The 71273-nt window shown below is 34.6% G+C and overlaps 7 protein-coding genes across 9 annotated transcripts; 4 read left to right on the top strand and 3 right to left on the bottom strand.

Moving 5' to 3' along the window:
- Positions 1 to 5337: 5337 nt before the first annotated feature.
- LOC122296856 (disease resistance-like protein DSC2) lies at positions 5338 to 6226 on the bottom strand. Its single transcript, XM_043106654.1, has 2 exons — positions 5986 to 6226; positions 5338 to 5828 (listed from the first exon to the last, which is right to left on the bottom strand). The coding sequence occupies exons 1-2, from the start codon at positions 6224 to 6226 to the stop codon at positions 5338 to 5340; spliced, it is 732 nt and encodes a 243-aa protein (XP_042962588.1).
- An 8872-nt stretch (positions 6227 to 15098) lies between these two features.
- Positions 15099 to 18194, top strand: LOC122297782. The gene is made up of 2 exons (XM_043107974.1): positions 15099 to 15632; positions 17824 to 18194. Exons 1-2 carry the CDS (start codon positions 15198 to 15200, stop codon positions 17995 to 17997), a joined length of 609 nt encoding a protein of 202 aa, XP_042963908.1. The 5' UTR covers positions 15099 to 15197; the 3' UTR covers positions 17998 to 18194.
- Positions 18195 to 19104: 910 nt separating this feature from the next.
- Positions 19105 to 21061, bottom strand: LOC122297229 (non-specific lipid transfer protein GPI-anchored 10-like). Of its 2 annotated transcripts, none has more exons than XM_043107216.1 (3): positions 20132 to 21061; positions 19873 to 19968; positions 19105 to 19430 (listed from the first exon to the last, which is right to left on the bottom strand). In XM_043107216.1, exons 1-3 carry the CDS (start codon positions 20487 to 20489, stop codon positions 19387 to 19389), a joined length of 498 nt encoding a protein of 165 aa, XP_042963150.1. In that variant the 5' UTR covers positions 20490 to 21061; the 3' UTR covers positions 19105 to 19386. The 2 variants fall into 2 exon arrangements, with proteins under 2 accessions (XP_042963150.1, XP_042963149.1); XM_043107215.1 differs by having other exon boundaries at positions 19105 to 19447; positions 20132 to 21045.
- A 1302-nt stretch (positions 21062 to 22363) lies between these two features.
- LOC122297383 (heavy metal-associated isoprenylated plant protein 25-like) lies at positions 22364 to 23284 on the top strand. Its single transcript, XM_043107421.1, has 3 exons — positions 22364 to 22652; positions 22739 to 22820; positions 22911 to 23284. The coding sequence occupies exons 1-3, from the start codon at positions 22641 to 22643 to the stop codon at positions 23054 to 23056; spliced, it is 240 nt and encodes a 79-aa protein (XP_042963355.1). The 5' UTR covers positions 22364 to 22640; the 3' UTR covers positions 23057 to 23284.
- Positions 23285 to 29827: 6543 nt separating this feature from the next.
- LOC122297156 (aluminum-activated malate transporter 9-like) lies at positions 29828 to 33911 on the top strand. Of its 2 annotated transcripts, XM_043107066.1 has the most exons (7): positions 29828 to 30032; positions 30113 to 30522; positions 31264 to 31401; positions 31509 to 31778; positions 31912 to 32048; positions 32188 to 32334; positions 32828 to 33911. In XM_043107066.1, the coding sequence occupies exons 2-7, from the start codon at positions 30135 to 30137 to the stop codon at positions 33527 to 33529; spliced, it is 1782 nt and encodes a 593-aa protein (XP_042963000.1). In that variant the 5' UTR covers positions 29828 to 30032; positions 30113 to 30134; the 3' UTR covers positions 33530 to 33911. The 2 variants fall into 2 exon arrangements, with proteins under 2 accessions (XP_042963000.1, XP_042962999.1); XM_043107065.1 differs by having other exon boundaries at positions 29829 to 30522.
- Positions 33912 to 43927: 10016 nt separating this feature from the next.
- On the top strand, positions 43928 to 61487 carry LOC122296229 (serine/threonine-protein phosphatase 2A 65 kDa regulatory subunit A beta isoform-like). The gene is made up of 13 exons (XM_043105771.1): positions 43928 to 44175; positions 44726 to 45141; positions 45937 to 46183; positions 46791 to 46903; positions 48227 to 48306; positions 48581 to 48722; positions 48895 to 48975; positions 57018 to 57122; positions 57764 to 57946; positions 58995 to 59087; positions 59976 to 60115; positions 60215 to 60281; positions 61122 to 61487. The coding sequence occupies exons 2-13, from the start codon at positions 44749 to 44751 to the stop codon at positions 61239 to 61241; spliced, it is 1764 nt and encodes a 587-aa protein (XP_042961705.1). The 5' UTR covers positions 43928 to 44175; positions 44726 to 44748; the 3' UTR covers positions 61242 to 61487.
- Positions 61488 to 63731: 2244 nt separating this feature from the next.
- Positions 63732 to 70070, bottom strand: LOC122297778 (UPF0481 protein At3g47200-like). The gene has a single exon (XM_043107971.1). The coding sequence runs from the start codon at positions 69755 to 69757 to the stop codon at positions 68948 to 68950; it is 810 nt and encodes a 269-aa protein (XP_042963905.1). The 5' UTR covers positions 69758 to 70070; the 3' UTR covers positions 63732 to 68947.
- Positions 70071 to 71273: the final 1203 nt, after the last annotated feature.

Genomic DNA, 71273 nt, shown 5'->3' with positions numbered 1-71273 from the left:
ACCAGTTAACATTTCGGCCCGTACCGGTCAGTATTTCGGCTTTGTCTTATTTTTTTTCTTCAAATTGCAAGCTCATTTTTTTTTATCCTCAATTCAGACCAAACTATTTATAATTTATATATAAATATATATATATGTATTTATGTATAATTTATTCATATATCAACTATCTCGAAACGGTACACAAAATGGTATCGGTACAGAAATATTTCGTTCCAGTGCTTTCACCGGTACAGTATTCAAAACTTTGATTGTAACATCAATAGTAACAATTATGTGTTTTACGCATTCACGTACTTGGAAAGCTCAAAACCGCATATGTGGGTGCTACTTGACTTACAATCAAAAATAAAATGTTAAATTATTTTTAATAACCTAAAATACCAAATTGTGGCTATGTATCATGAGTATTCGATTCGTATTTTTGATACCTAGTTTGCTTTTTCCAAAAATAGAAAAAATCATCATAGTCTTAGGTGACAGTACCAAGTAGAGTTGGTAATGATTTGGAAAGAAATGCATATACGTAGTCAGAATTTCTTATATAAATTACCCATATATGTCATTGGAAAAAATAATGATAAAGAGTTCTAAGTGCAATACTTGCCTTTGCACAAAGTTGTTCTCAGTCAAATGCTGGACGGAGCTCAGTGTCATTGTAGCATCAATAGTGGGTGGTAAGGCTCCAATGCTGCAATCAGGGAAAAGCCCAAAAGAAAATTAACAGACAAAAGGCAAAAGTACAGTTCAACTTCATTCATTCCATACATGCGTTTCTCCATACACAGTTTGTTTGCTGAGACAATAGGGGAATAGAAAACAAAAATTAAAGATTAGGACCTAAAACAGGACAATGTCTCAAAAACAGAACAAAGATGCAAGTTATTTTGGTAGCGACACATTGTGAAGTTTTGAAGAAGCACATTGTGAAATGGCTATAAGTAAATCTACAAAGTGAAAAGATTTTAAACTAGATATAATGTATGTGTAATAGGTAGAGAGGACGAAAATCAAAGGAATAGAGGCGACTTACTTACTTCATCCATTTTTCTTGTATACCACTTTGGCTCTGCAACTTTCATAAAACTGCACCATCCCATCGTAATCATGATCGAGAGCAAATTGAACTCGTAAATTGTCCAAAACCTTTTGTTCAAAAGATTGTAAATTGGAGTACCGCACCCATACAGCATATTGAGTCCTATTTTCCTCTTTGTCCCTATCCATATTAACCAATTGTACCACTTCCAATATAGCATACATGATTTGAGCTGTTACTGGTTATCTTAGCATCACCAATATAACTCGTCCAGCCTGAAGCATCTTTAAAAGATATTACAAGATATAATACAATTCCATTTATCTTATCCAAATAGTGCGGCCCCTCGATATCTATTGCCCATTCTTCTTCTCCCCTCGGTCTAACATAATCATCAGGCCTCTTCACCATTTCATTATCTTTTAAAAATTCATGAATATAACTCAACCACTTTGGAATCCGATTTTCTGGAAACAAAGTAGCTTCATAATCATAGACTCCATGTTAAACGTCAAATATTATCATCAATTTAATTTAAGCAATACATGCATACTATTAAAAATGAGACCACACATACATACCTTCCACAGTAAAGGATTTTGCACTTTATCATTCCATATATTCACATGCATTTTGTCGCAACCAGTCAATTCAATCAAACGTAGCGATATGATGTGGTTTCCATTGAATTCCAATATTTTTTATACTTCCCAAAATATTTCTAATGACTCGCATCTCGTAATAACTACTTGTCTTATATTTTTTTTTTATAGAAAAATACTTCATTGCATTCATTCGGTAAACGAAGTTATAAATGTGACTTATAAGTCAGGAGAACCAGACTATAAAATCAACTAACGTAACTACTCAGGAACTCCCCCGCACATAAAGTGACGGACATTGCCTTAAACTTCTAAGACTCTCAAAAAAGAGAGTAAACGCTTTGTATAATCAGAGACTAAAAAGCTCCTCTAACCTCCAAGGAGGCAGAATGCGGAGACAATCACCACGAACAAACAGTTCAATAGGATAGACCCATACTAAAACTAAAACAACAAAAAACTCACAAAACAAGAAACTAACAAAAACAAAAAAACATAAATAAAACACAACCACGAGCACGGCAGGGCTCCGACGGCACACCCTCCACAGGCAATCGGCATTACGAGCCCAACGGCACGAGCACCCAGCTTATGTACGGACCACAGAAACCTCCAATGAAGGCCGGCCGTATGACCACCGGCTGTAGCATCGACCGCCACTCTAAGCACTTTGCCTCAGATTGAGGCCGCCCAACAGCACCTCACCTCACCGTGGACTCCACTTGAAAAGGGTAGAACAAAGAAACAACAAAAACACAGCAGCAGTGCCGTGCAACAACACCAACATCTGCTACACAAAACCAGGCACAACCACAGGCGATACAAGGCACAAAAAACCAGACACCGAAAGCAACCTCCATTAACGGAGATGCAGGGCGCTGCCACCGACGATAGACCAACCGCGGCAAGGACCGAACAACAAAAGAAAACCGGACGCCGATAAAAGAAACAACAAAAAAATAAATCTACCGGCAAAACAGAGGCCGTGCCGGGCTCAAAAAGAAACCTGGGAGGAAAACCGCCATCCGGAAGCTGACAACCGAAGCCTGAGGATCCAAAAAAGGTTGAGATAATCCTCTGGAGGTAGCCCGTGGTGGCGCGTGAGGTCCACTCACCGTAGGGAGCCCAAGCTTCGTCCCGCGCGTGCGAGCTACGCCCCACTCCGCCTGCCACCACGTTCGGTGGGTTTGTAGATCGGCATCTAAGCTGTATCCCGGAGGGGCGTGTGTTGACGTTCGGCAGCTGGACGGCCCGGGGCGGTAATCCTCCCTTATTGGCCTGAAAAAACCTAAAAATCGGAAATAAAAAACCTTTAAATGGATAGAGAGAGGGAGGGGAGCAGGAGACGAAGCTCCCACCCCCTCCCCCCCGGGTGGCGCGGCTCTGGGTTGGGGGAGGTTTGAGAGAGAGCAGAGACGGGGGCGGTTCAACAGAGTCGAGATGCTTTCTTTTTCTACTTGTCTTATATTTGGTGGAAGCTCTGGTATTTCTTCAAGTTTATGACAACATCCCATGTAAAGAAATCTGAGTCTCGTAATATCTTTGATGCTCGTGGGAAGGCTATCAATTTCAGTCCCTGATAGATTTAAATCACGCAAGCTAGTGGAGGTGTTAAACATGGTAAATATACTGGATATTGGAAAGAAATTTGTTTCTGATTGGAAACAACTTTGAAGATTCAACAATTGTAATGCAATTCTCCCATTGCTTGAATTTGTTGGAGGCTCCAATTCATGGAGTCGTTCTTTACGTAATGATATCTCCTCTTCCATTTTTGTAAACTCAATAGACAGAAGGGATAGCCCATCATCCCTCTTCTTCTTTACAAGATTTGGACAACCACCAATCCATAAATGTTGCAACTGATCAATGCAAGCAACTGGGAGACACATAAGGTTTTTGCAATTTCGTAGATATAAATACTAGAGTCTAACGATGTTCTCAATGGATAAAGGTAGTTCTTCTATTGCGGTGCCAATTAGATCCAATGCATTTAAATATTCCATTTTGTACCCAATTTCAGGAAGATCACGAAGGCTTGAACATTTCCAATAAGAAAGACAGTGTAAAGATCTCAAACTGAGGCTTCTTGGAAGGATTTGGAGTTTAGAGCATCCCTCAAGATCCAACTTAGAAAGATTTTCCAAAGATTCAACAGAATCATGCACCTCAACTAATCTTGTACAAAATGGGACACTCAATTCCTTCAAATTTGAGAGGCTTTAAAGATCCATAATCTTTTTTAAAAATATACATTCAAAGAAAGTCATAGTTGTCAAATTCTGTAAAAGAAAAAGAGGAAAAGTTTAATGGACTTTACTACATGGTTCAAAGAAAAAAAAAATGTTGATGATTATAATTGTGTACATACCTTGGGCTTGAACCCATCCTCTAACTCCTTGATCAAGCTATCACACATGTTAAAGACAATGAGTTTCTTTCCTTGGAAATTACTTAGCAAAGACTGTCTAGGATATTTATCCCAATCAAGGACTCTTAACTTGTCAGAGAGATAATTGGGTGCACAAAAAAAACGTGCATTACGATTTATAAAGACTTTAAGTCTTTTCATATGTAGAAATGCTTTCGGATGCAAGCTTATGATCTCCTCGTCACCCTCAGGTAAATGTAATAGTATGCCTTCAATTTTGCTTGGCCCCTGATATAAATGCATGAAGTTGCTTAAAGATATTTTACGAAAAATAATACTCTTTACTTATCAATTAATATTACACACTAGTTTTCTTTTAAGATATTTTAAAAACGAATAATTATATTTATCATTCCCACACACTACACACCACACCTATTTTATTTTATTTTATTATTATTATTATTTTTATAACAAGTATGTGGTGTACAGATGATAATTAGAACAATTCAATTAGTTTAACAAGAATAAAATAACATTAAAATAAAAAATAAAAAATAATATTAAAATATGTAAAGTGTGTAGTGTGGGATGATGAGTAATTCCTCTTTAAAAATAAGTAGTATTTATCAATTGCTAAAATCTCCAATACTAAATAGACGCATGCTAAAACATAAAAGATTTGTGTTTTTACCAACTTACGTACTCTCTTATAATTTTCAATAAAACAAACGCTTGCTTGAGGAGATAGTAGACATGAAATTAGAAAATATATGATACTTGGAATGAAAAAGGGACATCTAGATTTGGTACTTTTTTTTTTACTCATTTTAATAATCAAGAAACGAATTCTATATATATATATATATATATATCTACATCCACAAATGAATTATACAACAACAATCCCATTAACTGATGCGTCTTGATCTGATCCATTAGATTTACTTTACAATAAAAATAACTTTATAATCTGACGAACCACATCAAGCTACATCAGTTTGTAGAATTACTTTTTTGTATATATATATATTCATTTAGGTATAAATTCAAACAATTTATATTTTCTCAAAAAGAACAAAATCCCCTAGGTTTCACTTTTGGAAAAGGAAATAAATGTAAAACTCAAGATATTCTTTTTTACTCTTACCGTACTTCCTTCCAACACTTCACGGATATCCTTGTGAAACCACAGTCTACTACATTTGCTAGGTTCTTTAGGTGATTCTAGTCAAACAATTTCTCGTCTCATATCTTGCAACAAGTCATGCATCCCAACACGTTCATTACCCCCTTCAATAGTAGTAGTAATAAGACACTTATTTTTAAGCCTCTTGATTCCATGGTCTGGAAAAAAAACCACAATAATCAAATATTTTCATGACATCAGGCAAAGATTCTCCTTTGAAGAAAAATGCAATATCAAGAAATATTTCCCTCTCAATATCATCCAGGCCTTCATAACTCACTAAGAGTACTTTCTGAATCTTACCATTGGGAATGTTTTTATACTTATCAAGTGCACTTTTCCATTGATATATACTTTGACCTTTTACATCCGAACCTAGCACTGTTAAAGCTAATGGAAGACCTTGTGCATATTTTATTACTTGTTTAGAGAGTTCCACATAGCCGTCAAGTGGTTCGTCTTTCTTGAAAGCATGCAAGCTAAAGAGCCAAAGAGCTTCATTGTCATCCAAAATCTCCACCTCGTATTTAGAATCAACTTCAAAACTTTTTAATAATTGTTGATCTCTTGTTATTATGATGATTCTACTTCCTGATCCAAACGAAGCACGATCTCCAACTAAATTTTCTAGTTGGACCAACTAATCCATGTCATCAAGAATTAACAGAATCCTTTTAGAATGAAGTCTATCCCAAATCACATTGACTCTTCTGTCATCATCATTAATATCCTTTTTTTTTTCCTAAGATCTTGAACATAAGTGTATTTTGCAGTTGAACTATACCTCCTGTCTGTTTTGAAGTTTCTCTAACCTCTTCCAAGAAACAACTACCTTTAAATTGAGAAGAAATTTGGTCGTAGATATCTTTTGAAATAGTTATCTTCCCAATTCCACCGGTCCCAAATATCCCTACAATGAGTATAATATCATTCTTTCCAATACTTAAACGCTGATAAATATGTCTTATACGAGACTCTATCCCAATTGGATATTTGACAACGCTTAGAGGTGTTTGATTTACCATTATTAAATCCACCCATTGAATGATTTTTTGGATAAATCCTGGCTCTTTCCTATCAATATTAAAGAGAAGACAAATGGAAATAGTTAAAGAGTACTTTTTACAATAGATGACATATGAATATATAATTAAAATCTTATATTATTTGTAATAGGATAATAGTTTATCCATTAACAAAAGTCACCGATGGTGGCTACCGATTAATTTTTTTTTCACTTAATAATTAAAGAAGTATTTTTTAATGATGTTGTTATTCTTTTTAAATATTTAAGAGTATAAAAACAATGTATCAAAAAATTAAAAAAAAAACATTGACTCCATATTGATGTGATGTGATATGATGTGGTGATGTATTTATAAAATTAGTCATATATGAACAGACCATTGTAACTTTACGTTTACTAATTTACTACAAATAAAAACCTCAAAAATAAGCAAATCTTATATATAATGAGCAATTAAAAAATTTTCCATCAACTTATCTAATTACCTAAAATTTGTAAAAAAAATAAAATTACAAGAAAAAAACATGAAATTTGTATATGTAGACTAGTTAAACATTTAATAACATTGTCATGGACGCCAATATTATAATAATTACTTTACGTGCTTAATAAATTTGAGTTGGCTGATTTTCAAAGGTGGTGTTTGGCTGCATCCTACAATAATATTTACCAAAGAGTAATGTTAGTCACAAAACTCAAATAGATAGATTTCATATAAGTCTTTTATAAAAAAGTGATTTCTACTAATAAAGAATAGGTTTTTTATACTTTTTTAAAGTCAGATTCATTATAAAATCATTGAGCAAATAAATTGGGCTCTTGTTTCTTAATTAACGAGCTTGAGATGATTTATATCAACTCACTGAGATGATTATGATTGTTGCAAATAATAAAATTATATTTGCATATATAATGTTCCTAAACCCAAAAGTTGAGATCAATAGAGTGAGTTGCCCATAATCCCAACCAACCAACATGAGCAATTTTAACACAAAATATGAAACATATGACAGATCCTAATTTCAGTGGCAATTACCAAATCAAGTCTTCAAAAACCAGAGAGAACAAACAAAAATGAAAGGAAAATCTCACTTGAATATGCCTTGAAATAGTTGGGTTGCCCTTCACTAACTCGTTCTCAGTCAAATGCTGGATGGAGGTCTATGGCATTGTAGCATCAATAGTGGGTGGTAAGGCTCAAATGTTGCAAATAGGGATAAATTCAAAATAAAATTACCAGTCATTATGATGATACATTAGTGAAGAAAAGCCAGTGGGTTTTACAAAGACACTTAAACATTTTTTTTAAAATGTTCTTTAAATTTAAATTACTTTTTTTTAAATATTTCTTTAAACCCCTTAAACATTTAAAAAATAAAAAACACAAACTCATTAAAAATATTTTTATTTATTTATTATTATTATTATTATTTTATCAAACGAAGACAGGACCTCTATTTTATTCATAAAATCCTCACTTTAGGTAGAGGGAAACCATGATAACAGAACCCATACTAGGACCACACAAGAAGTATCCATACTTAAGAAAAAGGACTCCAAACAACAAAATACAAGGACGACAATGGACACGACTAGTACTAACAGATGCGTAAATAGGGGAGGTTGAGTTTATCCGTTCGGATGAGACCTCGAAGTTTCCTCGATAATTGCATAAGGCTATTCCATACTTTGGCTTTTCCCTTGCGCACCAAGTTTCACCAAGTAATTAGCTGGGGCATTTCCTTCTCGGAAGATATGCTAAATCCAGTAAGATTATTTTTGAGCCAAATGTGATTTGGCGTATGTTGGAAAGATTATTTTTGGGAAAGATTATTTTTGGATCTCATGCATATGGCATCTTATTCATGCATATTATTGAGTTTTAATATATTTTTATCTTGTAGGTGTTTGGATTATTACTTACCTACGGTAACATCTTTGGTACCATAGACTTTGATGCAGATGAAGAGGGGGAGGTAGAGTCTAAGGATGCGGCTCCACCGGAAGACTGATTTGGAGTTGCTTGTAGTGTTGGAATTTATTTTCCTTGCCTTTATATTATGTATTTTGGATTTAAGACAATGTTGAAACTTGTAATATTTTATTACGCTTGTTTTAAGTAAGTTTGTATTTAAATAAAATTTTGGTACTTAGTTGAAAGATTTTTATTACCCAATGCGTTGTTTTTATTATACACGTGTTGCATGTCCACACACTTGGCGATAGGATGTGTAACCCGTGTTGTCATTATCCTGACGTCTCGATTTCCACTTGTCCGTACGTGGGAGTTGGGGGCGTCACAACTTCAATTCATTTGTTTGTAGATAGAAAGTAATTGTGATTAGGCTCAATGGCAAGCACAAGTTGTTGAGGCCAGCTTAAAAATTTTGATCAGCTGTATTTATTTTAAAGATGGGATTTTCAGGTATTATTCTACCATACTACAAAAACGAACCAAATGCTAGCATTATTTTATAAGCAGAAATTATACTTGCAGTCGTAAGCATGTAATCGCCATATAATTATTTTGAAAAAAATAAATAAATTCAGGATCTATATAAAAAAAGTTAACTTTTTAATAGTAGACTCTACTCTTTTTTAAAATGATTATACGATACTTGCATACTTTACGACTGTACGTAGTATTACTTTTTTGTAAGATAAGTGCTTTATGTTGCGCTTTACACTACATTAAATTAAGGTGCAGCAGTGGCGATTCCAAGCTAAATAGCTACTCTGGTTATTAAATTTATCAGCTAGTAAGTACTTGTTATAAGATTGAGGATAGCTAGTCATTAATTGGTCAATGAAGGACAAGACACAGTCATGAGTATTAAGAATTTACAACCATATGTTTAGCCTTTCTATTTTCTGGTTCTGCATTGAGCAGATCCTACCCAACATGGTCCATCATAGTTTAGTGCTAGTTGTTGAGGGTTTTACATCATTCATAGACCCTGAGAATTTTACATCATTTAAAATTCTCACATCTCTTGTTAGGAATAGATCCATCTACTCACCGTGATGCCTACTTCACAAATCTTCTAAATAATAATGACTTTTTGATAGGTGCCACAAATGAGTTTAATGAACAGCAACTGTCTCCACCCCAAGTTGAGGTTATTGAGGTTTAACCTAATGGATGAAAAACACTACAAGGTAATAATTTTAGTAACGAGGAAAATTTGATGCTTGTGGAGGGATGGTTTGAAGTTTCTTTAGATGTGGTGCAAGGAAAAGATCAAAAGCACATGCTGTTATGGAAAAGAATTCATAAATATTTTGATGAAAGCAAGAAATTTGATTTTTCATGTAACTACACATTTCTAATGAATTGGTGGTTGACGATTCAATAAGTGGTAAATAAGTTTTGTGGATACTTGGCCCAAGTTGAAGGAATGCATCCAAGTGGTTTTAATGAGCAAGACAATGTATATTTTCCACCTTGTGGTTTGTTGGTTATTTTGATCTTATAGAGTAATGTTTATGTGATGTTTTAAACCTTGTAACTGTATTTGACATTTTATGAGTCTTTTATATTTGTTGGCTTCTTTAACTCCAACGTTGGTTATGTTTTATGAAGTAATGTTTACTTGATGTGTTATTTTCAAATTTATGTTTGTTAGCTTCTTTAATACAAGTACCATAAACATTAAAACAACTATAAACTTCAATACAATTATAAAATATTAATACACCAATACTACCAAATTCAGTAATACAATAACAAACATTAATATAACCATAAATTTTAATACAATCATAAAGCATTATGCAGCGCCATATTGCTGCCGTAAGTGCTCAATGAGATCTATTTAGAGTTAACAATGGATTTTCCTATCCCTAAGAGCATAATGGCATTGAATGAACTCGCTAAATTCAAGTGTAGGGTCAGTAGACACTGGATCATGTGTGCTTTCTGCCAACTATTCATATTCGAACTCTTCTTCTCCACTGTCAGCCCGTTCATCTTCAATGATCATATTATTGGAAGCTAATATGGTTTTAACAAATGTTGCCAAAAGCACTCTCCACATCATTCCTTGCAAACTCTTGGGCTGCAGCAAAGTATTTCTTTTTGTTTCCTTGGGGAGCTGAGATAGTTTTAACAATTGTTGCTCATTGCATAGTTATAAACATTAATAGTGTAATTAACAGTCAAAGCACACCCTTATGCAAGGCCAAAAAATATAAATGATCTATCAAGCACATTTCTATCATTATGGATCCCAGTAATCTAAAAAAAATGCCAAATTCATAGATCATAAGAAGCTACTAACTCTAAAATAATTGTCGGTTTGTAGATATAACTACAGTACATACCATGCTAAGCAGTTGGATAGTTCTTCCACTTTCAGTGCATACAATCGATACTCCCTAATATACCTAGAAATATACGTTTCTCACCAACTGCAAGCAATCTAATAATGTTATCGTTGTTGGATTTCCTTAATTATTCTTCAGAAAAAATTGAAACAACTGCTTTGACAAAGATTTTTAGGCTTCTTAATGTGATAGTCTCTCCAATCTTCAAATACTCATCCATAAAATCAGCTATGACACCATATGCAAGCATCCTCAGATCAGCTGTTATTTTTTGAAGGGAAGAAAAATCAAGCCTTCTAGAATTATTTATCTTGTTTTTGAATAAAATAAGGTTCATGGGCTTCTATAGTAGCTTGGATACAAAGAAATAGAGAATGACTCATTTGAAACCTCTTTTGAAAATATTTGTGAGGACAAATAGGAGGATCATCAAATAGTCGTGAAAAAGATTTTGGTGGGCTTACAATCGATTGCGCCTTATGAATCTACGTGATTTTTTACAAGAACCATGTGAGCTTGATCATTCTTCTTTAAAAACAAGTTGTCTCGCTATCTTAAATTTTTCATCAGAATTTGAATCGATAAGTGTCATTTTGTGGAAAAATGAACGATCCATTGAGAGAAAATGAAAAGAAAAGGTCTCACAGAGACACTTGAGTTAAAGTAAATGAAATTGTTGAGGAAATATTATATTTTTATAGTGGAAGAATATAACAGTTGAAGAAACATAACCTCTAAAAAATACAAATGTTGGAGAAATATAACCGTTAAAAAAATATAATCATTGGAGAAATATAACTGTTAAAAATATAGCCGTTGGAAAAATATATCAGTTGAAAAAATATAACCATTGTTAAAAAAGAATCATTAGAAAATTTTATCAATTGAAATAAACTTTAACACAACCATAAATTTTAATACAACCATATATCAGTTGAAAAAATATAACCATTGTAAAACAAATATTAAAATATTTTATCCGTTGGAATAATATAAATGTTAAAAAATTAATATGTAATTTTTTAATATCGAATAAATATTTAAATTAAAATTAGAATTAAAATAAATAAAAAATTTAAAATCAATATTTTAATAAAATAGAAATAGATTTGTTAAATCTAATATTTAATCTTTATATATAGAAGGTGGCTATTAACAGATTTTTATTGTTTTAACGGAAAATTGTTGTTTTACTGTTAATTTTACTGTTTTCGTTAAAAGTTAACTCCGTTTACCTGAATTCATTTATTATCTTCTCATCAGCATCATTCACCTAATAAAGAACACCCAATCATCAACACAAAGAACTGGATTTCGTCTAAATTCAAATCTCGAAGGTTATGATTGGTAGCGAGGGGGAAAAAACTAGCGGAACATTACAAAGCTTTCTCAGAAACCAAATGGAAAATGAGATTTAGCAGCCACGCGAGCTTACAGAGAAGAACTTAGAAGGATCGGGAAGCCAGGGTTCGACAACGGCAGCTGTGTGGAAGACCACTTGACAGTCAGAGAAGGCAGCCAGGAGGGACTGGTAGTCGGTCACATCACCATAGACAATTTCGAAGGAAGCGTCGCCTTCGGTGGCCGGAGGGAGGGACGAGAGGTCGCTGGTCCGGCTCACCAAGGCCCGAATGGTGTGGCCTTGTCGGTGGGGTCGAAGAGGAGGAGATCGTCCAAGTTGGGAAGCGGAAAGAGGTGTCAGAGTGGGCCCGACGGTGGTGGGACCCTCGGTGGGGTGTCTCTGGCCTCTGCTCGATGTGGCTTTCCATTGAACTGCAGGTTCATTTTCTCAATGGTGGTTTGGTCGTGGCGTTTTTGAGGGACTGGGTACAAGGAAAGATGGAAAGAAAGATGTAGTCGACGAAGAAGAAGGTGCAAGTGAAAGGAATAATTGAGATTGAGAAGGATTCGGTCCAAAGATCTTTTCAAGTATCAACTCAACATTGTACCTTTGGGAGTTGTTTTTATCTTTCTTTTTTCTGAGAATAGGTGAGTTCGGTCTAAATTCTATAAATATCATATTATTTATTAAGTACAATTATATAAATATTTTCTTTTAAAAAAGGTATTTTTACATAAAAATGTAAATCAAATCAAATATTTTGGAGTTTATCCCATATATTTATATTAGAAAATACTTTATAAAAAGATTACATAAAAGTAAATTCATAAATTAATGTGATTTGATATGTTATGTCAAATTATAAAATTACTTTTATTATAAAATAGATCTAATGAATTTTATAAAATTATATCAATTTATGAATTTACTTTGTGTCTGAAACAGTTCTCATTTATATTTACTAAAAAGTCCTAAAAATATGGAATGAAATAATAAAGATTTAAGCTTTTCAATGCACTATCGTTAAGGACTCAATTTTGTAAATTATGATAGAAATAGAATCATGTTTTAAGCAATATGTGTGTGGATGGATGTCTTGGATGCAATACTTCAATACTTTCTCAGCAGAGTAACGATACACGTGTATATTTTTAAGCAATATTTGTATATTGAAGATATTTTTGTAAAATGATATTAATTTTATAAATTATTTTATAAAAATACTTTTTATTTAAAACAAGTTAAATTGTATACCATTATCCCATTTATGTGGTATAAGTTGATCAAATGTTTTTCATTAATTATCTGATTATTTTTTATTGTTTAAAACAATAAATGTATGAATAAAAAGTAGAATATAAAGAAACATAATAAAGAAACAAGTACCTTATGTTTCTTTATATTAAATGAATGCTTGCTTAAAAAAATAAAAATAAAAAGAATACGATGTGAGCCATGTGGGATAGACGTGGTCTTGAAGCATAGAAAAGAAGGGCTTGAAAGGGATTCAATGGTATTAAGTTATGTGGGCACCAACATCTATTCCATCAGCAACCCATCAGCCCCCAAAATACCATATCAGTTATTTTTTTTAGAAGTGATAAAAAGATAAATATATTATAAAATCTAAACACATTAATATAAAAGTTTTTAAAAAATTAATATTATGTCATTAGTTTTGTTAAAATTGTTAACAAATTGTCTCCAAGTCATTTTTTTTAATCTATATCAAACAGTATTAATTAATAACGTCATTTTACAGGAAAAAGAACCTATAAATGTCCTTAAGCATCTTTAGACTATGTTTGGATAGTAAAAATATTTTATCTCATAATTACAACATTATCAAATCTTCACACAAAATAAAATAAATAATTTAATTTTTTTAAATTTCAAAACAATAATAATATTAAAAAAATAATATTCTAACAATATTTTATTTAACTTTCAATTTTCATTTCAACTCATTTAATCTTAACTCACTATTCAAATGGCACCTAAGGGGATGTTTGGAAACATATCTTATCTAATCTTATCACATCTCATTTTCTTTCCAAACATCATTCAAATACATATGCTTTCAAACTAATCATTAAAAATTTGGAAATGAATTTAGATAAATTTAGTAAACGGAGTTAACTTTAACGGGAACAATGAAACTAACGGTAAAACAACAAAGTTCTATTAAAATAACAAAAGTCCATTTCATAGCCACTTTTTATATATAAAGATAAGGGAAACAATTTGTGAAACAATTTGTTCTCATATGAGATAGGTTCAGTCTATTTATAAATTACTTAGTTTATCTTAGATCACTAAATTTCAGAGGAAAATGTTTTCATTCAACAAAGAGTTTAGGATTGGTTTCATAAACATTGGTTGGTTTCGTTGATGTATTATTATAGCTATGATAGAAAGAAAATCATAATTTTGCGTTTGGTTCTCTAGAAGCTAAACTTAGAAAAATTTGAAATTTTCATGTTTATGGTTTGTTGGGTTTTTCTCTTAATCAGTAGTTAAATTATAGTTTATTCATATTTTGTTATCTTCTTATTTCATATGTTGAATATGTGAAAGATTAATCTATTATTCAAAATTTATTTTGTAGGAGCATCGACCATATGTTAAAAGCACTGCGGTGAAATTATCAAAAAAAATTTGGAAGATTCAAGTTTATGTAGATCTAGAAAAATTGAAGAAGAAAAAGTATAGGCATTTTAATGTCCTCTCTATTGAAGCAGTGTAAGATGAGGAAAATATTAGATTGTCATCCTAGAATTAAAATTATCTCAAATAGCTTTCATAAAACTATGGGCGATATTTATTTATAGGACGATACTAAAGATTTTATTAATACTTTTCTTTTAAAATATATTACAACATGTAATTATTTATTAATTATATAAACATTACATCGTTAGTTATTTAATTAATCAAAATTATTACGTTGTTATTAATAAAAAATTAATTCTTAAAAAAAAAATTAAATATAAACTAAGCAAATGTGTATTGCACGTTGTTTTTACCTAATATTATTAAAAAGCAACTAACTAAATTTATAAAAATAAATTTTTAAATTAAATTTTGATTAAATTTTATTGAACCACAACTAATGCTCACATGGGCCGAAGCAGCTGGCTCATGAAATTTAAGTAAATCGGATCGAGCTTAGATTCAGATAGTCCGACTCCTTTTACCGGACCCATGAACGATCACAATTCACAAGCATACAGATCACAGATTTTTCCATATCTTTTTCCTTCCCATCCACAGCACTGCCAGAACTCTTATCCACTCAGCAATGGCTCTCACCATAGCCAACGGAGGAGGTGGTGGTGGTGGAGGAGTAGGTATCCTCTATGGCAACACCGCGAAGCATCCTTACACCCACATCCCCAACCGGCGCCACGTCCTCTTCCCACTCTCCACCAGGACCACCACCCTCCTCGTGGTCTCGGCCAAGCGTTTCTCCTCCCGGTCCGGACGGCTCGAAGGCAAGAACCGGAAGGGCTCTACCACCACCAAAGACCAAGAAGAGAAACAACTACAACGCGAGGCCGTGGAGGATATGCCCAGCATCGAAAATGTTGGCTTCGTCGGAGATGGTACTGCCGATGACGCTGCGCTTGTCTTGCCGGAGCTTCCGGGTGCCGAGAAAGACTTCTGGGAAGGGCCGCAGTGGGACGCGCTTGGTTTCTTTGTACAATACTTGTGGGCTTTTGGCATCGTCTTTGCGGTATATTAATTTGGTTTTGCTCCTCCCCTTCGTGTTCTTGGTTTTGTTGCTTTTGTTGCTTTTAGTCTTATATGTATATTGTCTTCTTTCAATTTGAGTTTCAGTTATATTCGTTTCTGTTGGATTTTGCCATTTGAAAAATGGTTGCTTTGGTAATTGCGCAGAACTTGAGCTCATAGACACTGATTGTAGAATAGTTTTGCAGAACTTTATTTATCTTAGCCAATTGGCAGAGACCCTTTCTGAATCTCCTCTAGAAAGTGCATAGGCTATGAATCAACTTAGTGCCATTGAAAAATGCTTAATCTACGGGTAACTGAAACTGGGATACAGAAGAGACAATGGTTGGAATGGCTATATATTGTTCTCCTGACTAGATATATTTTTCATCCTTCAAGGGATGGATTTTTCTGCTTTAATAATTTCAAGGAAAGTAATAATACCACCTCCCATTAGTTTAGGTTCTTTGGGAGATGTGGTAATCTTTCTGCTCTCATGCTTTAGTAATTATTAGGTAGTCTTTAGAGTACAAACAATTGTTACTCCCATTCTATCACAAAATGACAGGCCTTTTTTTTTTTTTTTTGATCGGTAAAAACAAAATGACAGGCCATTAAAATTGCTTATGTGATAAGACAGGACCACCACTCTGTCCAGCTCCGGGAGTATCTAATGATTTGTCCTCGTACTTATACTGGCCATTGTGTCAAAGAATCTTGTGGCTTCAGCCTTGTATGAAGCTAATGACATACCAAGATCCATATGTTACTATAACCTAGATGAAGAATCGTTAAACTAATGGTTGAATGAGTACTTCACCATTTCTTATCATTTTAGTTCTGAGGATAAGTGGCAATTTTTCATATTATTACACCAGTAATCCTGGATTTGAATGTGATCTCCACTCTATATCACCTATCTAAAGTTAGTAGCTTAACTTGTTAATCTCCCTTGCTGCGAGAGGTTAGGTGCAGTGTGAAAGCAAGTCTTGGAATAACCCCAAGGGGTTGGCCCAAGTGGTGAAGGCCTTGGTCTTGGGGTCTCATTCCCTTCAAGGTCCAAGGTTCAACACCTTATGGGTGCAAACAATCCTTTGGAGCCACACTCCCTGGTGAAAAGCCAGCGATTTAACCAGTTCCGTGTACGGAAACTTCCGAGGGTGCGGTGCATGGGACCGGGGTTTATTCTGCAGGGGTGGGTCCAAAGGGCCCTGCCTTGGAGAGGTTCCCCGACATCAAAAAAAAGTGAAAGCAAGTCTTGGAATAATGGTTTATTCCCCTCTTCCTAGTAGCATCCACCACATATGAAGCTGATAAAATTCCCAAATAAGATGAAAGAAAAGTGCAACTGAACATTTGTGGTTGGATGTGGATCCCTTGTCAATGTCTACTCTACCTACCATAAAGATTTCATTTTGTAATACAAAGAGACAAACAACTTAACCCTCAAGATTATAAACTTATTCAACTTCTTACAAACTATAATATCTTACCTTTAATATCTAATATTTGAATTTAAATTATTTCACCATTAAAAGCTCCCCCTGATAGTGGGGATTTGGAAAGTTATGGTAAGACTCAGATGATCTTTGCATATAGTAAACTTCATCAGCTAAAGCTAAAAGTATACGTCTTTGGACTTGGGAACAAAGAGGTGTGAGAAGTGTTTCTTTAATGTTTTTCCCATACCAAGCATCCATCCTTTACTTCTCGAAAAGAAATGCATCCCTCCCTCCATCATTGAGAGTATTGACATTACAGTTGTTTTGTTCTTGTCGGTAGTTGATGGTGATCCAGTGCAATTGTTAATTAGATTTGTGCATTAATAAATAAGCACACATAAAAAACGCACATTGTTCTGAATTATGCTTAAGGTTGGATATATTTGTTATCAATCATGTTATTGAGGGCAATAATTGTGGCAGTTTCTTTAACTCCTTTTCTTGATTGAAAAAAAAAAAAGCATCAAAGAAAATCTATACCATGCCTTATTTTCACGTGTACCAAGGTTGAGAAGCCTTATCATTTTACAGACAATATGATACTGCACAATAGATATTTCCTATAAAATGCTTATGATATCTCCGGGTAAATGAAATGAGTCCTGCTAGTCAAGCATATTCTTATTTGGCTTGAGGAGTTAGCTTCTTAATGAAAATCAAGGCTGATATATTACAGTTTGGTCTGGACAGCTAATTGCATGTGGGGTTGCTGTGGCTACTTACAACGAAGGGGCAACAGATTTTAAGGAGACTCCTGCGTACAAAGAGTCAATTCAATCTCGAGAGCTTTTAGATGAACCTGATGGATCAAACTCGGATGTGTTTGAGTCCAACCCTACCGAAGTTGCTCCTAGTTTGGAGTAGTCTCTTTATAGTGATTGTTTAAAAAGCAAGGTTTACTTCTCGGATATGATATAGAAGAAATATTCCAACCGAGGGCTCTTATCTAATTTGTAAGGTAATGTTTCTGCATATATGCTGTAACTTGAGATGTTGATACAGAAAAATTTGTTAGTGTGCTCTGAGTTTACACTCAAATTATTGAAACATCTTTTGATATTGCCTCCTGAGTTTTCACGTACAAGTAACAAGTTTCTGAGCTATGGTTTCAGGTAATTACATAGGATAGTCAAGTTCTGTGGTTGAAGTATCATTTTACTTTTAACAGGACAACCTTTTAAGTCAGGACGGATTTTCTATATTGCTTTCTGATATGAATTGATTCATTGAAGATTGAAATTTCGTGGAAAAAAAAAAAAATTGGTAGCAAATATTTTATTTGCCACTTTTCAGGGAAAGACACTATGAGCATATTAGTAATGCTAGATACAATTTTTAGAGTGTATAAATTTCGCGCATTCCCTTTAAAAAAAATAGGGTCCACCGTTTAAAAATGGGGTTTTATGAACAGTGTTTTTGGTACTGTACCAGCCGGTACGGCGGGTACATTTCATACCAGTCACTAGACCGGTATAGGTATAGTACCTGTTTTGTACCGGCTGAAATACCGGCCGGTACTATACAGGCATGCGTACCGGCCTGTACCGGCCGGTATTTCAGCCCTTTATCTTTTTTTTTTTTTAAGTTATAATCTTATTTTTTGACTCCCAATTCATACTAGACTATTTATAATTTATATATACATATGTATTCATATATAATTTATTCATATATAGACTATTATTTTGAAATATAATTTATATATATATTTATATATCGACTATTTCGAAAACGGTACACGAAACGGTACCGGTACCGAAATATTTCGTTCTAGTGCCTTGACCGGTACGATATCCGGTACGGTATTCAAAACATTGTTTATGAAGGTTCTAGATTTGTCCACTCTTTTAAATGGAATACGCGAGATTTGCACACTATGTATTGGCATTTTAATAATGTCTATTTTAATGATGCATGGGATGGAGGTTTACCCTGGAGGGATAAACGGCCCTGTCTTGAAGAGGTCCTGATATAATAATAATAATAATGTCTGTTTTACCATCAGGAAAATGGCACCTGCCCTTTAGATCCTTTTGTCCAAATAACAGAGTATGCGTAATAAACTACAGCTATTATTTTTATTCCAACTAACATCAAATCCTAAATCCTAGTTTAACTCACTGGTAAACATTCATCCATGACAACAGTAAAAGGCTATAATGGAGCCACAATTACAGTAATCTCCCCAACAAAAAAGCTGCCATTGTCACCACCAATGTAAAATCACCTTTTGCTTTCAATTTGGTGCTGAGGCTACTGCCAAAGCCCAGTCCCATAATGTTGGGTCTTGGTTGCACCTGGACCATTGGAGAAGCTGAAGCTCCCAGAGAAGAAAATTGTCAAAAAAAATAAAAAATAAAAGACGATCAAGATTTTTGGTTGGAAAATGCAAATCTATGGACGGTCAGAATTATTTATGCAATCAATTTATAATATCAGATTTCTAATTGATTTACATATCCATAGCATCTATTTTTACTGTTATTTCAGACATTTTTATATCATTATATAACTCAAATAAAAGAAAAATTATTCACCATCCCTACACTGCATACTTTTTAATGCTTATACCAAAGATGTGGTTTCTTGAAATTTCAGACTGGAAGAAGATTAATTGCAAAATGTTGGAGTCGGACAATATCTAATATTGTGGAGTTCACAGACCATGTCAATCTCTCCAAACTATATAGTATTTGAATAAAAAATCTTAAAATCTAAATCCAGAGATTGTATGCATACCAACAACGGTTGAGTTGGGATTTGTCCCATGAGTAGAGTTGGTGTTTGTCCCCGGGGAAACTTGAGAACCAGGTGAACTAGGAGGCACATTTTTTCCTTAATCAAAGTCAAAAAATGTTTTAAAAGAAAAAGATTAGAAAAAAGTACAATAAAATCCACGAATCTGCTAGCATAGTTAATAGTTGCACACCTTATGCATGTTCAATTCTAGCCAAGAGATGGAACACTAAACACTGTAATTTTCTTTCTGATGGTGTACCTGAACAAGCAGAGATGTCGGCTTGAAGTTTGCAAAGATTAGGCAGCTGCAGGGCAAGTGTGGTGTTTATAGGGAAAGAGCTGATCGAGGTAGTGTCATTGATCAAGAGGCAAAGACAATGGGGCTCTTGGCTGTAGAGTTGCTCGAGGTTGTTGCAACACATCTGCGCTGGTGACTGAGCTGTACCCTGCACAAATGGTGCACAAGGGGCCAGTGGAAGCAGGTGCGATGCACATTCGGCTATGGTGGGACTAGAGGAACTGGGGTTTTGGGAAAGGATGGTTCTTAGAAGGGTAATGAAAAGGAGTGGAATCAGAGTGGGGATGACAATAAGAGGATGTGATTGAGGAGAAGCCATGGTTTCTTCTTTGCCTTCGATGCATTAGGGCCCAAAAGTGTCTATAAAGATAAAAGTGCATTGTTTGAGTGTGAATTGCTACATGCATGGTGTGTGTTATTCTACGTGCACTTCTCTCTCTCTCTCTCTCTCTCTCTCTCTCTCTCTCTCTCTCTCTCTCTCTTCCTTATTTTTCCTCTCATTTTGTTGCACTTTGGAATTAAAAAAGATCTTCTACTGCTTGTCCACCACCATCAAACACGTGCCCCAATATGCCTAGAATGAATCTATGCAGCCTTGAGTGATGTCTTCCGTAGTGGCACTCTAGTTAACTCACTAATCTACTATGTGAAGAGCAAATCTCCACGATACCCTATATAAATATCGGAAAGGTTTTCTATTTGATTAGGATTGAGCTTGTCCATTCCATCCTATCCTAGGAGACAGAGTTTCAAAGATTTCCCGGTTAAAATAAAATCAATTGGCATTAGAAAAGAGCAATCGACATCTTTTCAGCATAATTTGATGCTCATGTGTGAGAACCTACGCTTTTGCAGCTATGGAGTCTGCAAAGATATTATGTATTGGAAAAAGATGTACTGCAGTATCTGGAAAACTTCCTTGTAAAGCTTGAAGAGGGACTGGACACTTTCTTTCCATGGTGAACTCCCAAGTAATTATAAAGTGTAAATTTCTTAGAGGAGAAAAAAGGTCTGTTCAGTGTCAGCATTAGATGAGGTTTGCTTTTTTTTATGCTATGCTATTAGAATATAAAAATGAATAAGAAACTATACGGAAACAGCCTAATCTTTAGATTACCTTTTGCAAATGGGTTTCTATTCTTGTGGAAATATCTGTGTTTTATCGTTAAAAAGTATTCAGGATAGGCCTTTTTCTTCTGGAACCATTGGCTTTGCATCACATGAGCATCCAAAGCAGCTTTATGCTTGATTGCTTAAAGATTAAGAAGAAATAAAGATTTGGAATCTCATAATATATTGAGGTTCAATGTTTACTCTTTTACTTGGATTTAAATCCCATTTCTAAGTTCAATTCTACAACCTGTTTGGTAATTTTTTCTACCATGCATATATGCTATGGTAATAGGGTACACACCTGCTTAAAGTATAGAAGTAGTTAGAGATCAGTATGATTTAAAACATGCTGGAACCATTGGCTTTGCATCACATGAGCATCCAAAGCAGCTTTATGCTTGATTGCTTAAAGATTAAGAAGAAATAAAGATTTGGAATGTCATAATATATTGAGGTTCAATGTTTACTCTTTTACTTGGATTTAAATCCCATTTCTAAGTTCAATTCTACAACCTGTTTGGTAATTTTTTCTACCATGCATATATGCTATGGTAATAGGGTACACACCTGCTTAAAGTATAGAAGTAGTTAGAGATCAGTATGATTTAAAACATGCTATTGGAATAGACACAATGGATGATCCGAACTTTTACTCACTCAATTAAAATCGAAATTCCAGTTCCTAATTAATAAGTGGATTCACGTGCTATATGATCCCACATGTAAGAGAGTGTTAAAAACATATAATTTAAATAATTGGATTCACTCATTCCATTACTCTAAAGTGCAAAGTAAGTGAAGAAGAAAAAGATCTCTTCAAATTCGGGCCTAAAATGTGAGAGAATATGATGTATAAAGTGGCCTAGTCTTATAACATTTTATGGACAACATTAAATGATCAATAAATATCAATTTGGCAAAAAATCGCGAGCACGTTGATCCAAATAAGAAAATGTACTTATTTTGCATTCCATTTTTTCATTTAAGAGACGTCTACACCACAAAAACGATGCCTTAATTAATTCCCATCTGCACAGGAGCCTCCAGGAACAGAAAACGATGCTCTCTTAGTGCAATGCATAAACAATTCAAGAAGTCAAGAATAATGAGCATAACATGTAATATTGCCTTCAGTAATGTTGGCAATGGAAGAATCAGATTCTAGAGTGGAACCAAGAATTCAAGTACATGGTTGAAACATAAACCAGCTCATGAGCCATGTTCATTTTTATTCTCAATACCCCATTAGTGCCTGCCCGGCCTTCTGATATCCACTTTTCTGTCTTCCATCCAAGCATTTCTGAGTTCTCATACTACTCTTAACTCTCTCTCTCTCTCTCTCTGGATTTCAATTTTCATGACAGAAAAGGCATCTCTCTCTCTCTCTCTCTCTCTCTCTGATAATATAGGTTTAGGTTTTTCATTGCAGTTCTAAGTTTTCGTCTGGCATGGCAGGTTTTCTGCATGGTCATGAGGATCAACATCGACTGCAATGGCTGTTACAGGAAAGTAAGGAGATCACTTCTTAGTATGAAAGGTGAGATTTCTATGATCACCCAAATTTGTCAAGAACTGATCCATTGAAGATTCATTGATATTGATCTATATATGCTTTTCTTTATGATAGAGTTGGAGAAACATTTGATAGAGAAAAACCAGAGCCTGGTAAGTGTTATTGGTAGATTTATTCCACAGGAAGTGGCAATCAAAATCAGGAAGCAAACTAACCGCAGAGTTGAGATATTGGACATCCAAGAATTCCGCCGCACCTAGCTACGAAAATCAAGACCAGAAACCTTTGATCAGTTCTTGCAACCTTTGTGCCCGACAGCAGCCAAATCGAATCTTGTTTAACATGCAGTTAAAGCTTGCAATTGAAGCTTCGGCGTAATGTTACTCATCATCATAATTTTTATTATTTTTTTATCATATTTTAATGTGATATTAGATGATTGAAAACTATTTATTATATTTTAATAATGAACATATCATTTAATGCCATATTATAGAACGAGAAAATCGATAATAAATAGATTTTTTTATTTTTCAAAAACTTTGTTCTCCTGTGCTAATTGTTAGTTAAAAGAGATTCTACAAAAATAACTATTATAAATTGACAGTAAGCTTACAGTACATGAATATGTCCTTTGCTTGAGTTTTTCGTGGATTCCATACATCTGCCTAGCCGTTGTTTTCATTTCATCAGCACGTTTTACATGCATCCATGAATGCCTAGAAAGTTCATTGTCATGACTTTGTGGTCCCTCTGCATGCAAGATATTATGCAGTGGTTTGCTTCCCTTTTTGTAATGTGTTTGATATTGGTAGCAGTTTAGTTATTTACGTACGATCACTTTTGTATATTTATTATGCATTTTATTGATATAATTGGTTAAAATAGTTATTTTATATTAATAAAAGTGATGTAACCAATTATATTAGTGGAGCATACAAGAAGTAAGTAAAAATGACTGCACACAGAGTTTTTTAATTTTTTAAGGTATTTTATTTTAATGTTTGTAAATATTGTTTTAATTTTTATGTTTTTTTTTTTATAGAAATTTTAATTTTTATGTTTGGGTAATAAATAAATAAGTCGTTTTAATTATTGTGATCTCCAATCCAACATTTGTTTTACACACCGAATGCTTGGGCCACATTCTGTCACCTTCAACATGCTTGTATTTCACATGTACTGTCGTCCATATAATTGTTAAGACTCGGGGCATGTTTGGAAAGTATAATGTGATTAAAATTTTATAAATAGTAGTAAAATAATTTATGAATAATAATGAAATAATTTAAATTAAAATGTTTTATTGAGTTTTGAAAAGTAAGAGAGAGTTGAATAAAATATTATAAAGTTAAAATTTTGTTTAAATATTATTTTTGTTTTGAAATTGAAAAAAATTGTATTATTTTTTGTGTTTTGTTTAAAAATTTAAAAAATTTATAACGATTAGAAGAAAAAAAAATTAAAAATTATTTTATATTTAAATGATGTTTGATAAAAAAAACTACAAAAAATTTTCAAATAGAAATCTCACTTGCTAAACATGGCCTTAGGGCATTGTTAATGGATTGTGCATATGTGAAAGATACTTTTGATGAATATAAAATGAATTTAAATTTTTGTAATCTCATTAACATAAGTCTCTATATTGGAATAGAAATTTTTTCATTATAAAATAACATAAGATGAATTTGATTTTGACTATTCACATCAAATCTCTATACTAGATTATCCATTTATTTATTATATAGTAATGAGTAATTAATAATTTAAAAAATATTTAATTTTTTTACTTATTAATTTATTTTATTTTATCATATTTTATTATTCTACCTATTATATGTTAATTAATAATCATATTCCAATTAAATTATATAGATGTTTGTGGATGTAAATGGAGAGAAGAGAGACAGTATTATAAAAAGATAATAAAATAAGCATTTGATATATGTACAATATCTATCAAATTTGCTTTTAGTTTTAGATTTATTGTAACTAAAAACTACTGTAGTAAAGTTTTGGAGAATCTAATGTGATGATTTTTTTACGTCCTATTAGGCATTTGAAGATGTTTTTTAATATTTAACTATTCCATTAACAATGTTCTTACAATGCGGGATTGGAGACTCAGCTAAGTCATATTTGTGAAAATTCAAATAGCAATAACTCAATATTTTAGCCTATATATCCACAAACATAACAAAAGTTGTAGCTGACAAATGTTGATTTGAGCTTTTCTTCATAGTTTTGATAGATCTACTAAAATTGTCAAAGAAAAAAGGAAAAATATAGTTGTAAGTATAATTATGCATTAATCTGTATATTAATATGATGTGATTGGTCAAAAAGTAAATTTTATTAAAAATAATATTAATTTAAATTTTAACTATAAATAAATTAATATTAATATATAAATTAGTATGCGACTGTGCTTGTATATAGTAAAACTCTAAACTAAAAGGGGATGACAGATTTACGAGAAAACAAAAAGTTATTTTGTTCACTTTAGCTTCGCATTGAACCATCTTCGTGGGTCAAAGTGTTGGATAAAATGAGACCCATGGGCCACGACTGAAAGTTATGGGTCACCGTTTTGGAAGCGAGTATTGGACCCACAACAATGGCCAATGGTTTATGTCATGGAGTGGCTATGTACTTATCAAGTCACGTGGACTAATCATTTATTGCATTTTTTTTAATTGTTATTTAAATATAAATACTTTTAAATTTATCATTATAATTTTTACGATTAATCATTATAATTTTTTTAAAAAAATAATTTAATTTTTTTAAATCTTTAAATAAAAATTAAATTAAAAAATTATATTATAATAATATTTTAATTTTATAATAATTGTTATTCAACTTTTTCTCTCTTATTTCTCAAAACTTAATAAATACTAGAGTTTTGTTATATGCAAGCAATGTTGAGTACTAATCTGCGTATCAATATTGATTCCTTCATATTCAAAATTTAAATTAGTATTGTTTTTAATAAAATCTACTTTTTGACCAATCACGTTAAATTTGTATATATATTAATACGCAGTTGTGCTTGCAACTAGAATTTTTCAAATACTTAACTCAAACTAAAAACTATCTCATTACTATTCATAAAACATTTTACTACTATTCACAAAATTTTTATCCCATCCCATTTCTTAAGCATTCCAACTTTGTTTGGATTCTAAAAGCATTTCAAATTATTTTAATTTATATGTGAATAGTAATGACTTAAGATATTTGAATGGGTTTTATATGTTTCATTGAGATGTGCTTGGATTTTGAAATAGATTGAGATATGTTTAATTTTTTTATGAAAAATTGAAAAAAATTAGTAAGACTTATTAATGATTAATTTTGTTATTGTAGTGATGAAATAACAATAAAAATTCCATCAATAAACAATGCTGAGTTAAGATGAAAAATTGTGGTTATTTTAGATAAAATAAGTTATGTGTGTTTGGATGAAGAGTATACATATCCATATGAAACTATCTTGAAAGATCAGAGATCATCTTAGCACCCAAATGGGTCCTAAAGGGATGCTTGGGGAATGAGATAAGATGTAAATTTTGTAAATAGTAGTAAAATAGTTTATTAATAATAGTGAAATGTTTGAATTAAGATATTTTATTTGGTTTGGAAAAAGAAGCAAGAAAATGTTGAAATATTATTATAATATAATTTTTTATTTGAAATTTGAAAAGTATAATATTATGAGAAGTAATATATATAGTCATTTTTACATATTTCTTGCCACTCTACTAATATGAGTAGTTATAATATATTGAAAAAAATAGCGTAATCAATCATATTAGTAGAATGTATAAAAAGTACATAAAAATAACTGTATATAAAATTTTTAAATTTTATAATGATTAGATAATAATTAGATATATAAATTTAAAATTTAAAATTTAAAATTAAGATGAAATGAGATGACTTTGCTATTCAAACTAGGGGTGGGTAGCGGGGGCCCCCGCCCCCGTCCGCCCCGCCTCCGCATGGGCGGACGGGGTACCCCGCACCGCACATGCCGGGGCGGGGGACCCCGCTACGCATGAAAAACACTAAGCGGGGGCGGGGGGCGGGCAGGGCTCAACCCCGCCCCGCTTTTCCCCCGCCTCGCATTTTATATTTATATTTATAAATATATATATTTTATATTTATAAATATATATTTTTATTTTACAAATTGTATATATATAATATATTACAATTTGTTAAACTTGTTCACAAGAATCACAAGAGAGTGAGACTTGTTCATCACAAGGTAAGTCCCACATTGCTCAAGTAAGACTCTTGTATGGCCTTAGAGTTCTATATAAATGAGGCCTAGGGTGCTCATGGCATATGCAAGCTTGTGATGAACAAGTCTCACTCTCTTGTGATTCTTGTGAACAAGTTTAACAAATTTAAAAATTAGTAACATAATTTTTATGTTATTAGTTTTTAAATTATTATTATATATATAAATTTTAATTTAAGATTTAATTATATAATAATTTGAGTCTAAAAATAATATTTTTAGACACAAAATTTTTTTTAAGCCCATTAAAATATGGGATTCTTGAAGTGGGTGGGGGGCAGGGCGGATGGGGTGTTTGCCCCGCCCCCTCGGCACCGGAGCGGGGCCTGGGGCGAGGTGCGGATGAAATATTCATCCCCCGCATCATGCAGATAGTACCCCTAATTCAAACCAAACTTTAGTAATATTTAAAAAAAATTATAAAATAAAATGAGATTACTTTTTCAAACATGTCATTAGAAAATGAGATAAAAGGGAAAAGACAAAGGTCACTTAGACGAAAACTAACGGTCTCTCTTTCTATATACACATACACATGTATAGCAAGTGGAACGGTTTTCATCGGACAAGTGGGTAGAGTAGAATACCCCTTTACATGCCGACCATACATGTTTTTAGGGAAAAATATCTGCCTATCCTTTACCCACTAGGCTACATAGAATGCATGGGTGGGCGGTTTGGTGGCCCACCGTTCAGCTCTGCTACTTTTTTTGAGATAGCTGCTGTCACTGTATATAAAACAGGCTGAGTACGAAAATTTCAGGATAATGATAGAGACTTTTGTTTACTTGTCTCCTTTGTCTCCTTCTCAAAACGCATTTCCTTTTTGAAAAATAATATTATTACTACTTAATTATAATTTATTTACAACTCTTTTTATATTTGATTTTTTTTAATTTTTTATTTTACTTAATAATTAAAGAAATGAATATTAATAAAATTATATTTTTTTTAAATTTTTTAATAATTAAAGATGTTAAAAAAATACTTAAAAGAAAATAATATAAAAATAAAAAAATTTGAAATACATATAAGTGGTAAATGGGTTGTAATGTAGTTGGTGGTGTATCATTGTTCAATTTATTTTTATATAATTTATTAAATTTATTTTACAATAAAAATAATTTTATAATTTAATAGAATACATCATAATATATCAATTTATAAATTTATTTTTATATAATCTATTTATAATTAAATTTTTTATATTAAAATAGCTTTCTTTTCTAGTCAACCCAAAATTAAAGTTTACAAGACTAAATATATAGGATAGAGTAATACTACATATAATTATAGAATACGTAAGTATCGTACAGTCATTTTAAAAATTAGTAAAATTTATTATTAAAAATTAACATTTTTTTATAAAAATTTTATATTTATTTATTTTTTTAAAATAATTATTGTAAAGTCACAATTACAACTTCTGGTAATAGCTCGGGATGTTCTTTAGGCCAACTTTTTACAGTTGCTTAAGACAACTAACCAATCAAACTGCTTTAAAATAAAGAAAAATTATAAGTATAAGTCTATACACTACATTTTTTTTATTTTTTAAATTTTTTTCTTTTATTAAATATTTGGTATATAAATAATGAGTAGAAGAATTTAATTAGTCTAAGAAAAATAAATCTAAAATAAATAAAAAAAATGCTTATACATAACAAAGCTTTAAAATATAATATTAATATATAATCATAAGTCAAGAAAATTAAGTTTTAAAATTTAGAGTTAATTGTAAAATTAATACCTGGAATTTCAATTTTTACAATATTAATATTTGAATTTCAAAAAATTTTCCAACAAATATTTCTATCTATTTTTCGTTAAAAAATTAACAATAAACTATATGTCAATCTCTAATTAGCTGACACACAGTAATATCCTTATCAATCAATTAGAGATTGACACATGGCGTACAGATGCCACCTCCTAATAACGTAATAAAATTTTAGTTTCTTAAAATTTAGATATTAATTTTATAAAAGTTAAAAATCAAAACCTCAAATTACAAAAATTCAAGTATGGATTTTATAATTAACCCTAAAATTTAATAATTTATTATCTACACTAATCTGGAAAAGGGTTTGAAATATCAAAAATTTTAACTGTAATTAATTTTCACGTATTTCATTAATATGATTGAATGTGTTTTTATTTTAATATAAAATAATTATTTTAACCAAATATATTAATACAATAAATTAAAAAGATGCAAAAATGAATAATGATTCTGGATAAGTTTAGATGGTGAAATGAGAATTTTTAATTTTAAATGAAAGTTAAATAAAATATCATATTTTAATATTATTATTATTTTAAAATTTGAAAAAGTTAAATTAAAATTTAAAAAAGTTAAATTATATATTATATTTTATGTAAAAATTTTAAAAAATTATAATAATAAAATAAAATGAGATGAGAATTTTGTATTTAATCATAGCAACCAAACTTACCCTAAATAATTTTTAAAAATTTTAAATATAATTATTTTTATATACTTTTTTATATATTTTATTTATATATTTAGTTATATATTAAAAAAATTAATACAATTAATTAAATGCGTAAAATATAAGTAAATGTGACAAAAGTGACAGTACCATTATTCAATAATTTTTATTTCGTTTGTCAGCGTTTACGGCATTCGGAAAAACAAAGGGGAAGAGAAGCTATGATTGATATCCAGTAACTTCCTTTGACGACACGTTGCATTATCAATACTATTTCCATCGTCGATTGGCACCAAATAAAGCTGGAAAAATGGTTCCAGATTCTCCGCATCTATTCTTTCCAACCCCACCCAACCTTTTCTGAGCCATCTTCCCCAGATTTTTAGATCATTGATACGCCACCGGCCACCCTCAGATTCCGTGCCAATTTTTTCTTTTTCTTTTTTCTTTTTTTTTTTGGGGGGGTAAGAGGTAAACAAATTCGAGCTCTTGCAGATATTTTTCAAAGTATCAACCCTTTGTGTATGACATTATTGTTAGTTTTGTATCAGTCTCTGCGATTTCTTGGGAGACATGGAGGCCAAACTGGGTTCCTTCAGATACAGTTTCGCGGAGAGAAGGGAGAGGCTGCTGTCGGCAAAGGGGTACTCGGAGCTCGGTGGGTTTATCCCCGTTTTAGGAGACAGTGAAGAAGAAGGAGAAGCAGTTAGGTGTGGGTGTCTCTCGTTTCGGTCGCTTTCGGATAAAGCTTCGAGGTCTTGGAAGACGGTGCAAGATGTGGCTTACGAGGCCTGGAAGATGGGTCGGTCGGACCACAGGAAGATTGTCTTCTCCGCGAAAATGGGTCTGGCCTTGATGCTTATTTCCTTGCTGGTTTTCTTGAAAGTGCCGGGCGAGGAGGTCGGCCGCTACTCCGTTTGGGCTCTTCTCACTGTTGTGGTCGTCTTTGAGTTCAGTATAGGTATTGAAATCAACTTTCTTTCTGGGCTTGTTTACTGCTTCTATTTCTTATTCTTTTTTATTTTGCGAGTGTCTGACATCCGTGTATATGTGAATTTGTTCGTGTCTAGGCATGTTATAGAATCTGGGTCACGGCTGTGCTAATATATACATGTATATGTATGGGGATGATGTGTATAAGTATATATGCTTAATTATGAGTGTTCAGCTTTAACATGATGCATTAAATTAATAGGCATAATGAATTGGATGGGGATTTGCCCGGAAGCTATAATTGGTTGAAAAGGTTATGTGTGTGATGTATTGATGTTGATGAAAACGAATGGGTTTAATTATTGGGATGAAAAAGTGAAGTCAACAAGTATCACGAGAAATTGTTGTATATTCAATTGTTACTAAAAAAAACAAAAATTATTATATATTAAATGGAGTAAGAAATGCTGCAAAATTCCTTTTTGTCATTATTATAACATTATCATTGCCCACATCTTTTCTCTCGATAATTTATGGAATAAAGCAAAGTTTGAGCATGAAGATTGAATTGATTAGTCTTAGGTTTCAGCTCCCGATTTGAGTCACCTCCTTTTCTTTTTTTTGATAGGTAAGTCACCTCCTTTTCTTTCAAATGAAATGTTTACTTTCTTCTCTTTCCAGATGATAAATTCTACTTTAACAAACTTTCGTTTGACTTGGGTCCTCTGTGTTTTTAGTCCTTACGTTTGGTGGGTATGTTCTCCTGCAGGAGCAACACTTAGCAAAGGATTTAACCGTGGGTTGGGGACATTATCAGCTGGTGGGCTTGCTTTAGGCATGGCAGAGTTAGCGGAATTGGCTGGAAAGTGGGAAGAAGTTTTTATCATTCTGAGTATCTTCATCATAGGTATTTGAGTGTGTCATCAAGTATTCTTCTGTTATTGGAAAAAAGTTTTTTGAATCCTTATTTTTTATTACCGGCATGTCTTTCTGACAAGTATGTGTGGTTTCTAGGATTTTGCGCAACTTATGCAAAACTATACCCAACATTGAAGCCTTATGAATATGGGTTTCGGGTCTTCTTGTTGACTTACTGTTTCATTACGGTATCTGGCTATAGGACAGGGGAATTTATGAATACAGCCGTGACCCGATTCTTGCTCATTGCACTTGGTGCCGGTGTTTGTTTGGTAGTAAACATATGCATTTATCCCATCTGGGCTGGTGAGGATCTGCACAATTTGGTGGCAAAGAATTTCACAGGTGTTGCAACATCTTTGGAAGGTGTGTCTGCTTCATGTTTTTATTATATCCTTCCAAGAGTAAAATTGCTCCACTCAGTAAATTTTTTCTATGAAGATTCATGTTTTATTGTCTTCATTCGTGCTTAGCTCATTTAGATGAGATTATATTTCAGGTTGTGTTAATGGTTACCTTGATTGTGTCGAGTACAAAAGGGTCCCTTCAAAAATTCTTACCTACCAAGCTTCGGATGACCCTCTGTACAGTGGCTACAGATCAGCTGTAGAATCTATAAGCCAAGAGGATGCTCTGGTATTGTTTAGCGTAATTATGCTGGATCTGCAATTCATTGTATCGACTGTATTGATTACTATGTAATGCTTCATCTCCAAGTTATTGCATTGATAGTATTGATCACCATATAATTTCTGACTCTTCCTCTTGTTTGAAGATGGGATTTGCTATTTGGGAACCACCTCATGGTCCTTACAAAATGCTTAAATACCCATGGAAGAACTACGTCAAATTAAGCGGTGCATTGAGGCATTGTGCATTTATGGTCATGGCTTTGCATGGATGTATACTTTCAGAAATACAGGTGCATTTCAACTGTATCTACATTTTTGTGTGGTTGTTAGAAGGAACAGTTGGATCCTCCTTTTCATATTGCAAACGATGCTGGGGTTTGTTTGACAACGTTAACATTTTGGAGCTTTGAGTAAATTTGCTTTATGGTCGTTTCCTGCAGACTGTTTGTGTCTTTAAAATCCGTTCACTATAATTTGAACTGTAGATCATATATTTATGTTCCTGTAGAGTTTGTTTCAGATTTTTTTAAACACTCCTTGAAGAAAGGTCCTAGGCTTGGTGGTTATTGTGCCAAAAATATCATTATTTCTTTTTTCTTTTGTTTTAAACCACAACCTGGACAATTCTTCTGCGCATAATTCGTGTTATCTGCTTTGACATCCAGCAGAATTGGTGGTTATGCTATTCCATATCTCAGATTACTTGAAGTTGCATTCATGTGCATAAGAAAGTGTGGGTGTTTGGGTGTCCACTTATTAAACTTCCATTGCTTGTACATGTAGGCCCCTGCTGAAAGAAGACAGGTTTTTCGAAGTGAGCTTCGGAGAGTGGGTTTTGAGGGTGCTAAAGTGTTGCATGAACTTGGGCACAAAGTGAGAAGGATGGAGAGATTAGGTCCAGTGGACATACTTTATGCAGTGCATGAGGCTGCAGAAGAGTTGCAAAAGAAGATTGACCACAAATCATTCCTTCTTGTCAATTCTGAGAGCTGGGAAATTGGAAACCGGCCGGAGCTGGGAGATCCCCAGGATTTTCTGAACTTGGATGAAGAAAGTAAAATCCTTGAATACAAGTCCCTGAGTGAAACTGTACTAGATCTCAGATCGGTTCCAGTTTCACCTAGTTGGGATCGGAAGGTCCGCATAAATTCCGCCCTGGGTGCTGGTGTTCCTCCAGAAAACATGTTCATGAAACAAATATCATGGCCCCGACGTGTTTCATTTAATGCTGACGCGGTGCTGATAGAGGAAGAATCAAAAACTTATGAAAATGCTAGCGCACTGTCATTAGCCACGTTTGCATCCCTTTTGATTGAATTTGTTGCAAGGCTTCAAAATCTTGTCAACTCATTTGAAGAATTGAGTGACAAAGCAAACTTCAAGGATCCTTTTGAGCAACCATCAACAATGGAGCCCGAGGGGCTTTGCAACAGATTGTTCAACTTCCTAAAGTCTGGGAACTCGAAACGTCACCTACTCAGTTAAAGTCTAAAGATGATGGAAAACAAATGCCCTTATTACCTTATGTATCATCTTCCAGGAGCTATGCCTTCTAATATTCCCGGAGCTATGCCTTCTAATATTCCCCTCAAATCGAGGCCTTCATTAGTCGGCTATAAAACACAATGAACACACATTTCTGCTGTTTTTCTTGAAGATTAATGTTCTTACTGGCATCAATGCTCACCAAGAGAAATCCTAATGGAGAACTTGCAATCCGTATACCGCCAGAGGATTATAAGGATTGATCTGATCGTGATCACAACATATATGTATGTGCTACTCTTAAAATGTTGTAGTAAAGATCGTTCAATTATCTCTAAGCCGAAGTGCATGCCAACCCAATAAAATTAATGCTCTCTTTCTAGGGGTTGTCTTCGTTTTGATTCAGAGAATATTTTATCTTATCTCATCTCATTAATAAATTTTTACATAAAATATAATAAATAATTTAATTTTTTAAAATTTTCATTTAATTTTTTCAAATTTTAAAATAATAATAATATTAAAAAAATAATATTTTAACAATATTTTATTTAATTTTTACTTTTCATTTAAAATTATCACATCTCATATTTAAATTTAAACAAATTTACACAGTTCAAATTTTAAAATAATAATAATATTAAAAAAATAATATTTTATTTAAATTTTAAAAACTTTCATTTAAAATTATATTATCTCATTTCTGAATTCAAACCAACTCCACTTCTACAAATGAATTGGAATTTTTTATTCCTGTCTTTTTTATCTCCAACTATGAGAGGGTTGGATGGCTAGGATTACTTAAAAAAATATTAAGAGCCAAGTATGGCTCATTTGCCAAGTATTCTAATTAGTTTAAATCAGGGCTTGTTAACTCAGCATACAATTTTGTGCTTTAAGTTCTATGTAATTATGCAAAATCTTAGTGACAGGGAATGTCTTGCTATTGTAACCATGAAAATAAAGAGCAAAGATTTATTTGAAAGCTTCAATCCAAATAGATTAGATTTGGACCCGCATTTCTATGAACTTTTTATAAAAAAAAAATGTTTCGACTGAAAGGGATTTTATAAAAATAAATTTATAAATTGATATATTTTTTGTGATAAGTTAGATCTATTTTATAATAAAAATAACTTTGGATTATGATACATAAACTTCACATTTAAATCACCATACAAAATTTCTTACACCTATTTTGTAATATGGAAGAAATTTACCCATTTGGGATATTTGAGTTGAGATATTAAATTCTTAAAATTTTTCATAATTTCATTTTTAAATATTACTCAAACATAAAAAAAAATTTCAATTTCAAATTTTTAAATTTTTTATCTAATCATTATACAAACAAAAAAATTAATACAACTTTTATAAACTTTTTAAAACAAAAATAATATCAATTTTTTAACTTTATATTTTTTTTTTAACTTTTTTTTTTTTTTCATTTCCAAAACCTATGCCACTGCTATTAATAGAATTTTAAAATACTCCAAATATCCAAGTGAGTCCTAAATGTCTTTAGTAGGAAAATGCTTATCTCACAAATAGTGATCACCGATGGAGGCCACTAATTTAGTTTTTTTATTTTTATTTTTTAACTTAATAATTAAGTAAATATTATTTAATAAATTTATGATTTTTATTTATTTTTTAAAAATTTTAAAAAGGTTCAAAAAACTATTAAAAAGTTAATAATAATAATAAAAATTACCTATTGCGTGACTCTCTTGGTGGCCTCCCCTCGTGAGAGTAGCCCCACCCCTTTTGTTTTTGTTTTTTTTGTCAGCACCACCCTTTTTAGCATTCTCTGTCTAGTTTAATTGTGAAGATGGACAAAAGATAAATGATTCGAGACAATATCAACCGCTAAAAATCTTAAGCTATAAGTAAACATTACTTCTTTTATTTTTATTTTTATTTTTATTTATTTATTTATTTTTTTGTATTTTCAAAATATAATGTGTCAAAAGAGTGAAAAGTAGGTTACTCAAGAGCAGGTTATTTTTCTCTACAAAGTAAGAAAAAAGCATCTTTGCCTTTTGAGAGCTTTTTGAAATGTTCCTTATCTTCTCCGAATCTTTTTTTCCATGTCTTTCAAGCTCACGTAAAGTAAAGTAAAAGAACAAGTAATTTGGGATTAATTTCATTTCTAAAATAAACTCAATCCCATTGTAACTAGGAAAAGTTTTCGCCATTTGGGATTGTACTTGTCTACTTAATTGTAATTAGTTCATAATGCCCTAAAATTTAATGAAGTGGTAATAAGATTTTGGCCAAGTATTGTTAGCAAAGAATTCTTAATTTTTCATGATGTATGTCTAGGAATGATTAGAGTTAGTGCATTTTACGATCTCAAATGCCAAAAGTATGGTTAAATTACCAATACCATGCTCCTTGAGGTGTACACCCATGGTTTGGGAAATAAACTTAACTTGCATAGTATGTAGGGGACACTAAAATTTAACACAATTTGGTACCTAGGTTTACATCCGCGAGTTTGGGGTGTGAAATTCACTATAAATAGTATTTGATACTTGCATTCTTTCTCTCTTTGGCTCTCTATTATGCTAAAAAATAGAAGAGAGGGAAGTAGATGGAGTTTATCATTTGGTATTAAAATCTTTTGAATATCCAATACCCCATTTTCTATTTAAGCTCTCTAGTTTGTCCTCTCTTCCTTTCTTGGTTCCTAGGTCTTTATATTGTCCCATCAACAACTTTTGCCAAAAGCCTTATATTATGGTCTTGAATGTTGAATCCCCCCTTTTTGTATGCCTTGTGGCTCCCTTGTGTTGTCAATGTTCAATGTATCATGTGATTTTTGTGTGACATATAATCATAATGCCTCGAGAATGGCTTCAAAGAAGCTTGACCTTGGCAATGCAAGAAGCCTTGAAGGGTCTTTGAAGGCAGGAATGAAAGCACACGTCTCCTTGTAGGAGACTTGAAGGTGGCTTACGTGTCACACCCTTTCAAATATATTATATATATTTATTTAATAATTTTATATTTATATTAAAACTCTGGGTAATTAAAATAAAGATACTACTCATTTAAAACCAAATAGTTACATTCCTTGATGGAAGGAAGCAACACTTAGAAAACAGTGGATAAGGGTCTTGGCCTATCTATATATAAATGCCTGTGATTTTTCATCAGTCACAATTTTATGATCTTAAAATAAAGATAGGCTAAAAGCCCCTACCCAATACTCTCCATATAGAAATCTGTGAGGGTTTATAATCTAGAAACAATTGGTTCCTGCAAATACTTGATCAACGATGGCCAGAGGTTAGTGTTCTAACGATTCTTTTATTATCAAATATTCTCCAAAATCTTTCAAGGAACCCTTAATGATTATACAATTTCTGTGGGGTCATTGATGATTAAACCTTGATGAGGCTTTCCCTTGATGATGCTCGAAGTCTCAAGGGGTCTTTGAGGATTGGACCTTAAAGAGGCTGGCCTTTGAAGATGGTAGGGGTCGTGCCTCCCAATTTTTAGGAATTATTGTGGATTGTAAGAATATGGCATTCACAACCAACTTAGGGTGTTAGGAGGATGTACCCAGTATACTTTGGAGATTCTTGCTAGTCTACCGGAAGTACCCTTGCCCCTAATCTTTTTATAAATTTTTCCGAGTTGTAGCTATGTGGTGTCCTCGACCAATGTGTAGTGCCGATGTGACATTACCTCAAGGCAGAAAAATCACTGCGAGTTGCATATGTAGGGTTCAAGATCGACATATAGTGGTGATTGGACATAGCCCTAGGCTTTGGAAATCTTTGTGGGTAGTGGGGATGGAAGGGAGTTTTTGTACCTAGCTGGATTAGGCCCAGTCCATTTTACCGAAACTCGTGGCCCACGACTTGGCAAGCTAGAGAATAAAAAGGGGAAACTCAAGCTGGCCCAAGAAAGGAGAAACACATAGCATACTCTCAAACAAGGCATATTAATGAGGGAAAGACCAGTTGAAATCCTGTTCCCGACACGATCAACGACATTAAATGTGATGTTGAATGACCAAAGCCAGGGTCGAGTTTATGTCACTGACAGGAACAACCGCATTCAATGCGACACCACACCCGGAACAAAGAGTGATCATTATAGTGATAGAGGAGCTATAGATCCCTTAAGGGACATGGGTATAAATAAAACGGAGCAGACAAAGAGAGAAGGTTAATCACTCTGAACTCACTCTCTACTATTTCTCTCTTTTCTCTAGCACTGAATATATTCTGGTTTTGGCATCGAAAGTGTCATGGACACAACCGACCACCATATTCTTCTCTTTTACAAGAACTCGGGGCAGTTCAAAACTCGTGGTAACAAAACACTCTTTAACATGGGATGTTGTCTTTGCGATCGATGTATAGCTTTGGCAAGACATACCTCAAGCTTTAGGATCCTTGCAAGTCGGGGGGATGTGTTATGAAGTTGAGTTACGAGCTAGAAGACAATAGAAAGGGGAAGAAGTACTTAGAAGAAAAGAAAGAGGGAGAAGTTTTGGAAAAGAAGGAAATGGTGTCGGATGGTTAGGGAATGGAACACAACGTCGTTTTGCAGAAAAAAGGAGGAATAGGTAGCAACAAATGAAATGTTGCATATTAGTCTAATAAATTGAGTCTGAGTCATACACTGCGTTTAATGTATTATTTGGGGTCTATTGAGTTTGTTATTTCATTTACAAATTGTAATCTTCCATGAGGGGCGTTTAGGGCTACTGTCAGTACACAAAAGAGATGTTGAAAAGGGAAATGTATTTTGGAATATTACACAATCTAAAGTTTTGAAGGAATTGGGATGCCTCGTACAATCCCAAGATGTGACTATTTTCTCTAAATTACATTCTCTACAAATGTTCTCTCATAATTACTTTCATATTTCTCTTCCCATCTATTTCATTATTCTGCTTGAGTTAGATCTTAACAAAGTGGTATTAAAAGCCATTAATCTTGATGGCAGAGGGAACATGATCAAAATCTAGCAAGAGAATTGTCAGTGGCAGGTTGAGCAACATGAGGTAAATATTCAGCAACATAAGGAAAAAATTGAACAATTAGCTAATTGATGAAAACAATTGTAGTAAATCAAAACAATGTGGGTCATAGAGAATTACAAGTAGACACTGATTTAGAAACTCATGAACAATGGAGGGGGTTTCCAAGAGAATTGAGGTTGAATTATCACTTTGATGGTGATAATTTAGTTGCTTTGTGCTTCAAGGCTAATCAGTATTTTGAGTACAACCAACCCAGCCTATGCATCACTTGTTAATGGCCTCCTACCACTTGGAGGGGGAAGTAATGATCTAGTACTAGGACGCTGTGGAGAGTGGGATCTTTAACAATTGAGAAAGTTTTTGTAGAGTATTGCAAGTGCACTTTGTCCTTATTGCGTATGATGACCCAATGGAAGCCCTTACCCACCTCAAACAAACCTCAATAGTAGCAAATTACAAAGCCCAACTTGAGGCCCTATCAAATCGACTAAGGGGCCTCTCAGAACACCACAAGCTCAGTTATATTTTAAGTGGATTGAGAGACGAGATCTACTTGCCCATAAGAGTGTTAAACCCCATTGACTTGAATTCTGCCTTTGGGTTGGTAAAGATTTAGGAAGAATATCTTAATAGCACTAAGAAATTTGTAGAAGTGGGAAGTGATAGATGGAACTCACCTACAATAGGTTGACACTTCTAACAAGTGGCAAAAGTCATTCCCTTCAACTAGAAGAATCTCCTATACATATATGGATGAGAAAATAAAAAAAAAAGGGTTATGTTATCATTGTAATGAAAAATGGAACCCTGTTCACTTATGTAAAGGTCCTAAAGTGTATTTGCTACAAGGGGTGGAGGATGGAGAGGAATAAATGCATGACGAAGTCTATTGTGATTCTGTAGAAATTGAGAAAGGTGGAATACATCATGTGGTTAAAGGGGAACCCAAAATATCCATCCATGCAATGGCTAGAACATCTACTCCAAATACTATGAGATTGTTGGGTAGAATCAAGGGTGAAATGGTGGTGATATTGATGGATTCTAGAAGCACTCATAATTTCCTTGATCTATCAATAGCTATGAAGGTTAAGCCGTACGTAGAAGAAGGGTTCAGGCGAATTGTCAAGATAGCCAATAGAGATAAAATTAAGACTGAAGGATTTTGCAAGGACCTCACATTCAAAATCCAAGGTAATAAGTTCCAATCTTCCATTTATTCGCTAAAACTTGGTGGTTGTGGTGTAGTGTTGGGGGTGCAATGGTTGGAAACCTTGGGACCCATAGTGTGAGATTTTGCTAATTTACATATGTAGTTTGAAAAATGGGGCCGTAAGATTAGGTTGAATGGGTTATGTATAAAGAATTCGACCTTTAAAGGGTTTGAAAAGTTAGTGCAAGTGAGTTAATAGATAGCTTATTAAAAGAGTTTAATGGGTTGTTTGCTAAACCTAAGGGCCTCCCTTGTTGTAGGCCCCAAGACCCACATAAATTGTCCTTATGGAAGGAAACCAACCCATTTCTACAAGGCCTACTGATATCCATTTTACAAAAAATTTGAGAATGAAATGATAGTTGCTGACTTACTTAAAACAGGGGTAATAAAGCCAAATTCCAGCCCTTTTTCCTTACCCATGTTATTAGTATGCAAGGCGGCTAGTAGCTGGAGTTTTTGTGTGGATTATAGGGCTCTAAACCAGCAAACTATAAAAAGATAAGTTCCCATTTCGGTGATTGATGAGCTGTTGGGCGAGCTATTTGGGGCAGCAGTGTTCTCTAAGTTAGATTTAAGGTTAGGATGCCACACATGAAGATATACCTAAAACGGCTTTTCACACTTATGAGAGGCACTATACATTTTCAGTGATGTCCTTTGAGTTCAGTAATGCCTCTTCAACATTTCAAGGCTTAATGAATGATATTTTTGAGCTCTTCCTAAGGAGATTCGTGTTGATGTTCTTTGACAACATCTTGGTGTACTACAAAGACCTATACGAGCAGTTGGCCATTTGAGGTTGGTTTTGAAAAAATTATAGCCACATAGGGTTTTGGTTAAGGGGTCTAAATGTACTTTTGGGGTGAGAGAAGTGGATTACTTGGGTCATGTAATCTCAGCCAAGGATGTAAAAGCTGACCCCAAAAGAATTCAGCCATGGTGGAGTGGCCACAACCTAATAATTTGTAGGCACTAAGAGGGTTCCTTGGGTTGATGGGCTATTATAGGGAATTTATCAAAGGCTATGGCTTCATTACTGCCCCACTCACTGATTTTCTTAAATAAATACATTTACATGGAGTGAAATAGCCATCAAGGCCTTTAAGGAGCTCAAGAGGGCAGTCACATCACCAAACCCTTGGTGTTGAGACTACCAGATTTCATCAAAACATTTACTATTGAATATGATGCAAGTGGTAATGGTATGATTGCAGTATTAATGCAAATAGGACAACCAATTGTTTATATGAGTAAAGCACTTAAGGGTAAAGCCCTTCGATTATCCACCTACGATAAAAAGCAATTAATAGTGGTTATTGCAGTACAAAAGTGGCGTCGTTACCTGTTGGGGTAGTCCTTTGTTATTAAGATTGACCAACAGTCTCTTAAGTTCTTCGTAGAGTAGAAAATTGGAATTGAAACATAACAAAAATGCTCTAAATTACTAGGGTACAATTTTGTGATTAAATATAACGGGGGAAGGAGAACTGTTTGGAGATTCCTTATCACGAAGGGAAGAAACAGATATTGAGATAGATGAGTTAATGGCCATGATTACCTTTCCAACTGCGGTTTGGATTGAGGAATTGAAGCTAAGCTATTTGAGGAAATATTAGACTTAATCAACAAACTCAGAAATAACCAATTAGTTCCTAAGGGATTTACATTACAACATGATTTGATACTCAAAAAGGGGAGATTAGTGGTAGTCCATGATTCTCCCTTCAAGGAAAAAGTTCTTAATTACATCCATACTAACCCACAGGCTGGCCATGCAGGCTTTCTAAAGACTTACCAAAGGGCCAAAGTTGATTTTTATTTGAAGGGAATGAAAAAAGATATAAAGAAAATGGTTCGAGAGTGTGACATTTGTTAGATTAACAAGACCAAAACCACACTTCCAATAGGCCTATTGCAACCATTACCCATCCCACATCAAGTTTGGATTGACATTACACTTGATTTTGTATAGAAACTCCCAATGTCTTACGAGTTTAGTGTGATCCTAGTAGTGATAGATAGGTTCACTAAATATGGGCACTTTATGTCCTCACCTCATCCTTATTCAACTCAAAATGTGGCATGGTTATTTTTATACGGGGTTTTTAAGCTACATGAAATGCCACAAATCATAGCGTCTGACAGGGACGCCATATTTTTCAGCTCTTTTTGGCAAGCCTTATTCAAGCTACAAGGGTCATCACTTCACTACAGCTCAGCTTACCACTCACAATCTAACGATCAGACTGAGGCCCTAAATAAATGTTTAGAGTGTGCTACCTAATGTGTTTTGCATACGACAAGCCACACAGTTGGTCACAGTGGCTTCCCATGGTAGAGTGGTGGTACAATAACTTTTACTACAACTCTACCAAGATCAGTTCTTTTAAAGCACTCTACAATTACCCCCTCACAATCTCCTCTCATATGTTCTAGGCACGCACCTCAGCCAGTGTGGATATGGACCAGTTGTTACGAAATTGAGAGCAAATTCAAAACTTGCTGGAAATTTAACATTAGCACAAAATAGGATAAAGATCTATACAGATAGGAAAAGAATAGAGAGAAAATTTGATCTTGGAGAGTGGGTTTACCTCTGTTTACAATCTTACTACCAAAAGTCAGTGGCTGCCTGCCACAACCTCAAGCTCTCCCCATGGCTTTATGGCCTTTCAAGGTGGTTCAGAAGCTCGGTCAGGTAGTCTATTGCTTGAATCTTCTAGCCTTTTCCAAGATCCATCCCATTTTCCATGTTTCGTGCTTGAAAAAAAAAACTTAGGGCTAACATCCACCCCATTCCATCACTACCACCCGTATCTTCTCAAGGGGACATCATGCTTGAGCTCGAAGCGATAGTGGACCGACAACTCAAAAGGTTGGGGTAGAGGATCGTGATAGAAGTTCTTATCAAATGGGTCAGAGCTTCCTAGGACGACAACAGCTGGGAGGTATTACAGAAGTTGCAGGAGCTTTACCCACACCTTGTGGGCAAGGTTCTCTAACAAGAGAGGATTTGTTATGAAGCTGAATTACGAGCTAGAAGACAATAGAAGGGGGAATAAGTACTTAGAAGAAAAGAAAGAGGGAGAAGTTTTGGAAAAGAAGGAAATTGTGTCGTATGGTCACGAAATGGAGCACGACACCGTTTTGCAAAAAACAGGACAAATGGCTAGTAGCAACTGAAACATTGTGTCTTAGTCCAATACATTAAGTTTGAGTCATACACTGCGTTTAGTGTATTATTTGGGGTCTATTGTTATTTCATTTACAAATTGTGATCCTCCACATGGGGGAGTCTAGGGGCTATTGTCAATATATAAAAGAGATGTTGGAGAGGGAAATGTATTCTGGAATATTGCACAGTTTGAACTTTTGGAAGATTTGGGATGCCTCAAACAATCCTAAGTTGTGAATATTTTCCCTGAATTACATTCTATGCAAATTTTCTGTCATAATTTCTTTCATATTTCTCTTCCTATCTATTTGATTATTCTGATTGAGTTAGATCTTAACAGAATGTAGCATCTGCAATCAGCGTGTAATGGCAAGAAGACGTACTCCTAAAATTTGGAAATTCCTAAATTTAGCGGGGATGTTACATCCATGATCAATGTGGTGATATTATCAATATCCCAAATAAGATTAGCTTGAGGATGGTTGATGCCAGCATTTTAATGCTTGAGCCCTGAGTTATATGCTAGAGGGCACAATTGGCTTTAAGCCTTTAAGATAAGGCTCAAGAAGTGCCCTAAACTTGATGCAGAAAATGGCCACAATGATGCTTCGAGGTAATGTTCCATAAGTCATATCCTAAGTACCGTGCTAAAGGCTACTAGGGCTCCGAGACAAGGTATGAAAAGTACTCTATTCTTGTCATGAAAGTGCTTATATGATATAATTTGATTTGTAAAATTTAAAATTTAAAATTTTTTTTAAATTAAATTATATCACTTCAAAAGTATAGGATGTAAAAACCTTCAAATAAAAATTATTCTAGACAAGAAACCATATCCAAGGCAAGATGCTAAAGCCCATACGGAGGCTCCGAGACAAGTTGAGAAGGGAGTAACCCAATGAATCGGATATAATATTTTAGGGCGAGATGCTGAACTCGGATAGTGTCAATTGTTCCGAACTCGGCTTCCTAGCGGTACTAACAAATGAATCTAACCCAACCAAAAACGGAAAAAGCAAAAAAGAATCGGCTGTAATATCGGGGCGGACACGAGTTAATCCAATTTGAATCGGGACGATAGTCCACAAAAAAAAATCCCGAGGATCTGTACCCCATCCCTCTTCTTCTTCCTCTCCTTCTCCATCTTCCCCGTCCACTAGAAGATCTGTCCCCATTTCACCGCCACACTTCATAGTGGATCGACCTGTTAGTTCATAGTAGATCGACCCCTACAACAGTCTCCCTCCAAGGTATTCCAAATTTCCACCCTCTTGCTCGCCTAGCTTCGATTTTTTTGTGCTTTTCTCATGTGGCTGCATGATTTAAATTTTGCACCTAATAACAATTTTCTTTCTAGGTTTTTCATTTCTATGATCTTATATGATCTTTCTGCTCACTAACAATTTCCACTCACAAATGGAAAAAGAACCGCGGATAGAGATCTCATCGCAAATTATTTATATTTTGTTCTTTTTCACCTCTACGCATTCGTCCTAGCGATATTTATCCACGAGTGTGCTTTCGCTTTTAGGTGCCGTGTTTGCTTTCGGAGAAAATGAAGGAAAGGAAAAGAAAAGGCCGTTTGTCTTGGTTTGTTTATAACTGAAAAATTAATTACAACTTAGCCAAGTGAAGTGGAGTGAATCTTTTTTTTTTTTTTTTGAAATCATTCCATAACTTCTAGCCTTCAAGATTTGAGGCTCTATTTTATTTTCTCTTCATTTTGAAGTAATCGAACCAATTGTTACGTTTTGTTTAGTAAAATTATCATCGTTTAGTGAATGGTTTCTTCGTTTCCAGCTTCCTGGATCTTCTGAGACACAATGGCTATGATCGAAGAGCCACTCTATCCCATTGCCGTCCTAATAGACGAACTAAAAAATGAAGATATTCAACTCCGATTAAACTCGATCCGGCGGCTCTCCACAATTGCTCGCGCACTCGGAGACGAGAGGACCAGGAAGGAGCTGATTCCTTTTCTCAGCGAGAACAACGACGATGACGACGAAGTGCTTCTTGCAATGGCCGAGGAACTGGGGGTATTTATTCCCTATGTTGGAGGTGTTGAGCATGCGAATGTGCTGCTCCCACCTTTAGAAACTCTCTGCACAGTTGAAGAAACTTGTGTAAGGGACAAAGCGGTTGAGTCCTTGTGTAGAATTGGGGCGCAAATGAGGGAACAGGACTTGGTCGAGTACTTCATTCCTCTGGTTAAGGTCAGATGTTTGAACTTTCCTTCGTTTTCATTTTATTTTGTGATAAGTAGTGGAGGATTTTATTTATAAAGGCAAGGCATAAACCAAGTACATGGGTTGTATTCAGGATTTTCCTTTGTTTCTTTGAACTTCTCCTAGTTCATTTTGGTGTTTACTCCATTCATTTAAGTGTATCGTATCCATCATATATTTAATTAGCTGCACAAATTAGATAGGTTAAAATAGGTATTGTCTCCAGTTACATGGGTTCAGGGTTTAACCAGGTAAAAAACATCTTGTGTTTGCATGGTCTCCAAGATTCCTTATCATAAAAGAAGTACTAGTGAGAAATACATATGTTAAAAATTGAATGCTTTTATGATGCCAAGGCAGGGACAATTTTATGTAAATTAAACAATTTTCACATAAAACATATATGAGACATTTTTGTCTGACAGACTTCTGACCTTCTTTCAAACTTATAAAAAAAAACATATATTGGACATTCTTGTGATGTACTTTATTATATTTATAAATAAACAATGCTGTAAATACAAGTCTTTTACAAATCATGCTTGCCGCTTTTGTCATTAGATAGCACAGATTTATCTGCTCAGGTAGTGGTGTTTTATTATTCTTATACACTCTTTTCGTTAGAAAGGAAATTTTATTGGCAGTTGGTTTTACTCAAGATGCCATTGGGATCATCTTTGTTTTTATACTGATCTCTCATGATTGGCGATCTTGTGATACCTCAATACAATTAGGATGACACTGCAACTTTCTTTTAACACATCACGATCTTCTAACATTTAGAGACTGGCTGCTGGTGAGTGGTTTACTGCTCGAGTCTCCTCATGTGGACTGTTCCATATTGCTTACCTGAGTGCCCCAGAGACGTTAAAAACTGAACTACGGACAATTTACAGTCAGCTGTGTCAAGATGACATGCCTATGGTTAGGAGGTCTGCTGCAACAAACCTGGGAAAATTTGCTGCTACTGTTGAACCTGCCCATTTGAAAACTGACATTATGTCTATATTTGAGGATCTGACGCAGGATGGTATGTAAATTCCTTTTGGATCTGTCAATTTCCTCTATTTGATAACATAATTTAAGCCTGTCACTGTCTTCACTGTTGGAATATCATTGAGTGTTACTCTAATACTGGATTCTTGTGTTTGATTTTTCTTAAAAAGTAAAGTTGGGTACAGGTGTTAACCATACTTTTATTCACATTAAAGGGTTAATTTAGAATTGGCCCGTTGTAGTCCTGACCAGGTGAAAGCCGAGGCATAAGATGTATTTGTGAATTCTAGGACAGGAATGGTGGTGCTTGTGCAGTTGCTCTCTTTTATCCTTTCATTTCTAGACATGTTTATTTGGTTATTCATGTTTGTTTCTTGCATTCAATTTTCTTCTTTGAATGAAAAGAATTGTGAATAGTGTTGTTGGAGACAAGTTCCAACTTGAGCCTCTGGTTCTGGTTAAACATCTAAGTGGTTTTCCTTGATGGCTAGGCATAATTCTATCCCCGAGGGTTAATTGTTAACTCCATTTCTATAATTCATCCACTTGCATTTGCACTTACATTATTTTGTTAAGTGCATTAGTTTTTTTATTTTTATTTTTCGAAAAAATGATTTTTCTCTAACTTATCTCCATTTCAGATCAAGATTCTGTTCGGTTATTGGCTGTTGAAGGCTGTGCAGCACTTGGAAAGTTGTTGGAACCTCAAGATTGCGTGGCACATATTCTTCCTGTCATAGTTAATTTCTCGCAGGTATGTTGCGTATGCTGTTAATTTGATATTCCAAAATTGATTGGCAGCATGTATTTATTTTACAAGTAATTAAATGTTTTATTAATAATTACAAAGGCCATAGCCCAAGCACACAGGAAGTATATAAAACAATAACACCTAGTTAGAAATAGAAAAAGAGAAAAAAATCAGAAAAACTCAGCCCATTAATTTTTATAGAAGTTGTTCAAATGAACAGAGTATTGAAAAAGAAAGTTTTAAGCTCCTTCATTGTTCGCTTGCAATACTCAAAATCTATTATTCCTTGTACTCCAAATGCACTACACTAGGCAAATAGGGACCATCTTCCATATTGCTTCAGTTTGTGGGTTGCCATATGGTCCTCTCCAATTGGAAAAAAGTCTACTAGTCTCTGATACATAACCAAGCCAATCCAATTTGACTAAAAAGTCATCCCACAAGGTACTGGATAGTGGATATCTCACTATGAAGCAAAATGTAGTCAGCAGACTCCCCACTCTTTCTACTCATACAACACCAATCTACCACAATGAACAGCTACTTTTGTTGTGGGTTAATCTTTATCAAACTTTTCTGTTTGCTTTTAACATGATCCTGTAAACCCCTTTATAATTAAAACTCAGTATTTCTAAATAAAAAATAGTAATGCAATCTCTATGACATTACGTTGGTTGCTTTTATCATGTTACAAGGTTTTCCTACATAGTTTATTAGTACTAATTCAATCAGCCATTTTCTATGTCAGCTTCCTTATGGAAGGCCCTTTATCTGTTGTGAGAGGAAGGGGTTGGGAACTTAGACGAAATTCTCATCTCATCCCAAAACTTCTCATAATTTCCTTCCCAAACATCATTCAAATACAAAACACTTTTCAATTTCAAATCTTCAAATTTTTGAAGCCCTCTGGTAGTTATAAGTGGCAGGATTAACTACATGTATAAAAACTAGAATCTATTAACTACATGTATAAAAACTAGAATCTTAGTATCAAAGGCTTGAATTCTCTGTGGGGAGTTATATGTGGCAGTTTTTGCTTGTCTTTCACACTAGTGCTCTATGCGTGTCCACATAATATTTAAGGAAGATTGTGATTGCTTTTTTTTTTTTGGATAAATTTTTTTCCTCAACTAGACTTGCTTCTTTTTATTCTGAAAACTTCTATAGCTGAATGATAAAGTGCAGTATAATATGTTATTTATCACCGACCACTGTGTAATTACCTTTTGTGTAATTACTTTTTGTGTTTTTTAATAAAGAATTGTTACTTGTCCGAAAAAAATATTTAATTCACCGTATGCCTGTCACAAATTCTTTTTCAAACAGGACAAGTCTTGGCGTGTTCGTTACATGGTAGCAAATCAACTCTATGAACTATGTGAAGCAGTGGGTCCTGAAACTACCAGGTAATTTCAATTTTCTTGCAGAGTAGCTGGCTGTTATTTTGAACATTTCTACAGAAACTCAATTGTTTCCAGTCTACTGTTGGGTCTGGTATTTTCTTCACGTCTTAATACTTGAGATTTTGCTTTTTCATATTTTGTAATTTCAGAACTGCCTTTGGATGTTATTTGCTTGACACATTTTTCTTTTCATCATTTGTGCATATATTTTACTACATTTCAAGGACTTTTTGCTTAGATCCTCATTGATGGTTATGGTAATGTTTACATACTTTAGGTCTGACTTGGTACCTGCATATGTTCGGCTACTTCGTGATAATGAGGCTGAAGTACGGATAGCTGCAGCTGGAAAAGTTACCAAGTTTTGCCGGATCTTGAATCCAGAACTCTCAATTCAACATATTCTTCCATGTGTGAAGGTATACGTGCTCACTTAGAAGTTCGTGATTTGGTGTTATGAATTTGATGTTTGATTGTGTAATTTCTACGCACTCATAATGCTATTCATCTGTTGCTTGTTCAATAATTTAGGACTGGTCTTTTCACCCGTTGCTTGCTTGATAATTTTGACATGAAATTTGTTTGCTGCAGGAACTGTCAACTGATTCATCTCAGCATGTTCGTTCTGCATTGGCTTCCGTTATCATGGGAATGGCACCAGTTTTAGGAAAGGTAATATCCTGTCCAGGCGTATATACCGTTTCTCCATCCTAGATGGAAAATTATCCTTCCATTCATATCCAGGCAGCCAAAGTATGCTTCTGGCATCAGTTATTGCATCTCTCTTTCTCCTGCTCAACGATAAGTGGTATAAAATGTTGTCTCTGTTTTTCTCTACCTGATTTTCTGTTCTCACTTGTTTCAGCCAGATATGTGTCTACACGCGTGCATACGTGCACACACATACGCACAGCCACATCTGTAGGTAGTGATCTAATCGCAATGTAATTGGAGAGCATGTGAGTTAGCATAATGGCTTCTTGCTATGGAATAAATTTAAGGGCATTAATAATATTTCTCCTTGAAGTTGGCGTGAATACATGTTATCAATTTCAGAATTGCTAACATCATTTTTCATGTATCATTGGAATTGATGTTTGGTTGTCTTGGTGGTTTGGTATTTTGGTTCTCATTTAACTCTCACTATAGTTCAGTGATAGCAGAGTATGGGGGTGGTGGCAGGAGAGGCTTCATTGTCATCCTTGAAGGTGTGGATGGGAAGGGATGGAGCTGTTTTGCTGAAACTTTCAGGGAAGTGGGTTTTTGAAGCCCTCTGGTAGGCAAAAACAGAGGAAGGTTGGTCATAGTGAAAATGTTTAGGCTTGTGGTTGAGGCCGAAATCATTCCAGGCCTTTGTTGGCAGGGGCTATATTGCGAGGAGAAGAGTCTACAAGGTGTCGTTAATGAGACCAATGTCTTTCCCAACCATTCAGATTCCACTGGACAATAATAGAGGTTCTCGGGGGAGTGAGACGATGGAGGCATGCGGCGGGTTAGACCATGGCATCAGGCTTACAGACACCTTCCAACAAACATGATTCGATGGGCAGTGTTGGAGTCACCGAGGGAATATAAAGAGTCATTGCCGGTGATGAAGAATGAGCTGATTGAAGTCAGAGAAGATTGTTGATCTTCTCAGTGTATTGATAAGGAGATGGGCTTGGGTGTGAGTTTGGGCCATATATCAGGGGTGGATTAATAGGATGTGGGTAAATCAGGGGCTGTGGGTTTGGGTCATAAAACAGGGGCCGTCTTGTAGGATGTGGGCCACGGTCCATGTTGCAATGTGGAGAAGATTGTCTTTGGGCTTTAATGCGGGGGCCTAGACCCAGCGAAATGGAGAAAGGAAAACAAAAGTTTGAGTTAGACTCTCAAATGCCAACCTAGCCTGGCCTTGTGTGGTAGGTCAAGAGTCTTACTTAGGTTTGACCTCGAAAAGCTTTTGCCTTGCATCTATGGTTGCTCCTTTGGCACCAGGGCTGACACAAAACAGTATTTGCCCTTGTGAACAGTAGTACTCAGTTGCTAGAGGCTTCGCCGTTGGACTCACCTATGGCTTCGCTGCTGGTTTTGCCGACTGTTTCACTTTGGTAAGCACTTTTTTTGGTGCAAAAAATGGAGATTTGAGTCCTTCTAACATCAGAGTTGAGCTGGATGTTTTTTCTTCTCCCCAATCTCCCTAGTCCTTATAATTTTGAAGCTAATGGTAGGGGTTCAGAGCTTGTTCCTTTGTGTGGAGATGCAAATTCTCATTAGACACTCTGGTGAGGGATGACCAGAGGTATGTAGACATGCAGTTGGTAACAAGGGAAATGGAGGGTGTGGATTCTGATGATTTTTTTGGAAAGGAGAAGGCGGGTGACATACCTATTCCTTTATGTAACTTTTTCCCAGCTGCAAGTATGCCTGGTGTTCTTCGAAATGGGTGCTTAAGAAAGTTAAAAGAGATTCAAGATTGCCTGGGGATCTCCCGTGAGGGTTTTGAAGACCAATTTAGGCCTTAGTCATTGCCATTGAAGCATGCCATTCTTCTTCTTCTAGTCAACTTGGAAAAGAGAATGAGAATTGAAGAGACTTACCTGTACGATAAATATGATGTTGAGGAGGGGAGTGCAAGTCGAGAAAGGACTAAAGGGAGGGCTTCAAATCTTATTTTATGAAGCCCAAGATACTTTTGTGGACTATTAAGGGGCTAAATGATCTTAACAACACCTTGGTGTTGAAAATGTAATTCGCCAATGGAAAGTCAATGTCATTTATTTGCAGGAAACAGATCTGAAATCTTTTGGTAGAAGTATTATTAGAAGTTTGTGGGGATTTTCTTTTGCAGGATGGATGTTCCTTGCCTCAAAGGGGGCCTCAGGTGGTATTATTGTGATTTTAGATAAGAGGAAAAATTTTGAGATCAAGGACCATGTTATACACTATTATGAGAGAGGCCAAAAACTTACGTGGAGGCCAAAAACTCACACCTTGGAGCAATTTATGTGGAGGCCAAAACCTTGACGGTTTGGCTCTTTAGACGATTGATCTTTCGAGTGTTAATTGGTTGGCAAGAACATTTGAGGAGGACGAGGTGCGTAATGTGCTAAGAGGGATGGCCAAAGATAAAGCTCTTGGACTGGATGGTTTCTCCATGGCATTCTTTCAAGATTGTTGGGACATTGCGAAGGATGTTATGAGTGTGTTTTGTGAATTCTTTTCTTTCAGGAAGCTTGAGAAAAGTCAAAATATGACATTCATTGCACTTATTCCAAAGAGTGTAGGAGCTTTGGATGTGAAGTATTTTTGTCCCATTGACCTTGCGAACGGGATGTATGAGATTATATCCAAGGTTCTAGCCAATCATACGAGTACTGGCATGGAGAAGATAGTCTCAAAATGCCTTTGTTAAGGGAAAATTCTAGACTCGGTGCTCATAGCAAATGAATGTTTGGAGAGTAGATTTGAAACTAGTGTGCCAGGCATTGTATGCAAGTTGGACATGGAGAAGGCTTATGACCATATGAATTGAGATTTCCTATTTTACTTGATTGAGAGGTGTGATTTTGGGGAGAGGTGGTGTACGTGGATCAAGCATTGGGTGACCACTATTCGGTTCTTTGTTTTGGTGAATGGTACCCTAGTTGGCATCTTCAAGAGCTCGTATGGTTTGAGACAAGGGACTCGTTGTCCCCTTTTCTCTTTGTGATTATTATAGATTTGCATATTCTGATGTTGGAGGTTATGGTTAGTGCAGGTTTTCTCCCTGGCTTCTCTGTGGGAAGTATGAAAAATGGTTTTATCAATGTTTCCCATCTTTTTGTAGATGATAAGCTATTTTTTTGTGACATAGATCTGGGCTATATTCGGGTGATGATGGCTTTTTTGCTTTGTTTTGAAGTTGCCTCTGGGGTGAATTTAGGGAATTTCGAGATGGTGCTGGTGGGCAAAGAGCGTGACATTAGAGGGTTGGGATGTAGTTTTGGTTGTAAGGTAGCCTCATTGCCTATGAAATATCTGGGCCTTCCTCTTGGGGTCACGTTCAAGGCAAAAACTATTTGAGATGGGGTAATGGAAAAGATCGAATGATGTTGGTAGGATGGAAAAGGATGTACTTGTGAAAAGGGGAAGAACCGAATTAATCGAGAGCACCCTTTATAGTCTTCCCACATATTTTCTATCATTGTTTTCCTTGCTGGCTAGCGTAGCTAATTGAATTGAGAAGATTTTCGAGCTTTTTTGTGGGGGAGGAATTGGAGAGGAGACTAAGTTCCTCTTGGTTAAGTGGAATAAGGTCTACTCTTTGATTTCAAGTGGAGGGTTGAGGGTTTGAAATATGAGGATGTAACACCCCGTTCCTGTAGGATAGAGATGTCACTAACGTACATAATATAATGCCTGGTAAAGAGATTCATATCTTGAAATATCTCATTTATTGAAAACATTAATTAAACTGAACATAACTGTTTTTGAAAACAGAAAATTGAAAACGTAAAAATAAAACATAAACTAACCCTACACGTGACTTTTTATCCAAAAAATCATAAAAGAAACTAAGTCCTTGCACTAGATTTACTCTTGGTCTTCCAGCTTTATGTCCTTACAATCATCATCTATGATAGTTAAACGTAGAAGAGAACAAAGAAACAAATAAAAAAATAAATCGAATACTCAGTAAATAGTACATCATACTGTAAAATATAATTTAACAAGATTTAATTTTTGAAAGACTTTTCAAACAAACATATATCATTCACAGATTCTCATAGCATAACTATTCATCATCAACACGAGTGGAAACATACATAATCATGGCGAACATATAAACGTGAATGCATAAATTACTTGTTTATCTTGTCTCACTTATTATATGGTGAACCACGCTCGAGTCCATGGCACCCCATAACTTGTCATAACATGGAGTGAAACACGCTTGGATCTGTGTTTCACTTAACATAAGGTGAACACGCTTAGGTCCATGTCACTCTTAACATAACTTGTGATGAACACGCTTAGGTTCGTGTCATCCTTAACATAACTTGTGATGAACACACTTAAGTCCGTGTCATCTTTAACATAACTTGAAGTGAAACACGCTTAGGTCCGTATTTCACTTAACATATGGTGAACCATGCTTATGTCCGTGGCACCGTCTTAACATAGCTTGTGATGAACGTGCTTAGGTTCGTGTCACCTTTCAACATCTTACCTTTCTTAATGCATGAAAACTTATTTAATATCATGAACTTTTCTAGCATGGCATATACTTGTAAATGGCAGAGCATAACATGGCATATTCTTGCACATGGCATAGCATATAACATGGCATATTTTTGTACATGGCACAATTATGATCTAAACATAAACATTTCATGGCATACATGATCTGAGATCTATATGAACTTTACGTAAGATACTTGATCTAAATGCTTCATGACATTACAATGCATATATGATTTAATCGCTACGTGAACATGGCATACATGATCTAGGTACTACATGAACATGGTATACATAATCTGACTATTTTATTACATGGCTACTTGACTTAAATTTTTTTTTTGATAAGTAAAAAGAGATATATTAGAACAAGGAAAGGGCAAGGCCCGAGTACACAGGGGGTATACAAAGAGCCTTGCTACAGGCTAAGAGCTGCGAAGGGCATCGTAAAGTTCAATAAAAGAAGTGCCATTCATTACAATAGAGGATGCCCATAGAACTAAAGTGTGATAAAAAAAATCCCTAAAGCCTTCCGGAGATCGCTCCTTGTCCTCAAAGCAGCGACTGTTCCTTTCGTTCCATGTGCACCACATTAGGCAAAGTGGCACCATTTTCCAAATATCTGCAATCTGGCCCTTACCCCGGATTCCTCTCCAACAAGCCAAAAGATCAATCACCTTTCTAGGCATTACCCACTTCATCAAATTATTACATGAACATTTCATGGCTTCCATGTTATTTTAGAATCATTCACTTCATCAAATAACAAATTCATTCATACAAGCATAATGTCATAATTCATCAAAGATCGTGAAAGGAAGCTAACCTTGACTTAGCTCGTAGCGTAGTTTAGACAAACATCATATTTTCATATACCATTAGAAAATTAGAGTACACATGCAATTGTATGATCATACTAATTACCTCTTAGCACTGCTTCCACAATCTCACGTCGTAGCTCGTAACCTATACGAGACACTAATCGTTACTAACTTTTTTAGAAAAAAAAAAAAAAACGTGTCGTAGCATTCTAAATACTTAAAATAATACCAAAGAGATAATTTAATAAATATTCAATTATACAAAGATTACATAAAAGTAATATTATTCAAAACTCATAACATATTCCTTAACTTCTATTTAAAAAATATAACTTAATCATTTTATAAAAATCTAGTTAAAAAATTAATTGGAATATTAACTAAATAAATGGCTAAAAAAATGGTTTAAAAAGGATACTTAAGATATACTTTAAAATTATGATTTAAAATCCCTTAAATATTTTCTGATAAAAACAAGTCTATAACTAATGTATTTATTTAAGTAAACTTCGGTCTGATTTAAATTTCAGCCCAGCCCCAATTACAGAAAAATTTAAAGTTACTAGAATAGTTTCTGTAAATACAACCTAGTTTAAAACAATATAATATTTTATTAAATCAGCCCCTTAAAAAGATAGGAAGGCCCAAGGCCCATTTGAGAAGTCAACTCACTTAGGAAACATAAATTCTAGGCTGAATGAGCTTAAGGCCCAAGGGCCCATTATGAATTAAAGGGTGGCTACCCTTCAGGAGAAAAGGTCAGAGTTTTGAAGGGAAAACAGCCGTGCGATGCAGGATAACTGGGAACTTGCCGAGAGAGGAAGGAGAGCCACTGCGATGTGGATCTGGGTCGAGTTCGATGGCGACTCTGGGGTGGCTGGGAGTGGTTGGCGACACCACTGGGCTCCTCGGAATGGTGGTGCAACAAGAGAGAGAGTTAGATCAAGAATCTGTCAAGCCGACAGAACTAGAGGGAGGGGAGGGTGGCGGACGGCAGTGGGCTTGCCGGAAAGGAGTGGGTTTGCCGGATTTGGGCTGGCCGGCAATTTCTGTGGCTGTTTCCAGCAAGTTAAGTGCCTCGGTTGGCTGAGAGTGTTTTTTCTTGATTTGCAGAGGCTGTTACGTTGGGATGGTATGTATAATATTTTCTCCTTTTAGCTGAGGGACTCGTGGGTTTTATAGAGAGGGAAAAGATGAAGTACATGAGTGATCTGGAGATAGGATAAAGTTGGAATTTGAAGTGTTGGTTCTAATCTAGGAATCTATTCAAACTGGAAATTAAGGATAACTATAATGATAAGGAGACTTCCAAATGAAATACAAACCCCCAAATCTGATCCATTGATAAATTACGGAAGTAATAAAAATAAAAATAAAAATAGATAAAAATGAAATAAATCAAAATAACGAATTTTAATAATAATAATAAAAAATCATACATTTGGGGTCGGGATGTTACAGAGGATCTTTGATAAGGTACTTCTAGGGAAATGGCTATGGCGGTACCATCATTAGGAAATGGAGTCTTTGTGGAGGGCTATTATTGAGTCGAATTGGAGGGTTTTTTTTTTTTTTTTTGTGGGGTGGGGGATAGGTGAGGGCTGCTCATGGTGTAGGTTTGTTGAAGAATATTAGAAATGGTTGGGAGGTATTTGCTCGTTTGATTAGCTTTGTGATTGGAGAGGGATCCAGGGTCAGATTCTAGCATTATATTTGGTGTGATAATTCTGCCCTCAAGACTGTGTTTCCTTCTCTTTTCTGGATGGCTCTTGATCAAGAGGCATCAGTGTCAGATCTTTTAGACAGCTCTAGTGAATCCTCATGGTGGAATGTTCGTTTTTGTAGAGCTGCCCATGATTGGGAAATTGGAGTTATTTCCAAATTTCTCAGTTTATCGTATGCTTTGAACATTTTTAGTATTGAGGAGGATAGGATGCTTTGGATGAATGGGGAATAGGAAGTTTATTGTGAGATCTTTGTACAGGGCTTTGTCATGTCAAAATCATATCTTGTTTTCCTGGAAGTGCATTTGGAGAAGTAAGGTGCCACTTAAAATTGATTTCTTTGCTTGGACTGCATCTCTTTGGAAAATATTGATGATGGAGAAAGCGTGGACTTGCTGTGATGGATTGGTGCGACATGTCAAAAAAGAGTAGTGAATCTGTGGATCATCATTTACTTCACTGTGAGGTGGCAAGGATGTTATGGGCTGAGATTTTTAACCGGACCGGACTTGCATGGGTGATGCCTAAGTGGGTGGTGGACTGGTTTGCTTGTTGGACAGGGATTTGGTGCACTTCCTAAATTGCGGTTGTAGGGGGAAGGATTCCTTGTGTCTCATGTGGTATATTTGGCTCGAAAGGAATGGCTGAAGTTTTTAAGATAGGGAATGCTCTCTGGATGAGCTTAGAAGTTTCTCTTTCTATACTTTATTTCTTTAGGCTTCTGGCAGTATTTTAAACGGAGCCAGCTTACATGACTTTTTTGTATTACTTTCTAGTTCCTAACTTGTAACTAGGTGTTCTCTGTTGTATATTTTCTGTGTACTTGGGCTATGCCGATTTAATTGTTTCAATAAAATTTTATTTTGATTATCAATTTTTTTTGCCATATAATATACTATCTTCTGAAGTGGATTTTTTGTTTTTGTTTTTCCCTTGTGAATAATGTAACTTCTGTTGGTGGCTGCAGGATGCAACAATTGAGCAACTGCTGCCTATTTTTCTCTCTCTTTTAAAGGACGAATTTCCTGATGTCCGACTGAATATTATCAGCAAGCTTGATCAAGTTAATCAGGTTTTGTCAAAATTTCACTCTCAAACATTAGAGTTCATTCTTTCCGATTTTGATTGAGTTATTTTCTTTTTTATGTTTTTATTTTTTCTTTATCATATGGTAGTAATTATACATGTTGAATTATGTGCATATGCACACACAAAAGACAAACACATGATTGAGCAACTACTTGGAAAAAATTCTATCTCTATTTTCCCTTTGGGTGGAAAGGGTACTTGTTTCTCTCTCTTTCAAGCGCTCGAGCATTTAGTGGTTGGAAAGTTACTCTATGGTATTTTTCTCAAAAAAAAAAAAAAAAAGTTACTCTATGGTATTGTACCAAAACTGAAGAGGCTTTTATTTTCCAATATTACTAAACAGAAAGGAAAAGAAAAAAAAAAGGAAGAGTTTCTCCCCCCTTGCAGTTCTCTGAGTGTCTCTTAAATTGTTTTATCCATATGGTGTATCTGCACCATGTTCTTTTTGGCATTGTCTTAATAGAATCTGAGCCTCTACTTGAAGCAGCCCTGTTTCTGCTTAAATGCAGTTGTTATTTTGATGGCCCCTCTTAAATTATTTTAAAGTGCCAGTTACCATAAGAGTGTTCTGGAACATTTGTATTAAGTTTCAATCCAGTCTTGATAATGTACCTGTTGTAACAGGTAATTGGAATAGATCTGCTGTCACAGTCTCTCTTGCCAGCAATTGTTGAGCTTGCAGAGGATAGACACTGGAGGGTTCGGCTCGCTATAATAGAATATATACCTTTGTTGGCAAGTCAATTGGGTGTTGGCTTTTTTGATGACAAGCTTGGTGCTCTTTGCATGCAATGGTTAAAAGATAAGGTCTGTATGGATTTGGGTTATTAAGTTGTAATTATATCAAACATGGTGTGCTTATGCTTTTCATTCTATCTTTGTATCTGTTTTGCTTTGCATTATATTGACATATAATTTCTTTTTTGACTCTTTTAATTACTTAAAAAAAGAGAGTCAGTTTTAATTTGCAGTTTCTTCTTTTTGTTGTTAGTTTTACATTGAATGCCAATCCATTTTCGCAAAGCTGTCATCTCCTGCATTGTTGTATTCTCATTTGAACATTATTATTCTTTTAATAGGTAGTGAATTTCTCCTTTGTAGAGTCATAAAGTACTATGTGAGAGTTGGTACTTAGAGGTCATGGGATTTTCCTAACTACTACCCGTTAGGCATTGTGAGAGGTGTATATAGATATTTTTAGATGGGATTATCTGGGATTACAAGGGGGAAGAAGTGATTTGGTCCCTTGTAGATTTGATTGGGTCAGGAAACCTCATTTGGGACACCCTGCCTGGCTGAGAGTTTAATTGAAAGGCATTTCTTGCTGAAGGCGATAGGAAGCTTTATGTGGTTTAACTACTGATTTGTTACCCTAATGAATTTTGAAGTATTCTCGTAATTGAGTTTTTCAAATACTGGTTGAAAGATTTCTTGATATCCATTTTATGAGCATCTGTATATATTTTCTCATGCAATTTGCTGCTTTGAGTTTTAACCATTATATCTGCTTTACTTATAAAAAAAAACTATTATATCTGCTTTGCAAGGCTAGCCAGACTAGGTTCGACTCTGCTGGTTTGCAAATTATTAAGTTACTCTTAGAATGAAATATTCTATCAATGAAATCCGGACAGATTGTACATCATTGGCCTCTGGAAGTTCCATAGCCCATATTTCTTAGGAGTACTTGTTTTCGGTAAATTTATTACACGGTGTTTGGGAGAAACTTGTGTATTGGATTTGTTAACTGTAATACCTGTTGTGCACAATAACAAGCATGATTATGCAATTTGATTTACTTGATTATTATGATATGTGGTTTATTTTTTGCTAATTTTCATGGTTTTGCCTGCAGGTTTACTCAATTCGTGATGCAGCTGCAAATAATGTGAAACGGCTTGCAGAAGAATTTGGCCCAGAGTGGGCAATGCAGCACATAATTCCACAGGTTCTAGTTTTGTGTCACTGATTTATTTCTATCAATACATCACTATTATGTTTATTACGTTTCCTCTCGAAAACGAAAAGGATTAGCAGATAAATGCTGGTGCATGACATGGTTGAATACCCTTGATTGTGTAGGAAGCTGGTGAACGGGATCCACATTGTTTGGAACAAGCTCTTTATAATACTTCCAAGGGATTCTGATTGTAATTTTGATTAGCCATGTTAGAGTATAGGCCCAGATATGGTTTGGGCCTTCGTTAGGTCTCTACAAATGGTATTCTCAAGCAATGTGGGATTCCCATTCACTACTTTCTAATACACAATCCAGGGTATTACACATGGATATGTGGTATCTGACAGGTTTGTTATTTTCACAGGTGTAAATTTTCAAAATTATCTCTAGTATATGCAATATCAATTTTTCACTTATAAAAACAATATGTAATACGTATCCCTATAACCCTCAAGAATGCAAGAATGTAATTGTCCTGTCACATTTATATTCATTCAGTTTCAACCTTTGAATGAGAACAAATTCTTTGCTGAAATACTGCAAATTTAGGTGCCAGAGTAGTGAATTCTGACCCCCCCTTTTTTTTATTTTTTACTTTTTGGCATATTGGGGTTTTATTTTCTAGGAAAGAAATATTTTCTGATGAACGAGATCTTTAAGCTGGTAAAGAAAATCTACTTACAAAAGACAATATTCATCAGTCCAATAACTTTATTGATCAATGCAAAAGGAGCAACCAAGTAAAATGTGTTATTTTAATTATTATTATTATTAATTATAAGCTCTCTGAAAAGGAGGTAGTAACTCGCATGCAATTTACTTATTTATTTATTCTTCGGTGTAATTCTTTGAAATAACTTGGAATTTCTCTTACAGGTCTTGGACATGACTAACAACTCCCACTATCTGTATCGGATGACCATTTTACATGCAATTTCTCTTCTTGCTCCTGTGATGGGCCCAGAAATTTCTTGTTCGAAACTCCTTCCTGTGGTCATTAATGCATCAAAAGATAGGTAAAGTTGATGGGTTCTGTGTGTGAATTGTGGTTCTGAATTTCTTTCTAATTGTTTACCATAAACTTGGACTGGGGTGTTGACAATTGTACCTTTCAGGGTTCCCAACATCAAGTTCAATGTGGCTAAAGTGTTGCAGTCACTTATTCCCATAGTTGACCAGTCTGTAAGTAGCTAAATCTATTTTAATTGATTTAATGATTACAGATAACTGATGAAAATGACTCATCAAAAAAAAAAAAGATAACTGATGAAAATGATTTTGAGTGAGACCTTATATGGCTAAAGGACATGTTTTGAATTTACAACTGATGTTATTCTAACATGAGTAGTTAGTGCTTCAAGTATGCACAACTTTATGCACAACATTATACCTATTGAGTGGCAGTCCCATTACATCAGTTTTTTCTTTACTTATTCTAATTTCAAAATCTTCACCATTTCAGTAGCTTACATGTTAGCACGTATGGTTATGCATGTAAATTGCAAGTTTAGATAGCATTTTCCTTCTAACATTAGATAAAATTCACCCCTTTCTACTACACATGAATCTTTTTAGGCAATTGGTGATTTAACAAGATACTAAGACGTTACGAGTTTGTACCCTAAGTTCATATAAATTTTCTACATGTTGGGCACATTTATTATTGAGGGTATCTAGCCAACACATTAGGAGCAGTGTTCCAATATTAACCAAATGGTTAAAATCTTGCCAACACATGAGGAGCATGTGTTACAATATTAACCATATGGTTAAATTCATCCCTTCCTTCTAGTTTAAGCTGTCGAGACAATTTGTAATTTAACATTTAGATTATTTATGATGCTTGTAGAAAATTCACCATCCTGCTCTAAGAGGGACCAAAAGAATTAAAGGCGAATGTGAAAGGCACGATATGTTGTATCAGGGATAACTAAGGCAGTCCACTGAAATGACTTCATTATCCCACTTGCCTTTGTCTAATAAATATTGACTACTGATTGGGATGAGTTTTGAACAATGCAGGTAGTGGAGAAGACAATTCGTCCTTGTTTGGTTGAACTCAGTGAGGATCCAGATGTTGATGTGAGGTTCTTTGCCAATCAAGCTCTGCAGTCAAGTGATCAGGTCATGATGTCTACTTAGATTTGACTTTGTCATTGATTTTTTCTTTACTTACAATTTTCATTGTTGTTTTCCTGTCCTATTTGCAAGTTAGCATACTCATTAATGTATTATCTTATTTGAGGTACTAGCAGATTTTTTCCCCCAAGCCAAACAATTTTTTGTCCTCAGATTCTCTAAGACCATTTTGTGCATATAACTATGACTTGTTTCATGCAACAACATTTAGCTTGTGTGATCATGTAATCATCCTTGTTGTACTGTAAACCTATTCTTTCATATTAGGGACCTTATTTGGTTGAATCATTTACAAATTAGAGAACTTGTTTAGTTAATTAAAGATAACGAAAGTAGCAGAGCCTTATTTCAAGTTTGATTGGCATGCCTTGCAAAGCTTGGATCTTGCAGAAATAGTAGTTTGTCGCTCAATTGATCCATTCCATTGCCGATATTTGTGATTTTTGAAATGAGAAATGCTACTATGCCGACCCAGTTATACCATTCACTTTGCCCAACATGGTGGTGCCATGTGGTTTATTAAAAAAATAAAAAAACACAAACATAAAAGGAGTAGAGGGAATTTCAAGATTAGTCTTTCATCTATTTTTTGTTTACGGATGCCATTTTGTTTTGAAAATATTGTTGTTTTTTTTTTTTTTTTAAAAATCAACCACGTGGTGGTGATGCTATGTCAATTGGGCAAAGTGAGCGGCATAACCGTGGCAACATAGTAGCTATGGCCTCTTAAATTTTCCAAGTATGGTAAGGTAATTCTGGTGCCCAGTTATGGTGCTCTAGTGAGGACTGAATGAAATTGCAAGGAGAAAATGAAGGGAAAATAAAGACAAAAAAGAAAAAAGAAATCAGTTTTATACTCAATTAGTGTGAATGGAAATTGCACAACTTGTCTAAAAACAAGAAGAAAAGAAGAAATTGTTGTTAAGAGACCATAGAGTTTGGGATTTCAAAATTATATATATTTACGTAAATGTACGAACGGTAGGATTTTTTGTGTGGAGGGAGTTGAACTGTCCAAGCATGGCAGAAGTCCACTACTGTCGTGGCCTACAGGTGCAATGGTAGAGCATCAAAGTCGAGCTTATAATGAGGAGTTGAGTTGTCCAAGAATAGCCAGACAAGTACGTGGTCTTTGAGTCTCTGAGGCAACTTGGTTACTGTGAAGATGGATATAAATCAGAGACGACATGAAGTTTGGAGTCTGGACTACAAGATGATGCAGCTCGCAGAGCGTGGAGCAAGGGCTACTTGTACTAAACTCTCGAGAGCGGCTGAAAACAGATGACTTGTATAATTTTTTAGATATTACATGTAAATCATGAAAGCATGCGACCATTGCTTAGACTAGTTACACTCCCTCTCAATATATATATATTTATATATATATATATTTATTTATATACGTGTGTTCTGTCTCTTGAAAATATCTAATATTTTAATATTTATTGACGCAGTATTTTAAATTATTTTAAATTTATAGTAGGCACGGCCAATTAGTAATGTGGATCAACAAAAGTACTACCTCTGTTTAAGAAATTATAAATGTTATAAATAAATTTTCTAAGATTTCTTTTCAGTTCTTTCCCGCATGTTGGCCCCACTGATCTTATCGCCATTGCTCTACCCTTGGCTAGGGCTGTAATCGAGCCGAGTCGAGCCGAGCTTTGGCTTGCCGAACTCGAGCTCGACTCAAAATACTCGAGCTCGAGATTTTTTTTTAATTCTTTGTTCGAGCTCGACTCGATAAGTTGAAATCTCAACTCGAGCTCTAACTCGAGTTCGTCCCACAAACGAGTTCGAGTCGAGTCGAGCTCGAACTCGAACTTGAATTATTTTTTTTAATAAGATTTAATAATTAATAAATTAAATAAATAAATAAAAAAGAATTAATATTGAATTTATACAATTAACAAGTAGAACCTCTATTAAATTATAAAATTTTAAAAAAATTATAAATAATTAATATCTAACTAGTTGATATTTATCCAAAATAACAATATATTATATGTCTACATATATTATTAATACATATACTTAATATGATAGAATATATCTATTTCATATATGGTTTCCACATACTAATATATGAAATTATTAAATTTTATCAACTAATTATTATACAAATTATAAAATATACCTGTGAAGTATATTTACTATATAGAAATAAGTAATTAGAATACATATTATATATTTAATTATAAAAGTGGTATGCTTATATTATTAGCTAATATATATACATGCATAGGTGTATGTATATATTTATTAATATATGAATGAGTTTTAATCGAGTCGACTCGAGTATAAACGAGCGAGCCTAAACGAGTCTTAGTCGAGTCGAGTCGAGTTTTGTCGAGTATGTGTCATTTACAAATCGAGCGAGCATCTGCTTTAACGAACGAGCTTTTTTTTTTCACGAGTCGAGTTCGATTCGAGTTTAACCGAGCGAGTACCTAGCGAGCTATCGAACATACTGGTTCATTTACAGCCCTACTCTTGGCTATAAAGTAATACCACAAATTCAAGAGCGAAAGATTTATTACGTATATGTACATTGAGATTTCAGTTCAACAACATAATGAACTAACGAGTACAACGTAAATTATCAGAAAGCAATCCAATACCCTTAGAATTACAAAAGCTTCATTTTCAATTCTTCACCGAGATAAGAGCGCACAGAGTTTGTATCACAGTGAGCAGCAACAAGAAAATACCGCCTATGGTGGCAGCACCCCTCCAAGGGTTACGAAAATATTCACGTTTCAAGATAGCCATCATTTTCTGAAAGTAAGTCACGCGGGCTTTATAAAATTTGTTCAATTCTCCAGCAAGCTGACTATAATAATTGCCGTACATCTCTGAAAGGTCGATATTTGCTAAGATCTTGTTGAGCATGGAAATTGCATCCAAATCTACACCACCACCGAGGATCCTCTCCCGAACAAATAAATCCACATCTCTCTGACTTCTGATTAATAAACGCAACAGGAAGTAATAATGAGTAATATAGGCTTCATAAGGATAGGAACATTGCTCAAAGGAGATGAGGTTTCGAGCATAAATCTGTGTCCTTATGTCTATTGAAGCTGCAGCACATTGATGCTGATGTAACTTTTCAATAAACTCTATTTTTAGCCTTTTGTTATTTTTAGCCAACTCTGTTAATGTCTTGCTTTGGAACTATCTGTCATTAGTTGCTGATTGTTTCAAGATTACTTATAAGTTGTATTTGGTTTATGGCATACGTAGAACATATTTAGAATCAATCAAACAAGTGTTGGTTGAAGTTCTCCTCTGTTTTTTACAGTGTTCTGTTTTCTTAAAACCAACAATTGGCATCAGAGCAGGTTTAATCTTCTTGGAAAAAATGGCTGCCCCTGGTTCATCCACTTCAATTCCTATTTTTTCTGGTGAAAATTATGACTACTGGAGCATAAAAATGAAGACTTTGTTCTTGTCTCTTGATCTATGGGATGTCATCGAGTCTGGAGTTCCAACAGCTAGTGAAAGCTCAAGTGGTGATGGTTCAGTTTCAAGTCAAGTCAAGCTGGAAAAACAGAAGGATGCAAAGGCATTATTCACTCTGCAACAAGCTGTAAGTGAATCTATATTTCCAAGACTAATGAGAGCTACAACTTCTAAACAAGCATGAGAAATTTTACAACTTGAGTTTCAAGGAAATAGCAAAGTTAAAACTATTAAGCTTCAAGGGTTGAGAAGGGAGCTTGAGAATCTTAAAATGAAAGATTCTGAAACTGCCAAAGAGTATTGCTCAAAACTCATTGAAGTTGTTAATCAAATGAGGGCTTATGGAGAGGCCATAACTGATGAGAGAATCGTACAAAAGATCCTCATTAGTTTAACTGAGAAATATGACTCGATTGTTGCTGCCATTGAAGAATCTCGGGATCTCTCTACACTTTCAGTTACTGAACTGATGGGTTCTCTGCAAGCACATGAACAAAGGCTTGACAGGAGGAATGAAGCTACTCTTGAAAATGCATTTTAGTTGAAAATCAATCTTAAAAATCAGAAGCAAAAGGATTTCAAAAAGGGGTATAAAGGCAAGGCAAAAGATGGAGAAAGTCATCAGAAAAAGTATGCTACAAAAGGTAATTTTCAACCCTGTGGTATTTGCAAGAAAACTAATCATTTGGAGAAAAATTGCTTTCATCGTGGCAAAGCTCAGTGTACAAATTGCAAAAAGTTTGGCCATGAAGAAAAGGATTGCAGGTTTAAAGACAAGAATCAACAAGCAAATTTTACAGAGGATAAGGAAGAGCAGTTGTTTTATGCTTGTCAAGTGGCTGCTGAACAAAAAAGAGAATGGTTTCTCGATAGTGGCTGTAGCAACCACATGACACCAGATTCAAGTCTATTTTCTTGGATTGATGATTTTGTTAAGGTAAAAATCAAACTCGGAAATGGTGATCTGGTGGAGGCAAGAGGGAAAGGCACAGTAGCTTTGGAAACCAAAAGGGGAACCAGATTTATAAATGATGTGTTGTTAGTTCCAAGCCTTGATCAAAGTCTGCTAAGTGTTGGACAGATGATGCAAAATGGATACACCCTTCACTTTGAAGATGATCAGTGCACTATTTACGATATAAAGAACAACAATCATTTGGTGGCTGAAGTGAAGATGGGAAATGGGAGAAATTTTCCTATCTATTGGCAATACCCGAAGGCTCTTGTGGTTAAAAATGATGAAACTACCTTATGGCATCAAAGGTTTGGACATTATAACCTTAATGCACTAAGGTTGTTAAATCAAAAAAATATGATGAGAAACTTACCTCTTCTAGATCAAAATATGGCCGTGTGTGAAGGTTGCATGTTGGGAAAACAACATAGAGAATCCTTTCCAAAAGGAGAAGCATGGAGAGCCAAAACAGTTTTGGAACTTGTGCATACAGATTTATGTGGTCCTATGAGAACTCCTTCACAAAGTCAAAACAGGTACTTCATCTTGTTTATTGATGATCTTTCTAGAATGACTTGGGTGTACTTTCTCAAAGAAAAATCAGAAGTATTTGAAATTTTTAAGAAATTTAAATTGCTTGTTGAGAACCAAAGTGGCAGAAAACTCAAAACTTTGAGAAGTGATAGAGGCACTGAGTTTAACTCTAAAAAGTTTGATGAGTTTTGCAAAAATGAAGGGTTGGAACACCAGTTGACTGTTGCCTATACTCCACAACAAAATGGAGTCTCGGAGAGGAAAAATAGGACTGTTATGGAGATGACCAGGTCTATGCTAATGGCAAAAGGACTCCCTAAAAAGTTCTGGGCTGAAGCTGTTAACACAGCTGTGTATCTCTTGAATAGATGTCCTACAAAAGCTGTGAAAAATTTAACTCCCATTGAAGCTTGGAGTGGGATCAAACCTACTGCTGAGCATCTAAAAATTTTTGGATGTATTTGTTATATCCATGTCCCTGAGCAAAAAAGGCACAAGTTAGAAGAAAAGTCAGTAAAGGGAATTTTCCTTGGATACAGCTCTCAATCCAAAGGATATAGAGTCTTCAATTTAAAAACTCAGGAGCTGGTAACCAGTAGAGATGTGGTGTTTGATGAACACTCAACCTTAAGTTGGGAGAAAGATGAAGACTCAAATCAGCCATTGACTATACCAGAAACTGAAGAACCTGAAGTGAGGATGGAAAATGATGAAGATAATCAGCCAGCAACACCAACTTCAGCACAAAGTTATGACAGCAACTTTGAAGTTTCAGATCAATCTTCACCCGAGTCACCTCCTAGAAGGTTAAGATCTCTAAGTGAAATTTATGAATCTTGCAACTATGCCTCTTTGGAACCTGAAAATTATGCAGCTGCTGTGAAAGAATCAGTTTGGGTTGATGCAATGAAGGAGGAGATTAAGATGATTGAAAAGAACAATACCTGGGAGCTTGTTCCTCGTCCAGACAGCAAAGAAATCATTGGAGTTAAATGGATTTACAAAAGGAAGCTTAATCCTGATGGGTCATTAAAGAAATGCAAAGCAAGATTGGTTGCTAAAGGGTACTCACAACAGCCTGGGATTGATTTCAATGAAACCTATGCTCCAGTAGCTCGATTGGACACCATCAGAACTGTTGTTGCACTAGCAGCTCAAAGGAGTTGGAAGATCTCTCAACTTGATGTTAAATTAGCTTTCCTCAATGGAGAACTTGAAGAGGAAGTGTATGTGGAGCAACCCGAAGGCTTCAAGAAGGAAGATGACAAGGTGTTTAGACTGAAAAAAAGCTCTATATGGGCTTAAACAAGCACCTAGAGCATGGTATAGCAAAATCGATGGTTACTTTGGAGAACAAGGCTTCAAGAAAAGTGTGAGTGAACCTACACTTTATGTTCAAATCAAAGGTAAAAATCTGCTCATAGTCTCCTTATATGTTGATGATTTGATCATAACTGGAAATGACTCAAAGATGATTGAAGAATTCAAGCTAGAGATGATGAAGTCTTTTGAAATGAGTGATTTGGGTTTAATGCATTACTTTCTTGGTATGGAAGTATGTCAAGATGATGGCATTTTTATTTCTCAAAAGAAGTATGCTGAAGATTTGCTTAAGAAGTTCAATATGTCTGATTGCAAATCAGTGGCAACTCCTTTAATTGCAAATGAGAAATTCAAGAAAGAAGATGGGGGAAAATTGGCTGATGGTGCTGCTTATAGAAGTTTGATTGGAAGTTTGTTGTACCTCACTTCTACACGACCTGATCTCATGTTTGCTACAAGCATGTTGTCTAGGTTTATGCAAAATCCCAGTCAAGTCCATTTTGGTGCTGCAAAAAGGGTGCTGAGATATGTTCAAGGCACTTTGAAGTTTGGCATTTTGTTTAAGCCGTGTTCTTATTCAAAATTAATTGGATATACAGATAGTGATTGGGCTGGTTCAATTGATGATATGAAGAGCACTTCAGGATATTGTTTCAATCTGGGATCAGGTGTTTTTTCATGGGGCTCGAAGAAACAAGGATCTGTGGCTCAATCTACAGCAGAAGCAGAGTATGTTGCTGCTGCCAATGCTGTAAATCAAGCTATATGGCTGACTAGAATACTTGAAGATATGGGAGCAAAGCAGCAACTTCCAGTTGAGATTTTCTGTGATAATAAGTCAGCAATTGCAATGGCCAAGAATCCAATTTATCATAGCCGAACTAAGCACATAGCAATCAAGTATCACTATCTAAGAGAAGTTGCTGCCAAAGGAGAAATTAAGCTTAAATTCTGTAAGTCAGAAGAACAAATGGCTGACATCTTTACAAAGGCACTTCCTAGAGACAAATTTCAGAAGCTGCGTATGATGCTTGGAGTTTCAGAAAAATGCATCAAGGAGGAGTATTGAAGCTGCAGCACATTGATGCTGATGTGGTTTTTCAATAAACTCTATTTTTAGCCTTTTGTTATTTTTAGCCAACTCTGTTAATGTCTTGCTTTGGAACTATCTGTCATTAGTTGCTGATTGTTTCAAGATTACTTATAAGTTGTATTTGGTTTATGGCATACGTAGAACATATTTAGAATCAATCAAACAAGTGTTGGTTGAAGTTCTCCTCTGTTTTTTACAGTGTTCTGTTTTCTTAAAACCAACAATGTCTAACCGAAAGCGTGGGATTTCCAGCACTCGGCCGTCTGCATGAAATTTTAGTTCAAGCGGTGAGCAATTGCTTGATTGTGTCTTCTTAAGCTTCAATCCTACCTCATTCAGCTAGGCTACACTCTGCATTAATTCCTCTGAGGCTTCCAAACTTATTTGCGGTCGGCTTACGCGAGAAGGCAAGAGAAATTTTCCAAGCAAGTCAGTGAAGTGCAATATATTTACTCCCGACGACCCAGAATCACGAATAAGTTCGTGATGACCAAATTCATATACTTCATCGTGGTAAAATTTAAACAGGCTAGAGCTAAGCCAATCAATGATGGGTTTTTCTATTGAGAGAGATGGAAATGCAGTGTTATATATTTTCTCAATAATAAAGAAAGGAAGCTGATTTTCAAGTAATATCAAGTCCATCTGCATCCTCTTGAGTAACGACTCACGATCACGAAATCCGGGGTAGCCATTGATGAGGAAGTCCCCCGGCATTGCTCTCCAAAAAAACTCGATAATGAAGCAGGCATCAACCAGGATCATTTTCACAAAATCATCACTGCCAAGTGTTATAGTCTCCGAAAAACTTTTCCGAACCCTTTTTTCCTCACCTATTACAGTACTTATTATATCTTCCAACTTCTTTTCGGCTCGTTCTAGAAATCTCTCTAGATGTCTCAATTTAAAACTTTCCATCTCTTGCAATTTTGGGTTATTACGATGAAAAGGCCCTATTGATATTACCTGAGGAGTATAAGCTTCTTTGTTCGATTGGCGAATGTCATCTGAAACCTTGTAGATACAGCAAGTAAACAGATGATCTGGGACTGGGAGTGCCTTTATGCTTTCTATCATAACTGCGATTTCATCAGACAACCTTGTAGATACATCGTCTTGATCATCAAACCTTGCTGATTTTCCTGCCATCTATATATCAAGTTGCTGTTCTGAAACTTCCTGCTGACAAACACAAGATCCTCACTATATATAGCTAGCTAGAACATGGAACGATGTGCATAAAAGAATGAAAGAAATTAATGAAATAAACCTGAGAATGAGAGGGAGAGATTTTTGGTTGAACCTGATAAAACAGAAGTCCAGCAAGCTTTAAGCGCATGCACTCGGATAAGGGACAAATTAAAGGGCTTTCCAAACTTTGGAAATGAAATGCAGATCTTTAATTCACTGTGCGATTCTTTAACATTAAAGGGCTATATATAGAGAAACAACTTCTCGCTCTGCCCTGCATCTTGTTGCCATATCTCCTTAAACGAGCTAGCTAGGTCGAGTAACCCATTCCGGGCCCGCCTCAATTAAATATATGAGATGTGTTTATTGTAGTTTTTTAGTTTAATATATTATATCAAAAAATATTTCATATATTATATAAACCACGTCTGGAAGATCTTTTTGTAAATCAACTATTTTTCTATATATAATTTGGTTAACAAACTAAAAACTTGGAGAAGTTCTAAATTTGAAAAGAAATTTACAAACGGTGAAATTTAAAGTTTAACGTATTATATTTAGGACATGTTTGGACACCATGAGAATTATTAAAATTCTCAAAATTTTTAGAACTTCTTATAATTTTATTCCTAATATATCACTTAAATACAAAACACATATCAATTTTAAATTTTAAATTTTTTCATCTATTCATTATCTAATCATGATATTAAAATACCAAAATCAATACAACTTCTATAAATTTCAAAATAAAATTATATTAAAATCATTTTTTAACTTCATAATAAATTTTTCTCTATCCTTTCTCAAATTCAAATAAAACATTTTCACTCAAGCAATTTTGCTACTATTCATAAAAATTTAAAATTATGAGATACTCCAAGTTGTACTCTCCACACAAAAGTCTTTGTTCAAGAGTAGATTTGTTTCTAGTATTCGATTGGACTAAAAACAGATCTACTCTTAAACAAGCACTTGAGAATTGATTATAAGTACTTGGGGTGGCAATTTGTGTTTAGGAGTCGTGTTCGTATCGTATTAAGTTATGGATATTTGACTATATAAGTTAACCTGAACACGATCTATTTAGCTAAACATATCAAAATTTTAAAACCTAACATGACTTATTTAAATAATGTGTAATATGACACGACCCGGTTTAACCTGTTTAATATTAATTAAAAATGGGTTCACATGACATGATATGTTCAGCTAAATAGATCATATTTTCAAATCCATTTCAACCTATTTTATGCAAACGGGTTGAATTGACTCTCATAACCCATTTGGCCTGCTTATCATAATTTTACATAGGATTTAAAATCTATATTTATTAGTAGCCACAATATCTTTAAAAAAAATTAGAAAAAAAAAAGAATACCTACTAAGAAAAAATATAAATATTTTTCATCTTTTGACCTTTAATAAAACCAATATTATAAACCCAAGCAAATATGAGTATAAGTCCAAAATT

Source organism: Carya illinoinensis, chromosome 15 (assembly GCF_018687715.1).
Source record: "Carya illinoinensis cultivar Pawnee chromosome 15, C.illinoinensisPawnee_v1, whole genome shotgun sequence".
NCBI lineage: Eukaryota > Viridiplantae > Streptophyta > Magnoliopsida > Fagales > Juglandaceae > Carya > Carya illinoinensis.
Note: the sequence above shows the minus strand (reverse complement) of the source record. Positions and strands in the feature narration are given on the sequence as shown.

Excerpts from the sequence above, each read along its gene's own strand:
- LOC122297383 (XM_043107421.1), top strand. Across the intron at positions 22,821-22,910 it reads ATCACTTCTTAGTATGAAAG|AGTTGGAGAAACATTTGATA; the intron begins GTGAGATTTCTA and ends TCTTTATGATAG.
- LOC122296856 (XM_043106654.1), bottom strand. The coding sequence starts at position 6,226 with ATGGTAAATCAAACACCTCTAAGCGTTGTCAAATATCCAATTGGGATA. Across the intron at positions 5,829-5,985 it reads AACTTCAAAACAGACAGGAG|AAAATTTAGTTGGAGATCGT; the intron begins GTATAGTTCAAC and ends TGGTCCAACTAG.
- LOC122297778 (XM_043107971.1), bottom strand. The coding sequence starts at position 69,757 with ATGGCAGGAAAATCAGCAAGGTTTGATGATCAAGACGATGTATCTACA.
- LOC122297229 (XM_043107215.1), bottom strand. The coding sequence starts at position 20,489 with ATGGCTTCTCCTCAATCACATCCTCTTATTGTCATCCCCACTCTGATT. Across the intron at positions 19,969-20,131 it reads CGACATCTCTGCTTGTTCAG|GAAAAAATGTGCCTCCTAGT; the intron begins GTACACCATCAG and ends ACTTTGATTAAG. Across the intron at positions 19,448-19,872 it reads TCCCAACTCAACCGTTGTTG|CTTCTCCAATGGTCCAGGTG; the intron begins GTATGCATACAA and ends TGGGAGCTTCAG.
- LOC122296229 (XM_043105771.1), top strand. The coding sequence starts at position 44,749 with ATGGCTATGATCGAAGAGCCACTCTATCCCATTGCCGTCCTAATAGAC. Across the intron at positions 45,142-45,936 it reads ACTTCATTCCTCTGGTTAAG|AGACTGGCTGCTGGTGAGTG; the intron begins GTCAGATGTTTG and ends TCTAACATTTAG. Across the intron at positions 48,976-57,017 it reads TGGCACCAGTTTTAGGAAAG|GATGCAACAATTGAGCAACT; the intron begins GTAATATCCTGT and ends TGGTGGCTGCAG.
- LOC122297156 (XM_043107066.1), top strand. The coding sequence starts at position 30,135 with ATGGAGGCCAAACTGGGTTCCTTCAGATACAGTTTCGCGGAGAGAAGG. Across the intron at positions 30,523-31,263 it reads CGTCTTTGAGTTCAGTATAG|GAGCAACACTTAGCAAAGGA; the intron begins GTATTGAAATCA and ends GTTCTCCTGCAG. Across the intron at positions 31,779-31,911 it reads TGTTGCAACATCTTTGGAAG|GTTGTGTTAATGGTTACCTT; the intron begins GTGTGTCTGCTT and ends ATTATATTTCAG.
- LOC122297782 (XM_043107974.1), top strand. The coding sequence starts at position 15,198 with ATGGCTCTCACCATAGCCAACGGAGGAGGTGGTGGTGGTGGAGGAGTA. Across the intron at positions 15,633-17,823 it reads CTTTTGGCATCGTCTTTGCG|CTAATTGCATGTGGGGTTGC; the intron begins GTATATTAATTT and ends TGGTCTGGACAG.